At 50.7% G+C, this 71,030-nt stretch overlaps 1 protein-coding gene across 1 annotated transcript; it reads left to right on the top strand.

Annotated features, from left to right (window-relative positions):
• Positions 1-20,582: 20,582 nt before the first annotated feature.
• LOC132213894 (protein Daple-like) lies at positions 20,583-66,956 on the top strand. Its single transcript, XM_059660775.1, has 21 exons — positions 20,583-20,666; positions 21,683-21,823; positions 22,260-22,378; positions 23,078-23,159; positions 25,299-25,352; positions 28,696-28,836; positions 29,478-29,601; positions 29,774-30,025; positions 31,912-32,057; positions 36,700-36,837; positions 38,392-38,616; positions 38,662-38,853; positions 39,346-39,587; positions 42,460-42,603; positions 44,818-44,914; positions 46,301-46,390; positions 48,020-48,165; positions 52,898-52,987; positions 54,689-54,927; positions 66,529-66,723; positions 66,877-66,956. Exons 1-21 carry the CDS (start codon positions 20,583-20,585, stop codon positions 66,954-66,956), a joined length of 3,021 nt encoding a protein of 1,006 aa, XP_059516758.1.
• The last annotated feature ends 4,074 nt before the right edge of the window (positions 66,957-71,030 follow it).

Genomic DNA, 71,030 nt, shown 5'->3' with positions numbered 1-71,030 from the left:
AGAACAAGAATTAGAAAACTTATTTAAAAAAATAATGACAGAAAACTTTCCTAACCTGATGAAGTAAATAGATATACAAGTCCAGGAAGTGCAGAATGTCCCAAACAAGATGAACCCCAAGAGGCCCACACCAAAACACAACATGATGAAAACTCTAAAGGTTAAAGACAAAGAGAGAATCTTAAAAGCAGCAAGAGAAAAGCAATTGGTTACCTACAAGGGAGCCCCCATAAGACTGTCAGCTGATTTCTCAGCAGAAACTTTGTAGGCCAGAAGGGATTGGCAAGAAATATTCAAAGTGATGAAAAGCAAGGACCTACAACCAAGATTACTTTAACCAATAAAGCTATTATTTAGAATCAAAAGACAGATAAAAAGCTTCTGAGACAAGAAAAGACTAAAAGAGTTCATCACCACCAAACCAGTACTTTAAGAAATATTAAAGGGTCTTCTTTAAGAAGAAGAAGTAAAAGATAAAAAACATGAATAATAAAGAGCCATAACAAACAATGAAATTTTACCATTTACAACAGCACGGAGGGACCTAGAGTATACTATGATAAGCAAAATAAGTCAGCCAAAGAAAGACAAATATCATATGATTCCACTTATCTGTTGAATCTAAAGAACAATATAAATGGGGATACTAAACAAACAAAGAGAGGAGAAACCAAGATGGTGGCATAGGTAAACACTACCTCCCACAACAACTTCAAAAATACAACTAAAAGATGGAATGGACATCATCCAGAACCACAGGAAGGCTGGCCGAGTGGAAATTCTACAACTAAAAGGAAAGAGAAAAGCATACCGAGACCCAGAGGAGCTTCGGTGTGGAAGTAAAGTACAGAGATAAGGAGGCGCACGCGGAGAGGGCTGACGGCTGAGGACACGGTTGTCTTTTTCAATTGGTAGGGAGTCTCAAGCTCTGAGCTCCAGTTCCGGGTGAGTCTCTGGGGACCCAGACTCATACGGGAGAAATTGGACTGTCTGGCATCAGTCGGAACTCGAGACCCTCTAGGTTATGAAAAAGGACCAACTAGAAATTAAGCATACACTGACTGAAATAAAGGATATTATACAGAGTCCCAACACCAGACTAGAGGATCACAAGAATCAAGTCAAAGATTTGAAATACGAAGAAGCAAAGAACACCCAACCGGAAAAGCAAAATGAAAAAAGAACCCAAAAATATGAAGATAGTGTAAGGAGCCTCTGTGGCAGCTTCAAGCATACCAACATCCGAATTATAGGGGTACCAGAAGAAGAGAGAGAGCAAGATATTGAAAACCTATTTGAAGAAATAATGACAGAAAACTTCCCCTACCTGCTGAAAGAAATAGACTTACAAATCCAGGAAGCCTAAGGTTGGGGGTGATGGGGAGGTAGCCAAGACTGAACTAAGTCTTCCAGGCAGGGCTGCAGGTGTCTGAAGAGAGCTTTTAACAAGAAGGAACGAGCAGCACTGGGAAGGCTGGATGCTTCTGCAGTCAGGTCTCTGCAGAGAGGCGTCTACCCTGTTGCGTTTACACTGGGCCTTGGTCCAGCAGCCTCAGAAGCCCAATCCCGCAGTTCTGGGGTTCCTCAGATCTAGATGTGACACCAGCCCACCCTGACCAGGCTCACAGGAAAGCGGTCTAATGTCAGAATGCTAACTATTGGCAGATTTAAATACAAATGCCAAGCCACCTGAGTGATTGCCATGGCCTCAGTAGTGCATTCTCCCAAAAGGCAAACTATAAGCCAAATCTAATGACCAGGACGTTGCTCAGTGATCTTGCAATAAGCCTGTACTGCCAGCTTAACAAAATCATAGTGACAGCAGGAGCTTCCAGGAGGCCTGCTCTGGGCCAGGCCCTGCGGAAAGCTCTTCACCTGTGTTCTATCTTCTAAAGTCACTGACATCACTTCTACATGCCCAGCATCTTGAGAACCTGGGCTCCATGTGTCCTTCCTGGTGGAATATCCCTAGTGCCCAGCATCGTGGTGAGAACAATAAAGATGCTGTTGAATGAAATGAGTAAGTGGATATGCTCCTGAGTGGAAATGAAAAGAGGAGACACAGTCTGTCTTTGCTGTGGAGAGCGCCACGTCCCTCCTCCAACTCTGCTAACTAACGTGGTTTCTCTTGTAAGGTGGCTATTCTTTTTTCTATGGACCCTGGAGCACTAGTGTGTAACACTTTTCAAAAGCTACCAGAGACCCCCCAGCTCACCACTGATTAAGCACATACCATACTACTCCTCCTACTAATTATTGCAACAGCTACAACAAACTGCATGAAACTTGCAGTGCAACAGAAGACAGAGAGGTGTGAAAGCTGGAAACTACGAGTGAGCTCTGATGACTTCCCTGAGTTCTGGTATTTTAATTTCCTTACATAACCTGTCCTTGGGCTCTTGATCAGCTTACAATCCAGAACTGCCCACAGACGCAGACCAAGACCTTGCTCCTTCTAGCCAAAGTGTCAGGAAAATAGTGAACAAGCAGGACAGAAGCATTGTCACCATGCTGGTCCCACTCCAGGCAACACTGCAAAATAGCCATGCCCTCAGTGGTCTCCTTCCTCCTGGAGAGCTCTGGTCTGGAGCCCTTTGCACTGTGAGAACCAAGTAGGCCTCCCCTCCCCAATAGAGACCAGGCCAGGCCTGCTCTGCAGAAACTTTGCAGGGGGAGGAGGGCCACTGAGGGGGGCCACTGAGCAACAAGGTTGCCTGATTTCCCCTAACCACCTCTGCCTGCCTGATCACCCCTAACTGTCTCTGCCTCACCCCGCAGCTGCACCGGGCCTCTAGTATTAAGTAAAAGCATTGTTTACTAGAAGAAACAACACAAACAACCTTGTGGCCCCAACCCCCCTCCTCCTCAGGCACTGCAGCTTCACAGATGTGGACAGAAAGCCCTGCTTGCAGTGCCAGGAGGCAGCCTCCTGCCTTGGTGTGCAGCAGCTGCGCAGGGGCAGGAGCACTGGTTTCCATCCTTGCTCTGCAATAAGGCAGTGTTCCTCTCCCCTTCCCTACAGCACTACATCCCACCCCCACCCTGCAGTAGCAAGGTAGTAACTCCACTGTCCCAACTAGGAGTGAGGGGAGGAAACAGAGAAGTGGAGTTTCTAAGCATGCAAATGAAATCCTGGGCAGGCCTCAGCAACCCACGTGAGAAATGGACCAGCAGGGGCACAGCAAAAGACCTGAGAACTAAACACTCCTCTGGAACACCATTCAGGTCTTGGATTGGCCTCCAGGTTGCACAGAAGTTGAGGCACAACCTCATGATGGGAAACAGACAAAAAATAGGCCCAAGAAATACTGCTGTCCCTGAATAGCAAAGAACCAGGAAAGGGACAGCCTAACAAGAGAGAAACCTTTGAGACAATAACCAACCTACTCCAGACAAACACCATGGAGAAGCCTGGGCGCCCCCTCAGCCCTGTCAGCAAAGCCCATGGGCGCCCAGACTCCATGCTCACCAGCCTGTAAATGAGGCACCAGCGTGAGGGAAAGCAATTATGAATGGTAAGGAAGCATTCAGAACTCTCACTGTGAAAAGCCAAGAGGAAGGGGAGATGTTGTAAACTGGTACAACCTACACTTTGGAAAACTATTTGGCACTACACGGCCAAGGTGATATGCATATATTCCAGAGGTTAGGGGACATAAATAGAATTTTTAAATGTTGTTTACTGGCCCTCGCCAGGTGGCTCAGTTGGTTGGAGTGTCATCCCATACACCGTTTGTGGTTCAATTCCTAGTCAGGGCACATACCTAGATTTCAGGTTTGATCCCTGGTCAGGGTGTGTATGGGAAGCAACCAATCAATGTTTCTCTCTCACATCTGTGTTTCTCTTTCCCTCCCTTTCTGTCTAAAAATCAATAAACATATCCTCTTTAAAAATAACTAAATACTCCTATATAATAAAGAGCTAATATGCAAATAAACATCACACCCTCACACCCTCACACCCTCAGGCCCTTGCGCCCTCACGCTGGAACTGCTCAGACACTCAACACTGGGGAGAGAAGAATGGGGACCAGCCAGGCATAAATGAGCTCATGAGAGAGGAATGGGGACCAGCCAGGCTGCGGCCCAGGAGAGGGATAAACCACCCGCCCCACGATCCCAGGCACCAGCAGCTGGGGCTGCACTCTGGGAGAGGGACGAGCTGCCCACTGCATGGTCCCAGGTGCCAGCAGCTGCACCTGTGCCTGCGGCCAGGGAGAGGGACAAGGCACCTTCCCCATGGTCCCAGGAGCCAGCGCCTGTGCCTGTGGCCTGGGAAAGGGACAAGCTGCCCGCCCCGTGGTGCCGGGTGCCTGCGGCTGCGGCTAGCCCAGTCAAAGCCAACCCAGATCCTGGGTTCCTGAGGCCAGCCAGAGGGTGGGAAGCCCAGGTCCTGGGTGCCTGTGACTGGCCTGAGAAGGGAATCTTGGGTCCCAGATGCAGGGTGAGGCAAAGGCAGTTAGGGGTGATCAGGCAGGCAGAGGTGGTTAGGGGTGATCAGGCAGAGAGGTAGGCAGGCGAGGAGTTAGGAGCTAGCAGTCCCAGATTGTGAAAGGCAGTCAGACATCCCCCAAAGGGTTGCAGATGGGAGGGGGTGCAGGCTGGGCTAAGGGACCCCACCCACCCTCCGGTGCACGAATTTCGTGCACCAGGCCCCTAGTATTAAATAAAAGCATTGTTTACTAGAAGAAACAACACAAACAACCTAGTGACTAGTTAAAGAGTAAAGGTTTTGGTATCATACAATGGAATAGAATGCAACAGAGAATAACAAACAAAAGCTACCTGACACAGATAAATCTAAAAATAGCACAGTGTTGAGCAAAAAAATCAAGTCAGAGAAGATCATATGATACGGTATCATTTATATAAAAATTCAAAACGAGAAAAACTAAATAATTCACTCTTTAGTAGGGGTCACTAAACAATGAGTAATGAAAATAAGGGACTGAGTCAGGATGGTGTCTATATGAGGGAGGTGGGAAGATGAGGGTACAGTCAGGAAAGACCCCCAGGAGACAAACTATACTGGCAGCCCCTATACCTTCACCTGGGTGGAGCTTATATGAATGCTCATGCATTATTCTTTAAACTGTGTGTATGTATTTAAATCTCATCATTTAAATTTGTAAAATTTACATGACTGTGTGTGTAAATTTTACAACTGATAAAAGACCCAGCCAACGTAGTATACATTTCATATAATGAGTCCTTACAAAACCTCCGAGATTTAGCAAAGCTGCCCATATGTCAATTTCAAAACTACCTTCCTTGTTAAACTTCAGCTTAACTTTTTAAAAACTATCTACCTGTACCCATTGCTGGTTCACCATCTGTGCCAGGTTCCCAGTGCCAATCCATGCAAGGCGGTGAGTCTTAGATCTCCAACTTAGGGCCAACCTACATTGGAGACGTCATTTTCAACTCTTAGAACACCTTCTACCCAATCCTACAGATAAGTAACAAATATTAAACATAAAACTGAAGCAACATTACCAAGTCATAGCTGAGGAGGCAGTCCCACAAAGGCACCAAAGGCTGCTTCTGACTCACCCGAACTACTCCGTGTACAGCACGAGGTTGCCACTGCTTTCTGGGACCAACATGGTGTCTATCTTCTGAAAAAAGGACACATGTTTTATTTTAAAGTCTGAAAATTATGACACATAATGATTTTCAAGTTATCAAGAAGAGTGCCTGCATTTATCTCCATTGGCTCAGCGTCCTTTGCCTGTATGTTGGTGATGGAGACAAAGATGAGCTGGGTTTTATGATTACTCTCTTGAAACTTAATGCAGTTAAAGATTAAATTACAAAAACACAAAGTACTGACTCATCCAATAACCTGTAATGATCTCAAGGGTATTATTATACTGACTGCAAAAATCCCACCTCAAAAGGTTTCATACTGTAGCCTTTGCTTTATATAACACTAGAGGTTCAGTGCACGGATTCATGCACATTGATAAGAAGTTAATTGGAAGAAATATTTTACAGCCTGGGGAGGGACCACAGGAGATTGTCTGGCTGGAGAGGGAATGTGGGAGGGCTCCAGGATATGTCCAGCCCATCTTGCCCAGTCTCAACTGGGACCTATTGGAGCCAATCAGGGTTAATCAGGGCCATCTTGCGCAGTCCTGATCAGGGCTGATCAGGGCTGTCTGGCTGGGGAGGGACCGCTGGAGGTTGGCTGGCCAGGGAGGGACCACAGGAGGGCTCCAGGGCATGTACTGCTCATCTTGCCCAGTCCCAATCGGCCAGACCCCAGCAGCAAGCTAACCTACCAGTCAGAGCATCTTCCCTGGTGGTCAGTGCATGTCATAGCGGCTGGTCGAACAGTTGAATGGTCGGACACTTAGTATATTAGGCTTTTATATATATGGAAGTGGCCCAGTGCATGAATTCGTGCACATTGAAAGGAAAGCAATTAGAAGAAATATATTAGAGGCCTGGGAGGGACCATGGGAGGTTGGCTCCTGGACATGTCCAGCCTGTCTTGCCCAGTCCTGATTGGCCAGACCCCAGTAGCAAGCTAACCTACCAGTTGGAGCGTCTGCCCCCTGGTGGTCAGTGTGCATTGTAGCAACTGGTCGAATGGTTGAATGGTCGGACACTTAGCATATTAGGCTTTTAGATATATAGATTTATAAATGACAAAAGTATAGAGATGGAGAACAGGTTAGTGGTCATCAGGGGTAGGGGTGGAAGTGGGGGTGGTGTATGTGATTATAAAGGAGAAGCATGAGGGAGAGCTTTAAGGTAATACAGAAGTTCTGTACCTTCACTGTGGTGTCTGCACAAACCTACACACAGAGAACTTCCTGGAACACACACACACACACACACACACACACACACACACACACACACACATCCATGTAAACTGATAAAACCTGAATAAGGCCTGAATATGATGCCAATTCCTTAGTTTTGATCATGTACTGAATTATGTACTAAAGTTATGTAAGATGTTACCTCTGGAGCAAAAAGAGTGCAGGACCCCTCTACTATTTTGCAACTTCCTGTGATTTATAATTATTTCAAAGTAAAGAGGTAAATAAATGGGCAAAGACATGCATACACATCTCCACTAAGAAGATAAATGAGTGGCTAATAAGCACAAGAGAAGATGCTCAACATCATAAGTCATTAAGAAAATGCAAATTAAAACCCCTTCACACCCACTGGCATGGCTACATTCAGAGACCAACAATACCGGAACTTGTCAAGGAGAAGGAAACTGAATCCCTCAGACGTGGCTGGTGGGAATGGAAACAGTCTGGCAATTCCTTAAATAGTTAAATGTGAATTTATCATTTGACCCAACCATTCTACTCCTAACAATCTCTCCAAGGAAAAAGAAATCACATATGTCCACACACAGACCTTAGTTCCAGTGTTCATAGCGCAGTAACTCACAATGTCAAAAAGTGGGAACAGAGCAGATGTCCATCAACTGTTGAGGGATAAACCACACGCAGTGCATCTGCACCGTGAACAATGGCACAGAGATGACTACAGCATCACAGGCGCCACACACGGGGCCCAGCAAACATTGTGCTGGTGAGAGAAGCGGGCCACAAAAACTGCATTTCGATTCTGTAATCTGTCCAGGAAAGGCAACCCCACAAAGGCCAGAAGCCTGCGGAGCGGCTGCCCGAGGCTGGGAACGGAATAAGACTGACTGCAAACCACATCCGAGGGATCTTCTTAAGATGAGAGGAATTTAAACCTGGATTGTGGTGATGGGTGCACAACTCTCTTCATTTACTAAAATCCATAAATCCATTTAATTGCATGCTTAAACATGTCAATTTTATTGCATGCAAGCAAATTATGGTATTGAAATACAGCTAATTAAGCAGCAAGAAAGATTGAGAGAGAAGGAGGGAGGGAGGGAAGGGGAGAGAGAGAGAGAGAGAGAGAGAGAGAGAGAGAGAGAGAGAGAGAGAGAGAGAGAGAAGGAGCAGCCCTACCTTTATTTACACAGAATCTATGGAGTATACACTTACCATGACTGCAGCTGGGACTCTACTATAAAGCACAAGAACTTCTGCCTACATCAGTCAGATGTAATGAACACTTTTGAGGACTTGAATTTTTCTCTCTGCCATAGATACATTAAAGAAATAGCTGTCAGCATTGGTTCAAAAATCTACTATTAAAAGTCATAGAAAATATTCTGCAAGAAACCTAACAACTCAACTCCATGGGCCAAACAATAACCTTGGAGACCTCAAAACACTTCTAGGATTTGAATTTTATGATCTCTGAGATTACTTTCACTTTGATTCTGAGTCCACTCCACAGCTTTTTTGGGGGTTGGGGGAAGGAAAATCCAAATAAATTGAATTAACATCACTGGACTTTTTCTTTTACTTCCATATTATGCTAGTCACCTACTGCTAAAGTAATGCATACTTTAATTCTATCCCTACAAGGGTCAAGGGACTCAGATGGCTCATAACATCTCTCTCTCTCTCTCTTTCTCTCTCTCTCTCTCTCTCTCTCTCTCTCTCTCTCTCAACTAGGTTCTACTTTCTCACTCATTTTAAAACCATGCCACTAATGCCCAAAAATTTCTTCCTGGAGTGGTGCAGAAGACCAGACACCTGTAACAGGGTTATGCAATATATTCAACATACCAAGATGGTCTTTAAAGACAGGGTTTTTTTTTTATTTTATACTAGAGGCCTAGTACATGAAATTCATTCATGGGTAGGGTCCCAAGGCAATCAGGGCCGATCTGCGGGGTGACCAGTGGGGCAATTGGGGGCCCCCACTGGCACCCACCTTGGCTGGCCTTAGGCCTGAGGGCTGAGGGCAGCTCCTGTGTTGAGTGTCTGCTCCCTGGTGGTCAGTGCGTGTCATAGCGACTGGTCATTCCACTGGTCATTCTGCTGTTAGGTCGATTTGCATTTTAGGCTTTTATTATTTAGGATGTGAGTACCAACACAGAGAAGCTACATCAGCACTGTATTCCCATCTCTCCTCCCCTGCAACCACCCCCTAAGAGCATGCATTTGCCTGCTGTGTCACAGCTCAAACCCTGCCTCTGTGTGTGATAAGCACCACCTCCTTTCTCCCCAGGCTAATCTGTCCACCGTCAGTCCCTCTCCCAGAATTTCCAATGCTTTCCCTGCTGTGGGTGTGGCTCCTTAAAACCTACTCTCTCAATTAAGACAAAGGTCTCAAAATATAAAGGTGGGCTGACTATTATTTTTTAAAAACTTATTGTTGAAAGTATTACATATATCCCTTTTTTTCCACATTGACCCCTTATAGCCCACCCCTGCCCCCCACCCCAGGCCTCCACCACCCTATTGTCTGTGTCCATGGGTTATGCATATATGAATATAAGTTTTTGGCTAATCCCTTCCCACCCACCCATCCACTCCCGCCCCTTCTGACATTCCACAGTCTGTTCCATGCTCCTGTGTCTCTGGATCTATTTGGATGGTCTATTAGATGACAGGGAGGACTCATTGAAAATTGGCGGGTATGACAAGGATGTGTGGTAGGTGAGGAACTGCCCTCACTTTTTAAAGACACACGGAGGTATTTGGTCATTAAGACGCATTTTCTTTAAGTAGGTCAGCATACACTAACTCGCCCTTGACCCAGACCTCCGTCCGGCAAGTTGTGTATCCTCACTGCCAAAGGCAGTCTCCTTAACACAGCCTCTATGTCCATGTTCACTTTCCTTGGCCCATTTACTTCCTCCTCCCACTCCCCTCCACCACCTGCTCCCCACGTGTTCTAGCCAAGGTCACTGTGCAACCCATCAGAAGGGGGTGTCCGCTCTCCATTCTCAGGCCTCAGGACTCCAGAAGGAGGATGACTTCCCTGAAGCCTCATCCACAAGGAAGCAGAGATTGGAAAACATTGTTAGAAATTACGATGTCCATTCTTAGTTGAGATGGAGGAGAATGGACTCAGTCGCACATTGCTGAAGGGGGTGTAAATTCCCTCTCTAGAAAAGTCTGGTAGAATCTATACATGCACACACATGTATGAAAGAAGAAACACATATATATTTATGTAAAAATCTGGAATAATACCCACACATAAAAACTATTAACATTGGTGAATATGAAGGAGAGGGATTATAGAGAGGACAGGGAAAATTAACTGTTTGTATATCTTCTTGTTAAGTTTTACTTTTTGCAGTGATTGTACATTATTTTTATAATGTAAAAAATATTGTAATTGAACATAAAACATTCTGATCCTGTACTATCAGTAACTTAAATAATATTATCAACACCATCATACTTCTTTCCATTTTAAAAAAATTGAGATATAATTGACATATGGCATTATATTAGTTTTGGGTATACAACTTAATGATTTTATATTGCATATATTGCAAACGATCACCACAATAAGTCTAGTTAATATCCATTACCACACAGTTATACTTTTTTTCTTGTGGAAAATACCATAATTCTTAAATCATCAGTTTATTCATTCACTAATTCACCCCATGGGCTCTGCATCCCGTCCATCCATATTCAATGATGCCTGACATATGCTACATTATAGGGCACAGCAGCGAACAAAACGGAGCCAGACACCCCCTTCAAGGTCTACAAGGTAGAACAGGTATTAAACTGGTAAAGCATATGAACAGATTGTGATGAGGCCACAGAATAAAAACAGGGGATCCTGTGAGAAAATCCTAGGGTGCCTATGAAGCTGCTTGGACCGTGTGACCAGGAAAGTCACTCTGAGAAGAACACGCATAAACTGGGACCCAAAGGTTGAGATGTAACCAGGAGTTGGCCAAGAGCTGAGAGGAGCATGGCCCACTGCTCAGGGGGGACTGGCTGTAAGGAGCATCTGTTTGAGGTGCACAAGGGATCAGAAGGTCAGCGTGTCTGGAGTCCCCTGAGCAAGGGCAGGCAGAGTGAGAGGAGGTCAGAGAGGGCGGGATCCCTCAGAGCTATGTGAGCCAGGCAGGAGTTTGGCTCTGGTTGTGAAGGACACAGAAAAGGGTGTCACTCCCAGAGGACTGCCAGGGCGGAAGTTATGTTATGAGGCAGGTGCCAGTGACACAGCCCCCAACTCTGAGGGCCCCAGCCAAGTGGTGGGGACATCTGAGCAAGTCACTGTGGTGTGGCGCTGACAGAGGTCGAGGGCACAACCCCTTGTATCCTGAGGCACATCCCCATCGCGTGCCCGCCACCACTTTGAGCCCAGCACCATGGCACAGATGTCCTTCATTGCACATTATTAGAAGATAAACCTTCCCTCAGTCCTCTGTCCTGGTGTTTCTCACACGGAGCAATGACTTACAGTTTGAAACTATGAATACAAGATTTTATTAAAGAGCAGATCTTTCTTTCGCCTTTGTACCACAGTCAGGCATTTCTCTAGCCTTCTGAAATCCAATAGTTGTTCTGGCCAAAGACCAAAGTGCCCGGCTGTGGGACAAGTTGGTCACCCCCAAGTGTCCCTACTGTGTGCTAGGCAGCGTGAGAAAGTACAGAGAGAAAGTGAAATGTAACCCTTTTCCTGGAGACATTACCAGAATGGGGGTGGTATTTTTGATGCCCAAGTGCCTTTATCTTTTCATTGCTGTGTATGTGACCGACCCTCACCATCCACAGGCACCCATCTCATGGCAAGGAAGGGGGTGGTTTTCTTACCTGGGCAAGAGGAATGTGTGTGGTTAGGACTCTGAGAGCAGAAAAGAAGGAAACACATTTGGAATTCAGCTTTTGAGTGCTAACACAGAATTAACAAGGCAGAATTTTGAAAGTCATACCTTATTAAGATGTGAAATAGACATTCCCTAAGTGCCCGTTACCATAGGAGAAGCCAGACCCGCCTGACTTGAAGTGAGAGCCTAGCTCTGCATTCACTGCCATCAGGGGACCAGGCTTCTGAGAGTGGACACACTGTGGCCCCTTTTCCGGGGCTGCGGCCCTCCGGCCAGCAGGGGGCGCCATGCCGGCCCTCCCTGACCCCTGCTCTCCCCAGGAAGCTCCGCCCCTCCCTGCTGCCTGCTCTCCCCAGGAAGTCCCGCCCCTTCCTGCTCCCAGCTTTCCCCAGGAAGTCCCGCCCCTGCCTGAAGTTGGAGTCCCTGCCTCTGGAAGATGGTGGCTTTCCAGTGCTCATGGCCTCAGGAAGCGCAAGGCAGGCATGGGCTGGAGCACAGAAGGCGGCGGTCCGGGCCCTGGAGCCCTGGAGCTGCTAAGCCCGCGGTGAGGAGTCCGTGCTGGTGCCTTCGGGGCCAGCCCTGTGGCGGAGCAGCGCCCATTGCAGGAGGTGCGTTCCCTCCCCCAGAAGGTGGCCAGGGCCGGGCAGAGCAGGGCAGGCCAGGCTTGGCCCTCCCGGCGGGGGCACCAGCTGCGTAGGGAGGCGCCTTCTAAGGTCGGGGTTCCCTCCCTCCTCACCTTGCCAGGCCCACTGCTCCCTGCAGGGTGTGATGGAGCCCTGGCCTTCCTCGAGCCCGTGTGGATCCAGTTTCCCAGCCCCGCCCCCCCCCCCCCCCCCCCGTGTCAGACTGGGACCCCCCACAGCCACACGGTTCTGACCAGGACAGGATTGCAGGGAGATGCGGGGACAGCCATGGGCCTGACCACCTAGCAGGTCAGTTCACTGACGGGAACACGGGAAGTTATGGCCACTCCTCACTTCACCTTCACTCGTGGCGTGAAGGGCACCAGCAATGACGGTTTCAGGGAAGCCATTGCGGCGCCTCAGCCCAGGGCAGCCCCTGAAGCCTGTGCCCAGCGAGGAGCTCTCCCGACGCTGCGCCCATGGAACTCCAGTTCTGTGGGGCCAGGAAGGGCCTCCCGAGAAGAGAGGGGCACGAAGCCCTTGGCGCCAGTCACTGAGTGGCCCTTGAGTCACTTAAAAATAAAACCAGGTCTCTGCTGATTTGTGTTAAAATCCCATCGAATGAATGTCTGTGCTTAAATAACTTAAGTAACATAAACGGCATTGCTATTTTTAAATGCTATATTAAGTTATATTTTATTTTGAAGACATCAAATGAATTTAAAATTTGAGAAAATTTGATATAATAAAATAATCCCATTCGTGTGTTCAAAACATCCAACCTGAGTGGCTTTTATGAATGATTTTTTTTCTTGATATCTAAAGAATTCTAATTTCTCTTTTTTAAGTTATATTTGAACATAATATAGTGGCACTTCAGGTTTATCTTTAGTGAAGGGGCTCAAATGGGGAGTTTACTGGTTACATTTATTTATTAACTAAAGAATATTCCAAGTCTATAGGAGCTGGACTCTGTGAAGTCATTGTACCATCCTGCCCATCGGTGCCTTTCTCTGGGGTCTTCTAACATTTAGTGTTTGCATTTTGTCAGTGACACATGTATATCCTGTTGAGCTCACCTGCACCCACACTTTAGCCCCCACTAATCTGCTCTCCCCCCATTTTCTTTTTCCGGCTTTTGTTCCCCAATGTTCAAACCTTTCCCATCAAGTGTCTGAGTGGCTGGTCACACCTGCTAGTTGTCCGGCACAGCTGTGTTCCTCCAGGTCTAGGTCTCACTTCCTGACTGGACCATTGACATCCATCCAAGTCATCCTACTTCTACCTCTTCCTCCTCCAGTCTCAGCCTGCATTTCAGAATGAGTGCTGTTAGATATGCATTGTTGTGCAGCGTTACAGACAGAGATGCGTTTGAACACTTCTAACAGTGCTATTTTGCCAGGGGACCAGATGGCTGCTGGCCAAAGCACACCACCTTGTAGGAGACGAGGGGGTGTACTTACAGGGGAGATTTGAGAGCTGTGGCAGATCGCTCTGTGCTTCATTCACCAGTCCATGCTGTTGTGCATCAATACTGTACACTCAGACTGGTTTGCAAAGATTATGCCCTGTCGAAGTGTACACCCTATCATATGTATATCTATGTGTTAATTTTAATATATTTTTGTTGACTTCAGAGAGAAAGGGAGAGGGAGATAGAAACATCAATGATGAGAAAGAATACCTGATGGGTTACCTCCTACATGCCCCCTATTGGCAATTGAGCCAGAAACCCTGGGCATGTGCCCTGACTGTAATTGAACTGTGACCTCCTGGTTTATAGTGGAATGTTCAACCACTGAGCGACACTGGCCCGACTTATGCATTAATTTTTAAAGTACTGACTCTTTAAACATAAACATCTAATTTTGTTGAAAAGAAGGATCCCTGAGAGTAACTTGCCAGCATGATTGTCAAGTGTGTGCTTGCAAGGTTCATTGTTCCTGTACTGGGACCTCCCCAGTCACAAAGCTGACTGGCAGCCATATCTGAGTTTCCATCAGTGTGGCTCTCACTGTTTTCTCCACCCTGGTTATTCCCTGAGACCTCACCACATCCAATTTGCAGCCCTACCCAAGCTGGTTGTAGCCAATTTTCCATATGACTGGCCTATCCTGGCTCAGGCTTCAGACTTTGCTAGAATCTCAAACAAGCAGCAGCTGGCATCGAACCTATCAATAAAAGGCCAAAGACACTGCACTAGCACCAGCCTGTTTTGCTTTACAGCTGGGTCTTGCCTGGGCACTTCCTAGCCCAAAACAAATAGCAGCCATCTGCAGATCTCTCTGTAGCTGCTGCTAGGTGGCCCCAGGCAGTGGCTGACTTTGCACCTCCTGGAGGCCCCAAAGCTAATGAATCTGGAGGACAGCTTCATATCATAACAGATTACAGCTCTGCACACCCACAAGCAACACACTCAAGGAGCTGGCCCAGTGAGCACCAAAGCCCCACTGAAACAAGTCCTGTTCCATATGGGTGTCTCCTGCACAGAAGCTCTTCCATTTGGGATGCAGCTGGTCCTCACAGCCCATCAGCCTGGAAATCAATTCCTCCCAGTGATAGCAATAGCAGTCAATTCTCAACTACAACAAGACTGTGCACACAGCCCACACAGGAGCACACCTAGAATGCCCTCTCAGGTGACTGGGGAGTCTGAGCCACTAGGCCCTACAGGAAACCTAATATACAAGTTATCTCTACCAATTCCAGGAGACATAGTAGTTCTACCTAATACATAGAAACAAACACAGATACAGGGAAGCTGCCAAAGTACAGAGACAATGAAACATGTCACAAATGAAAGAAATGGAAGTAAGCAAACTCCTGGAGACAGTGTTCAAAAAAATAGTTCTAAGGTCACTCAAAGATCTTAATGAGAGTTTCAAGGGACTTAATGAGAGCTTTAAGGGAATTAATGAGAGATTCAAGGGACTTATTAAGACTTTCAAGGATCTCGGTGAGAATGCCAAAGACGTAAAAATAGGACCAGTGAGAAATTAAGCATATACTAACTGAAATAAAGAATAATTTACAGGAATTCAACAGTAGAATAGAGGATTCTGAGAATCAAATAAATGATTTGGAACATGAGGAAGCAAAGGGCACCTAATAAGAAGAACAAAAGGGAAAAGAATAAAAAGGTATGAAGATAATGTAAGGAGCCTCTGGGACAACCTCCAGTGTACCAACATTCCCATTATGGGGGTTCTAGAAGGAGAAGAAAGAGAGAGCAATATCTTGAAAACCTATTTGAATATATAATGACAGAAAACTTCCCCCACATGGTGAAAGAAATAGTCTTACAAGTTCAGGAAACACAGTAAGTCCCAAACAAGATGAATCCAAAGAGGTCCACATCGTAATTAAAATGCCAACCGTTAAAGAAAAAGAGAGGATTTTAAAAGCAGCAAGAGAAAAGCAATTAGTTACCTACAAGGGAGTACTCATATGACTGTCAGCTGATTTCTCAACAGAAACTTTGCAGGCCAGAAGGGAGTGGCAAGAAATTACGAAAGTGATGAATAGCAAGAACCTATTACCAAGGTTACTCTACCCAGCAAAGCTATCATTTAGAATTGAACATCAGATAAAGAGCTTCACAGACAAGAAAAAGCTAAAGGTCTTCATCCCCACCAAGCCAGTATTACATGAAATGTTGAAGGGTATTCTTAAAGAAGAAGAAGAAGAGGCAGAAGAAAAAAAGAAAAAAATATGAACAACAAAATGGCAATAAATACATATCTATAAGCAATTGAATTTAAAAATCAAAATAAATGAACAAGAAATCTAATGAACAAAATAAACTGATGAATAAAATAGAATCAGAGGCATGGAAACAGAACAGACTGACAAATCTCAGAGGAAAGGAGTGAGAGGGGTATGGGAAGATATTAAGGAAAAGTCTTATATGCATATATGCATTACCTAAGGACACAGACAATAGGGTGGTGAAGGTCTGGAGTGGGGTGGGATCTGGGTGGATGGGGGCCCTGGAAGGCAAAGGGGGGCATCTGTAATGCTCTCAGCAATAAAGATTTTCCTAAAAAAAAAAAAAGGTTATTTAGATGTGCCCTGACTGTAATCAAACTGAGACCTCCTGGTGTCATAGGTAGATGCTAATAAATATATTAAAAATACTTAATTATGATATATACATATATAAATAAAAATAAAATATGGTCTGTGTTTCATTTATTTCTTTTTAGGTGCTACAATAAATAGTAATCACAATAGAATTAGCTATGTTATCCTAGTCTTTTTATATCATCCTATCTAATAAAAGGCTAATATGCAAATTGACCTAATGACAGAAAGACCAAGCTAGGATGCTGTGACACGCACTAACCACCAGGGGGCAAATGCTCAACACAGGAGCTGCCCTCTGGTGGTCAGTGGGCTCCCACAGGTGGAGCAGCTCAGCCAGAAGCCTGGCTCACAGCTGGCGAGTGCAGGGGCAGTGGCAGTGGCAGGAGCCCGCCTTTGCAGCAAAGCTAAGGATGTCCAGCTGCCCACAGGGAGCCCCAGACTGTGAGAGGGTGCAGGCCTGGCTCAGGCCTCTAGTAGTTCATAAAATATGACCTACAAAATTTCCTATCTCCCACCAGAAACTGTTGCCTGTCATACCTTTTCGATTTGTTGTGTTTGTTCTGTGGCACTATTGAACACATGGCACCAGGTACTGTCAGAGGCGGAGATTCAGGACATGACAAGTTATGTTCTGTTTTTGACACATCTTTATATATCGCTATAAACTGTAAAATAAGAATGCTATTTAATAACTTAGGTAGAGTTTTTAACAGAGTCCTCTTTCGGGTGTTGCCTTGTCTTTACCTTTTCTCTCCTTTGCTTTGTATACATGAACACATTATGGTCTCTAGGGTTGTGAGGGAAAAGATAATAGAAAGGTTAGGACATTCTGGATTTCCCTTTTTTCAAGGTTTACTGCTGAGGATCATCTTTTGTTTTATAGAGTAACACTTTGTTAAAGGAAACTTCAAAAGCAACTAATTCTTCATATAATAATTTTTACATTATCTCCATGAAAAGAATCTGTATCTTGAGCAAAGCACCACTGGTAACTCTATATAAAACCAAAATCATTCATTTTCTGTTGCATGGGGCCTGCTCTTTTAGGACTCAGCTGAGCCACAGCACAGTGCAGAGGAGTCACTGAATGCGCAGACTGTCCACTGCTCCTGTCTGAGTCGCGCTTGATGATTTTGGACAGCGCTTTTTGGCATTATTGATTTTTGTTAGAAAAATACACGGGACATATAGTTGGCTGTGTCACCTTAGGTTGATATTTGCTTTGTAAGAGGGCATTGAAAAAGGAATCTTTCCTATTTTTCATTTCCAATTGTGCTTTTAACTTTGTAGACATACTGGAGACTTTGTTGATTATCTCTCCCACAGAAATAATCATTGTAACACTCCTTGGAGAAAGAAAATCCAAGATAGTCTCTGTTTTCCTAAGCCCTCTAAAGCAACAGTCACCAACCAGTGGCCCACAGACCACTGGTGGTCCGTGAGGTCCAAAAGGTTGGCAACTGCTGCTCTAAAGAGCTCAATTTTTTCCTTCCCACTTTCTTTGTATTTGCAAAATGAAGGCTGGGAAGAGGCTTTCTAAGTAATTATGTTATAAAATCTAGGTCACATATTTTTATTTCATGAATGAAAGGGTACACACCTGTCCAGTTCTTTATCTTTTTAAAAAAGTTTATATTTTATGGATATTACAAAGAGGAAGGGAAAGGGACAGAGAGTTAGAAATATCGATGAGAGAAAAACATCAACCAGCCGCCTCCTGCACGTCCCCTACTGGGGATCGGGCCTACGACCAAGATATATGCCCTTGACTGGAATCTAACCAGAGAGGGATCCTTTAGTCCGCAGGCCGACTTCCATCCACTGAGCCAAACCAGTTAGGGCTGTCCAGTTGTTAACACTTTTGCTTTATTAATAACTTTCTCCAAGTAAGGGATTCTGACTTTTTTGTTTCTCACCTCCCCTCTTCCTCATTCTCTTGCAAAATCCCACATGTACAGTCCACATATCTTAAGTGTAGAGATGTGTGCTAATGACTCATCATGTGTTTAAAGACTATTATTCAAATTTCCACAACTATGAATCTGATTGTAGAGCTGTATCTATTGATTTCCAATCCAACGGCAGAACGTTCTGAGGGTCTGACTCAGATGGCAGTAAAACTGCTTGTATAAATAAAATAATTGAATTGTTGGTTTAGTTCGAGTCAAGGTATTCTCTGAAACTACTGGGAATTTTGATAGGAATTTATAACTATTAAAATTTGGAAATTACTTTCTAAGTTTTCTAAGATTTAATAGAACCATTTTCTTTTCATCCTAACCCGAGGATATGCTTATTGATTTTAGAGGGGAGGGGGAAGAGATAGAGAGACAGAGGTGGAGAGAGAGAGAGAGAGAGAGAATCATTTAGGTAAGAGAGCAACATTGATCGGTTGCCTCCCATATACACCCTGACTGGGGATTGAACCCACAACCTAGGTATATGGCCTGACTGGAATCAAACCCACAACCTTTCAGTGTATGGAATGATGCTCCAGCCAACTGAGCCATAGCAGCCAGGGCATGGAACCGGTTTTCAGGATAGAAAACCTTATATTACTCCTAGAATTTCTGCATACCTGAGGTCCAAAGTTCAGCTAAGTCAGTGGGAGTTGATGGAACACCTGGAGGCCTTTGAGTTGATTGAATGAGCTATAATGTGTGCAACGTGCTCATCACTGTGCCTGGCTTGCACTCACTCTTGTGGTTTCAGTCTGCCTGACCCTGTTTTCTATGTCACCGTTATGTGTTTTCTTTAAAACAGTTCTAGTCCCATAAATTGTGCTGCATTTCTCTGAAACCTTGGCCCTGAAATTTGGAAGCAGAGAGTTTAAAATTTTAGTATCCAGTTAATATCTCATTGGCATAAGCTCATATAATCAACCATTATTCAAATCCTGATTTGCATAATTATTAAAGAAATTCATCAAGAATCTCTAAGTTATATGTAATTTGCTGTGTTCTCAGTTCAGGTAACTACATTTATAAATTTGTTTCCTATTTCGGTCACATTTTGTTTTGCATTATTTTAAATCTCATCATGCTTCCCACAAATGAAGGCTGTTAGACTTTTGGTAGGTTTTATAAGAGGAATTGATTTAGGTGAGTATGAAAAAATAACACCTGCAGGTGGGCTTTTTTTTTCATTTTTGTTCTTTGACTTTAGGGAATTTGTAATATTTATTGGAGCTGGATAGTTACTAAAAATGCTAACTGGTACTTTGTCCCCCCTCTATCATAAGTCCAAAGATTTCATTTACTTAAAAAATTAAATTTATTTTAAATCAAAATAAATTTTTTAGTTAACCAAAATAAAACGATTACTAGTTTAGAAAATAATTAAAACACTTCTAGTTCATTGATTGACAACCTAGATGTTTAAATTTGTTCTGACATACCTGCATATCTGTTCTCTAAATGTCTTTCTTGCATGTGCTAGTTTAATGCTCCTTGTACAGAAAGCTATGCGCAGGCTCTTTTTGTTAAAATATTTCCCAAATATGCAGCTTTATTTTGTTCATTTTTCTTTCCTCTAAATTACTTACTAGTTAATATTCTATCAAATCGTTTTGTAGGCAGCTGACTGGTGGGTTTAGGTGTTGTAATGTATGAACTACTAACTGGAGGGTCTCCATTCACTGTGATGGGAAAGAGAACTCCCAAGCTGAGCTACTAGGTCAGACTTAATAAAACGAATGGCTACTTCAAAGGAACTGATCAAATTTCTGCAATTTGGCTGATGGAAAAAATAATTAAAAATGGAGATTGGCAAATTTATGTTGAAGTGGTTAATTTACATTTATAAGTACATAGGATATAGACATAGACCTTTTATATTTCCTCATATTTTATGTGCCCAGAATGATTTTAAATTTCATAGGGAGTGTGTCATAATTTTTGTGTATTCCAAAGCACTTAGCATTGGCCGGGAGCTGCCACAGCCTCTGACCCAGCTGTGTTCCCTGCTAGAGCCCTTTGGAATATGGGTCCCAGAGCAGTTAGGAATACAGGCTCAAGAGCCGTTTAGAACTTGGGGCAAAGAGCCTTTTTCGAATGTGGAGCAAATAGCAGTTTAGAATGTGGTGCAAACAGCAGTTTAGAATGTGGGGTGATGAGCCATTTGGAATGTGGGGTGAGTAGCCGTTGGCACTGCTTGGCGCAGAGCTGGTGGGCACAGAGACGGTGGGCCCAGAGCCTGTGTGCATAGCGATGGACGGTGGACACAGCCTCAGGATGGACGTTACTGTACGAGAGCTCATGGAGCTCTTTCTGCAGAGCACGCTGGTGGCGGGGGTGAGTGCACCTGCCTCCCTGTCCCATTGCGGGTGCCCTGGCTCCTCTCCCGCCCCCCTGGGGTCTCCACAGACCCCACCCTCCTGGACACTAGCAGTCCTGGGACTCAGGGCTCTTCACAGGTTTCCAAACTGGGGGCGGGGGTCCTGGCCTGGGAACCTGAGGGGTTTCCTACTCTGGAGCCCATGCACTAGGTGCAGGACCCCCTGGCGCTTCCAGCCCTGGACTGAGATGAGTTCACTGCTCCTGCCAGGGGGCTAGGCTGCGGGTCCAGGCTCTAGATGGTTTCGCTCAGTGGTTAGAGTGTTGGACTGCCGACCAAAGGGTCACAGGTTTGATTCCCCGCCAAGGGCATGTCCCTGGGTTGAAGGAGGTGATGTCAGCAGGTGGAGGAGAGGCTGCCCAGTGAGGATGAGGCCATGGGCCTGCGCTCACACCCGGCAGAAAGGGGAACCAGGTGGTCCTGTGTGGCCTGTGGGGATGAGATACAGGCTCTCCTGAGAAGTATTTCAGGTTATGAATGGTTTCCTCAAAATATAAGATTGTCACGGACCCAACCTTCTGACATAAGCGCTCTGATATTTTGCCATCTTCGCGTTAGATTTTATTTGCAGAATAAGATGCCATCCCTCCTGACCCTCCCCTCCCAGGCTTACCCTCTTTGTGTGACACATGGATGGTGTGCGACTGAAATCCCTGGGACAGTTGAGGGAGCTCCCACGCTGGGAGGAGTGCTGTCTGGTGGGAAGTCAGTGTCCTCCTTGAGCTAGTGTGACAGCAGCAGTGGTGTGTGAGGAAAGAGCTGGGCTGCAGACTGTGGCTGCACTTGCTGAGGAGCCTGCCCGCCCCCACAGGAACTTGGTGGCTGAGGGTTAATAATGTCAGTGAGGTGGGTCAGCTGTGGGAGAGTGGGCCTAGGTCCCAGGGGGCGTGGCCTTGGGAGGTGGGTGCTCTCGGGGACCCCAGCGCTGCTCCCTGCCCGGCCTCCACAGCACCTTACCCTTGTGTGCCCTCAGGTGACCCGCCACCAGGAGACCCTGTTTAACTTGCAGAGGTTGGAGGTCCCAGACATGGCCCTGGAGGAGCTGGAGTTTCTCTCCAGCAACATGACCTGTCGCCTCAGGAGGCTCTTAATTGAGCAAGACAGTTACAGGGAGGTGTGTTTGCTGGTGGCTCAACAGCCTGGGGGACGGTGGGGAGGGGCCTGGGTCCGGGGCCCTAGTTATGGCTGCGCTCCTCATCCTGACTTACTCTCAAGCCTGCACACTGTCTGTCCTCCTGGCCCATTTCTGAGGGGGCAGGGCGTGGGCACTTTCCCTGCAGGGCCCAGTCCCCTGAGACACCTGTGTGAGGACAGAGGTTGAGCTTGGGGAGCCTGATCCATGCCCTCGGCCCTTCTGTCTCACTAAACATATCCTCGCTTCTTAAAAACTCCCCACCTTCTCCTGCCTCCCTCCTGGCTTTGCAGTCGCGGCTGCCATCTTCTCTTTTACTTTCTTCTGTCTTTTCGTCATTCTTCACCACGTTCTAGTGCAGGCACTGTGCCGGGCACAGGAGCACGCTGGTGAGACCCCTCTGTCTGCCCTCCTGTAGCTGGTCGTGACCATGACCCAGGAGTGGAACACCAGCAGCCGCCCCAGCGAGGACACGCAGCCCCTGGCCGTGGAGCTGGCGGACACCAAGGCCACGCTACGCCGAGTCAGGCAGGAGCTGTGAGTCCCCCAGTGACCCGGTCTTTCCGCTATTGTGCCCTGTGTCACCCCCCGTTGCTGGCACATGTGGTTCACTGCCATGCGGTGCAGCAAACGGGGCAGCTCTCACAGTGCCCTGGGGTGACGGGGCTCTGCTGTGAGTTGGGTCCCTGTTGGGCCCTGGGCTAGCCCGCTCCCTCCCCTCCCGGGGCCTGCACAGCAGGGTTCTGCTGGGTCTGTAGGGTTCCGGCCAGTCCAGACCTGGCAGACTCAGAGCAGCAGCCTGCCGCTCAGCCTTGGGCCCAGTGTGGGTGCTCTTGGCTGGAGGGAGGATGTGTCTCTCCCATCCCGTCCGGTGGGCCTGCTCCCCCTTTCCTGCAGCTGGTGATGGCACCATGCCCACTTCCTGGGAAGCTGCCCCCTTCACCTCCCTGCCAGGGGGCCTCCCTGCCTGCCTGACTGTGGAGGGAGCAGTGGCTCTGGGGGCTCCTTCCCTGTCCGCACCCCCAGAGTAAAGCTCAGGTGTGTGGTGTAGTCTGAGAGCTTCAGTGACAACTTAAAGCTCACCTTGGACTCCAGAGCGTTATTGCAGCCCCACGTGCAGACGCCCTCCTCACGCCTAGAAGCCAGGACCCCCTCCTTCCCCGCTGTGGTCTCCCAGGTGGTGGGCTTTCCGGGTGCTTCTGAGGAGCCCTCACCACGTGTTCTCATCGCCCGCAGGGAGGAGAAGACGAAGCAGCTGGCGGACGCCAGGCATCAGTTGTACCAGCTGGTGCTGGTGCTGCAGGAGGCCCGGCGCAATGTGAGCAGGAGGCCTACCGTGTGGGCCGGGGGTGGGGGGCTGGGACGCCCCAGTCACCGGGGCCCCAGGTCCAGGAACGTGACCTGGGACACCTCTGCCTCCCGCTCAAAGCAGCGCTGCCTGAGAGCCAGTTGTCCTGGGAGCTTCTGGGGGGTGACATGCTGCAGTGACAGCATGTGGGGCCCCCACACAGGGGCCTACACATGGACCAGCTTGGCCGCCCCTGGCTTCTCCTGGGGCTGCAGGGACTTGGGCCTTTCCCCAGCCCTGAGGGTGCCCTGAGCCAGGTCCCCTGCCTTTGCCCACCTCCCCGAACATGGAGTTGGCAGCCAGCGCCCAGGCTGCTCCTGCCCCCTCCCTGAGGTGGACTCCCTGAGGGAGAAGGTGAGGCATGTGGAGAGGCTGGAGATGGAGGCGATGGGCCTCAGGCAGAAGGAGAAAGACATAGACTTCTATGCAGCCATATGGAAGTGACCCCAGCAGGGTCAGGCAGCCCGCGGGCACTTGTTTCCTGGTAGAGGGGAGAGGGGCCGTGATGCCTCCCCAGTTGGCCCTCTCCCTGCACCCCAGACTGTCTGCCAGTCCCCTGGGCTCCCTCTGGTAGTGGAAGGAATAGGATTCGGATTGTGGCTGAAAGGCCCTGATTCTTCTAGGACTTGCCCTTCTCCTCCTTCATGCTATAGTGATGACTTTCTATTCACTGATCTTTTTCTTTAAGACTCCTTGTAATCTCTATGGCTAAATCTTACCAGGACTGTTTCCTCATCTATAAAACAGAGATAACTGTACTAGTCCGTGAGGTTTATACAATGAAAGAGGTAAAAAACCTGGTATTTGGGCAAGTCCCATATGAAGCTCTCCGTGGTGTAGCCTACTCAGATCCCGAGGTTATGGGCCTGTTCAGGGGAGGGTGTCAGGGCTGAGGGGGTATGGAGACCAAGACCCAGGCAGGGTTACTGATGCTCTGACCATGCACCCAGCTGCCTCATGTGAGCAGTGGGTTCAGGACCCTCTCTTCCAGTCTTGTTTGCTCCTCCCACCTACTCAGGGAATGGTTGTTCCCGCAGGAATGTTGGTGGCTCACTGCTCTGCCCCCTGGGGAGAAGGCACCCTGGGTGCTGTGCCCAAGCAGCCCGGCCCAGGACGGGTGGGGGTGGGAGGCCAGCTCTCGGCTTTGTCCTGGAAATGGTCCCCTGGCCCTACTGGTGATGAAGGGCATCAATCTGCAACACAGACAGGTGTGGGGCACGGGCACCCTCACTCACAGGTAGGAGGGTTGCGGAAGGTCATGTGCAAGCTTCCCCAGGCTGCCGCCTCCGCAGCCTCCTGCACACGGGGAACCTAAGGCAGGCCCACATCTCAGCCAACACTCTGCCCCGTGGATGGGGGTGGGTTTCAGGGCTCAGCCTCTGTCTCCGTGTCTTTTCCGGGCCTGTCCAAGCAGCCTCGCTCAGTCATGCAGACGCAGTGACTGAAGGCCTGTGTGGCGCCAAGCCCTGCGCCAGGAGCAGGGGATCTAACACAAAGCGAGACTCGCTCCTGGCACTGGGGAGCTTCTGGGCTTTTGCAGGGTTTCCTGTGGGAACCCCTGTTCCGTGTTCTCAAGGTGCGTGCCTCTGGATAACAGCAGCAACATTTTTAATATCCTATTTAATAAGAGCCTAATATGCAAATTGTCCCCTTGGATGGGAGTTCCACAGGGAGGCCAGGAGTCCGACTGCTTGCTATGACATGTGCTGACCACCAGGGGACGGCGTGGAACATTGCTGGCATTGGCAATGCGCTGTGACCTCTTGCTGGCTAACCAGGAGCGGGGGTGACAGGGATGGAAGTGCTGTAAGAATGCGAGCTCGTTCTCACTCCCCCTGCAACCCTCCCCCAGGACGCCAGGGCTCGCCCGCCAGGGAAGCCCCTGAGCTCAGGTGCTGGGTGCCCAGGAGGAGCCCACCCTGCACCCGCACAACCTCTTTAAGGTGAGCCAGGCCACAGCAGCCGGGACCACAGGGGCTTGTGGGGCTCCTGGTGGGTTCGAGCAGGAGCTGGTCTGCAAGGCCGGCCAGGAGAGAGCGTGCTGCCCGCCGTGCTTCCGGGGGACACCACTGGGTGGACCAGAGGCCTACACTGCTCTCCGGCCCACAGTGTCTGGCCTTGCTCACCACATCTCCGTATGGAGACTTGGGCACCATGACTCAGGTATGGGGGGGAGGGGGGTGCATAGAGGCCAGGGGCCCAGAGGTCAGCTGTGACCTGCCCTTCCACACCAGGCGCTCACCCTTCAATCTCCGGCCAGGCCTAGGGACCAACCCAGCAGGAATTTCATGCACCGGGCCTCTAGTCAATTAATCATTTTGCTGTGAAACTAGTAATGTCTTACACTTTCCATTAGTAAATGAATTACAAGAGAAATAGAGAGGTCCATGGAGACCAGGCCACATAGAGGATGAGTCACACTGTTCTCCAAGGCCCATGTGCCAGGGTCCAGGGAGCAGAGAGGACAGAGCTTGCACCCACATGCTTACACAAAAGGGGTGCCAACAGCCCTGCTGGCTGTGCGCAGCCTCCCTTCAGCCCTGCTGGGCCAGGTTTCCTGTGTGCAGCTCGAGCCCCTGAGGGCAGGGGCAGAGCCTGTCTGACTGCATGCCTGGGCCTGGCACACACAAGTCACTTGGTAGTGACCTCACAGGCCAAGTAAAAACACATCTCAGCATGAAAAGACTTGCAACCTGGGGAGAAGGACGGAGGAATCAGAGGTGTTGTCTCCTTCGGACGGTGACAGTGTCGGGTGTGATGGGCAGCAGAGCAGAGAGCCAAACACGACTGTCACGCGGACACCCACCACTCGGGGCCCTCCTATGGGTATAGGGGGAGCCACAAACGGCCCGGGTGGCCGTCCAGTGTCGCCACTGAGAAACATAAAAGGGGAGGGTGTCAGTGCCACAACCTGAGGAGACAGGCCTGGGCGCCCCTAGGCACAGCTGGGAAGTGGGGGTGCACCAGGGGATCCTTGACTTCCGTCTGCAAACGCTCATCCCACCTCTGCTGCCAGGGCCCGGGGTGGAGGACAGAGGCAGAGAGAGAGTGCCTGGAAGGTCCCGCTGGTCCCATGCTTTGTCCTTGGCTGAAATTCCCGCTTCCAGAGCGCAGACGTGCGGGTGCCTTGAGGGTCCTGAGCAGCTGAGGGCCAGCTGGGCCTGTCTCTGCCCCTCAGAGAGGGATGTGCACTGAGCTTCCTGGGCAGGGCTTGCTCCCAGAGGCGGCGGAGGCTCCGCAGGGGAGTCCCAGCTCTCACTCCACTTGCTGGGTGTGGAGCAAGCCTTGTCCCCATCCATCACAGAAGAGGTGGTCGAGGCACCTGTGAGCCCCTCGTGCCCTGGCACCGGGTGGCGTCGATAGGAACACGTTTCTAGTGAGCTTATAACGTGACGTTCTGTCCACAGATGGGGCCCCTGGATCCGATCGTGCAGGGAGGGGCAGGGCGGGTGGTGGCAAGGCAGGTAGGAGCTGGGTTTAAGATCGGGCCCCGGGGCAGGTGGTCTCACACTCTCTGCCTCCTCCAGGCCCAGCCTTTGCCACTTTAGGACTTGGGCACAGCTTCTCGGGGTCTGGTCTCTCACTTCTGCGGTGGTGGGGTGTGCAAAGCAGGTTTAGATGTTTCTGCTGCCTGATACATGGGGAAGGCTGACACCCCCAGAAAACTGAGGCCCATTGGAAGAATAGCTGTAAATCATTTCGTTCCATGCTGTACTCTGCTTCTGGACACTTGTCCATCCTGCCTTTCCCCAGGTCCTTCAGGGCCCAACTCACATGGCACCTCTGACTCCCCCTCATGGTATGATTCAGCTGACAAGTGTCTTTGAACACTTCTGGGGGCCCCATGCGAAGAGGAGTGGCATAGTCCTGCCCTGCAGGAATAGCCTTGCGGGGGGTGGGCTCACAGGCCAGTTCAGTGTTGCCTCATAGTGGGCACTCTGGGTGCCCAGCATCTGACTCAGTGGGTGGGATAGAGTGGAGTTGAAGTCCTCAGAGTGGGCAATTCCGGCTGGGTTTTGAAGGCTGAGTAGGAGTTGGTTGTAAGGATGACTGAGAGGCTGTGCTATGGGATCCTTCAGGGCCTGAGAATATGGTGAGACTGGTAAGTACTGGTGGGTAGACACAAGATGAGAATTCTGGGGGCAGTGGCCAAGGGGGGAGAGATGGACCTCCTTCCTGTAGAAGCCCCTCCATGAGCTCTGGCTCACAGCTCTGATAGTGGTTGGGGCTCCTTACCCACGCGGACTCCTTAAGGATAAGGTGCAAGGCTGCTGAGGGCAGTGAAGAAACAGGACTGGACCTCTCCTGCCTGAATACAAGCCCAGCTTCACCCCTGGCTGGCTTTGTGACTTGGGGTTCATTCCTTAATTGACCCAAGTCAGCCTCTTCGTGTGTAGGAAGGGACTGTCCCTGCCTCCCTCTGGGGGCTGTTGTGAAGAGTGAATGTGGCAGAGACAGAGAGCACCTAGTGCAGGGCCAGGAACAGGCAGGAAGGGGGCTGCGAGGTTAAGCCAGAGTCACTGACCAAACCCTTCCAGCTGCCAGGCTTTGACCAGAACCGTGTCCACTGGCGGTAGGTGCACGGTTTCCCCTCTACCGAGAATCCGGGGTTCTGGCCCGTGCGGGGAAATGAACACGTGATGGATAAACAGGAGCTACTGGCCTGCTCCCAGGTGTTAGAACCCGTGAGTGGGGCAAGCCTTGGAAAACAGCCCGCCAAGAGAAATGGGCATGTCCCCGTGGATGCGTGCTTGCAGACTCTGAGGGCATTCCGGGGAGACTCAGTCCCCCTGAGACTGAGTGGCGCTGGGAAGGCTTGTGGGGGTGGGGCGGGACCAGAGATGAGGGGGATGAGCTGAACTGTGTGTGCTGGGCACTGGGACAGGAGTGAGTGCAGTGGACGCCGCCCATGAGGTTGCCTGTAGGGGCCCCACCATTGTGTTCCACCCCCAGCATGTGCCTGGCACACAGAGGCCATAGTACTGGTTTGCTTGTTGTGTCTTACAGACCCTCATTGCCGGGAAACAGCCCAGAGCTGTTGTTTCTCTAAGAGTAGGTGTGTGACATGTTCAGATAGGACCTGCTATTGAACAAAAGCTCCTCTGAATTTTGTTCCATGACCCAGATCAGTGGAGTGACTGAGAGAGGCCTAGACTCGGCCCTCAAAGCCAGGACAGACTCTCAGCCCCACCCCTTCCTTGTTTAAGAAAGTGGCTCAGCCACATCCCACACCTGTCAGCAGGTGCACGCGTCCAACCATGGAGGCTGTACATGTCAGACACTCTCACAGTGTTCCCTTCCCGAATTTAAACAGTGTCTTCCTGCGGGGATTTTTCCATCTGGCCTGGCCTAATGGAGAAGGGCAGGGGCTCAAAAGTGGAGACAGAGCTTCCCGTGGCAGCAGGGTCATCCCTAGGTTGTTGGTTTGGGCCCAGTGACTGGAAGAGCTGTTGTCATGATCAGGGGCCTTAACCTGATGGCGCTCATGTGTGTTCTTGCTGACCAGGTGCCGACTGGAGACGAATATTTTTCCATGGACACCGAGGGCCATCTCCAGGACCATTGGATTTGGTATTGGATTGATAAGCTATTCGAGCGGGAGGAGGAGAATGTGCAGCTGAAATCGAGGCTGCACCACCTACAATTGGTAGGACAAGCTGTGGTCACCACGTGTAGCAGAGATGGGGGCAGTTTTAGGTTCATGTTGTGCCCTTCTCTGATGTTCAGCTACTGGATCGGTGCTGCTGCCAACACAGTGATGCTCTGAGGGCGGAGAGTCGCTTGCTAAGCTCAGTGGCTTGAGTGGGCACCACTGAAGCCTCCAACACAGAGAGGCCTGATGCTGTGTTGCTTTCCTGTGAGGATGGAGGGGTTGGGCCTCTGTTGCAAAAAAGGGTCTCCCTGGCGTTTATGATGTGGGTTGAGCTGTGATGTGAGTCCCTACGGCCTTTCCAAGGCATTAGGCCTGCTAAGGGGCCACAGAGCAGCCGTCACCATAGCACTTGCTCTAAAGCCCTGCGCTGTACGTCACTTTGTTCAGACACCCCTCAGAGACCTCGGGTGTCTTCATCCCCTAGGTCACTGGGTCAGCATACCTTTTAGTGGCTGTAAGTCTCACAGCTGGGCCATGTACTGGAGTCGTTTCTGTGCAGCTGTGTTTTTGGAATTGAGCAGGGGCATGGAGGCCCTTCATCCTGAGGGAATGAGGACAGATGCACGGGGGCCAGGGCTTTTCCAGAGCGTGCCCCAGTCCACATCCTCACCCCCCACCCCCACTTCCTGCACTAGGCCCGGGACACAGACCAGAAATGCCTTGAGGAGCTGCGGGAAGAGATCATGGCCCTCAAGACTGCACAAGGGCAGAGTGTGGAGGAGTCCGCCCACCTGCACTGGGAGCTGGAGCAGCTGTCAGAGGGTAAGCAGCAGCCCCTGGTGGCTGAGAGCCAGCCTGGCTGTGGATTCTCTCTTACCCAGGGAGCTGAGCCCTTGGCTCTGAAACTCATGTGTCAGCCCTTCCTCTACCCAAGTAAATAGGGTTTTATTGAAGGGCCATTTGGAACTGTGTCATTGCAATTCTCCCCCAGAACATGAAGGGCCTGGCCACCTTGAGTCAGGCCGCGAAATGCGAAGGAAGTGCTGCCAGTTTTCTCAGCTTCCATTCAGCCAGTGCCAGGAGCTTCCAGATGACAGCACGCTGATGCCCAGGGGGGTCTTCGATCTGTCGGGGGAGGAGTGGAAGCTCGGGATGCAGGAGGCGTCCCCAGTGGTCACTCGCCTCCATGATAGTTGTACCCGGGGCATGGTTTCCTCCGTTGATTTCATCATCGGACAGATGGGTATGGTCTGCTCTCCGTCTTCCTGGGCTGGGGCTGCTCAGTGGCTGCTGTTCAGGGGACCCAGGCCTCTTCCACTCCCTCTGGTGTTGGCCCCCTCCCAGCCCCCAGAGGAGGTGAGGGGGTGGCCAGGAAACGTGGGTGTGGTGGCCGGCAGTGCAGCAGGAGCCTCAGCACCCGGCAAACAACAAGCCAGTTCCTGTGTCCAATAATAGCACACGTGCACCTGAGAGTGCAGGTTAGGGTTTGCTTAGAGCTCTGCAGAGCCAGGAGGGCCTTAGGCTGTTTGGGGAGGGGCTGCTTTTTCAATTCTGAGCAACATTCCTCAGCGTCATGGAAAGGCTGTTGAAAGCAGCTGGGTATTCCTTCTCTTCAAGGCGTCCCATCCGCTCCAAACCTAAAATCAGTTCACTGAACTGCGAGTCTGTGTGAGAAGTTAGTTCTTTCCGTGGTTTGGTGTCTCCCCAGTCCTGGGAACCCAGGCTCTGGGAGTTCAGGTTCCTGGGGAGCACACTGCCCCCTGGTGGGACACAGAAGTGGTGCCAGCTGGCAGGGCCTGGCTCAGACCAGATGTGCTTGTTAGAGACCAAGGTGGCTGATGGGGTTGGAAAGCCTCCCTGATCCAGATGCTCAGTGCAGCTTGTGAGGCCTTTCACTGACTGACTTCTTCTTCGTGTTCCCAACTCCTACTGCTCAGCTGGCAGCTCACGAACAAAGCGTGGACGTACTTTGTGTGGTTGGGGTGGTGGCTTCTTGAGTCAGAAAGGCCTGGTTTAAAGTCCTGGCTCCTATACGTGTTAGCCAGGTGACCTCTTCTGCACCTCAGTTTTCTTATCTGAAAAATGGGGGTAATGAAGCTGCCTCACAGGATTGCTATGGGTATCTTGTGAGAGGAGGCAGTGAAGCATTAGGCTGTGCCTGGCCCACGGGGCCCTAACAAAGGATCACTGTTCTCCTCGCCCATGTCTTATCCAAAGATACCCATTGCTCTGCTTCTTGGGGTGCTCGTGAGCAGCCCTACTAGCAGTACAGTGTGATAAGGCTCCCAGAGCTGAGTGTGTGGCCTGGAGGGACAGGCGAGGGAACAACCCTGACCCCTCAGACAGTCATGTTTTCCTCCTGAACAAGCCCCGGGACTTTCCCAAAGTCACACGCCTGCTGGCGGCAGGGAGGGGCCGCGAACTCCCATTCTTCTCAGGTCTGTGCTCCCTTTCTGTTCCGCATTGAAGCTGTTTAAAAGCAAAGGAGGACATTGCCTTTTTCTACCTTATGTTTTCATCTCACTTAGAATTTTAAAAGCAATTTGGATACACTGTCTCATTCTCTTTCAATGCAACTGTGAAAGTACAAAATGAAATCTCTGACTGAAGGACCTTACCCAGAGATGGCGAGTACTGGGCATATGCGCCCCATAGCCTCTTCCACCCACAGACATGCGGTCAATGATCGTGTCCCCGCTACACCCTCGGCTGAGCCACCTGGATTCCCACCACTCTGAGTCTGGCACAGAGAGCTCACTCTCTTTGCCATCTCCGTTAGTCTCTGAAATCCTTGGCTTCACGGTCAGGTTAAAACGTGGCAGAAAGTGGTGCCAGCAATTCCACTGTCTTGAACGTTTGCATTGGCTCCTCTCTACCATCACCTGCTTTCTTCTTAAGCTCTGCTTGCTCCCCTAACAAACCCAGCTGAGAAAGCAGAGGGGCCATAACCGCCCGAGGAACTCTCAGATGCAGACAGCAACAGCACCCTTGGAAAAAGGAAGGGCACCCAGCTGACCATCCCAGACCCTCAAGCCTAGGGCTCAGGGTGATGGCCATCTCAGGGCCGGGGGCAGAGAGCAGAAGCTGAGGCTCCTGGAATATGGGCTCTGACTCCACTTTGCTCTTCAGCCTCCAGCTGCTTCCTGAAGCTGGACAAGGAGAAGCAGAGCCTCCAGGACACCATCCAGGGGCTGCGCGACGCCTCCCTGGCCCTGCAGGAGAGCAGCCTCCAGCGCCGGGAGCTGGAGAAGGAGAACCAGCAGCTCAGAAAGCAGGTACCCGTGGGTGGTGCCCAGAACATACAGGCATGAAAGTGGCCAGGGGGAGCACCCAGGTGTCGGTGAGCATGCACAGTTGGGGGACAGGCAAAGTCCAGTGCAGCCACTGTTATGGTAGGGGGACAGGAAGCCTCCTGGAGAGGCGTCACGAGGCAGCATGAGGAGTCCCTGCAGCAGTGAGACCGCACACGATGGACCTCTGTGTGCCTCGCTGCCCTCATCTGTGAAATGGGGTTAGCGATGCACCCACCAGTAGGTGTGGTGAGGATGGTGTGAGTTAGTGCAGGCAGAGGGTCCAGCCCGTGGTGAGTGCCTCATGGAAGGAGAGCAGCGCCCTGTTAGAAACCATCAGGCGGGCCCGGGAGAGAAGCAGCGATGGAAGAATTGCTCCAGTGTGGAGACCATGGATGGGCCGTTTCAGGGCTTCGCTGCTGGTGACAGGAGCGCAGTGCCCACTCTCTCCTTTCGGTCGAGAGGATGAGGAAGAGGAGATGGCTGGACTGCATTGCCTTTCTGGACAAACCAGGTCTTCCCAGTAGCACAGTAGAACAGACATCTGGGAGGACAGACAGGCTTACCAGCCAGGTTCATCCTACAGTTACCAGGACCCCATTCACATGGCAAGAAGGGCCCTGAGAGGCTAGTGACAGCCTCCCTGTGCAGGTCATTCTGGGTCAGAGGGCCTCAGTCCATGTAGCCAACACGGGTGACACAGCTGCGTCACGGGCTCTGAGCACACCTTGACGGGTGCCCGGATTCCGGGTGAGGAAGGCGCAAGGTCACTCTTGCTTGCTGACCACGTGTCAGGACTGGTGCTTTCAGGTGTCTGGGTGTCTGTCCCGACCGGCCCAGTGGTCCTGCCAGCGTCATTTGCTGAGGCTGCCCCGGCAATGGCAGGGACGTGGGCTGCAGACCGGAGACCTGGGTGCCGCTGGTCACAGCTCTGCTGGAACTTCATCTCTGGGTGAGGCTGGGACCGCCCCTCCTCCTGTGCAGTGGTTTCTCCAGGCCTCTCGTGGGGCGTCCGAGGTTCCGTGACTCAGGCTTCTCGTCCTTTGAGGCTCCGTGCGCCTCGCAGCAGAGCAGCGGCCAAGCAGCGTGTCCTCTCCCTGGGGGCCCGGAGGAAGGCCTTCCTCGTACCGCGTCACTCTGTGCAGCGCAGCTCAGGGAAAGCCACCAGACAGCCTGGGTTTTAGATTCATGTGGGCGGGCACAGTGAATGCCTCTGTAAATGGCAGCTCAACCTCTGCCGACATAGAAAGGCTTGACCTTTAGAAAGATGAGAACCTCCAACGGGGCGGGTCCTCAGGGGTGAGCTGCAGAGGCCTGCGCTGTAGCCTCTGGCCCAGCTCCCGGCAGGGCTGAGAAATGATCTCTGATGCTTCTCCTGCCCTCGGCGTCCACTCCGGTCCCTCCTCCGCACACACAGGACAGGTGGTGGCTGCCGCCTCCCCACATGACTCCTTAGCCCTGTCTCTCGGGTCCCATCCCCACTTCCTCTCCTGATCAGTTCCCTGTAGGACCCCAGGGCAGTCCTGCCACAGCCCTCAGAGACCTGTCTTGGCTCTGAGCCCCTGGTGGGAGGGAGGGGCCACAGTTCCCAGACTAGCACTGTCCCTTGTTTGCTGCCAGGAGCCCTGCGAAGGCGGCCCTTCTGCTCTCCTCCCTGTCCTGCTCAGCCCGCTGGGGCCTGGCTGCATCATGGGTCCTCCCTAATGTTGGATCGATGGTGCATCTGGGCCATCAGCTAAAAACCACAGGGGACGTGGCCTGACATTGACCTCCCTGGAGCCAGGACAGGCCCATCTTGGACACGTCCAGACAACGTGGCCCTCTGGGAGGTGTCTGAGAAGAAGGGACCAGGGTCAGCCAGGACAGGCGGCTTGGAGTCCCAGGCCCCCGGTGCCAGCTCGGCTCTCCCACCACCCAGTGTCGCCCAGGATGTAGGCTCCCTTCGGTCTGTGTAAACCTTAGTTCCCGAAGTTCACCTCCTTCCCTGTAACTCATGACCTTTCTGTGGACCTTAGAGAGGGTGCGCCCCCCACCCTCACTTGGCACTGACATCCTCAGACTGCATTCCTCTTAGGAAGAGGGCAGCCCTTTGGGGCCTATCGTGGGAACACAAGCGCAGCACAGAGGCTGATGGCAGGCCCCTGGCACCCGCGTGCTCTGGGGACCTGGAGCCTCCACACAGGAGCCCGCGGCCCAAGCCTGGTGCTTTGAGGAAGACAGGAAACCATCTCAGCCCAGTGAGCTCTCAGAGTGGTTCTCAAACTTCCTAATGCCGCGACCCTTTAATACAGCTCCTCATGTTGTGGTGACCCCCAACCATAAAATCATGTTCATTGCTACTTCATAACTGTAGTTCCTCTACTGTTATGAATCGTAATGTAAATATCTGATATGCAGGATGTATTTTCATTGTGCGCGACCCACAGGTTGAGAACCGCTGCCCTAGGGGAAGGGAGGGCCTTCAGGGAAGGACAGGAGTGAGAGTTCCAGTTCCACGGCAAACAGAAGCAGAGAAAGATGGGGATGTCCAGCGGGTGGGGGGTGCTGGGGGGGCATGGGGCAATCACAGCTTCAGACAAGAAGCAGCCATGCCAGATATGCAAAGGTTGGACATAACATTCCTTTCACTGGGACAGATGGGGGGCAGCGGGGAGAAGGATTAACAGTAAGACAGGGAGGGGGGTGAACAAGGCAAGAGGTTGGGGGGCACACACCCCAGGCCCCGTCTGAGAGAGCAGGCCTGGGGTCGGCCCACTGCGGTGCGTTCGGCTCTGCCGCATCCTCACTGTGGGGCTCTGGGCAGATCACTGGACTCCCTGGGCTGGTGTCCTTCTCTGAATGAGGGGGATTGACAGCTGTGCAGGGCCTTCCCCCTCAGGGCCAGCTCCAGAGCAGGCGCTGCCATCAGGGCAGATGCCTGCTTCCTGCTGAGCCCAGACCTGGTGCTAGGAAGTGAGGCAGCGATCAGGAAGGAGAAGAAAGGTGTTCTCACTTGTGAGAAAGACTCAGACACATAGCTCCTTGCAGCGCCTTTTGCTGTTGACCCTGGCTGGGTGGGGCTGCCCCGTCCTCGGGTCCCCATGTTGGGGCAGGGGGCTGGGTGTGCCCACAGGGTGCTGTGAGGGCACGGATATGAGCCCCACTGTGCCTGGCCCTCCCCCTCATGGGGAAGAAGCTCCCTGCCTGATACTTCCTAGGAGTCTGGAGACAGTGCCCAGACCTGTGAGATAAAGGCAGGGCGGCCTCGGCCCAGGAAAAGTAGGCAGAGCTGGCATCAGAGCAGCGATCCTTCCAGGAGTTTGTCAACCTGCCTGTACCAGGCCACCCCCAGCCTGGTGAATGGAGCCGGCTCTCGGTCCTGCTGCTCACTGGGTTGCAGGGTGTCTGAAGGTCCTGCCCCCAGAGGTTCTAGTCAGTGGCCTGAGGTCTCAGGTGTCTAAAAGCTCTGAGAGCCACCTGATCTGGATCGTGGGGCTCCTCTGTTTTAGCTTTAGAGCCATCATCCCAAACCAGCATCAGGGTCAAAAGTCAAATGCAGGCTCTTGGGCCCCAGCCCAGAATGACCATGTCAGAAGCTCTGAGGGTGGGAGGGGCCTGGCGCTCTCAGGAGGGGTCAGCTCTTGTTGTACCTGCCCCCTGCCAGGTGTGAGCTGAGCATGTCACCCTGACAGAAGCTGGCACCCATGCCTGCTGCTTGCTGGCACTGTCAGTTAAGGACACCTGCTCACAGTCACATCGTTAGCAGGGAATGACCCTCTTCCCGTCCCCTGTGGTCATGAGTTTGTTGTCAGTGGGAAGGGACAGCAGCACGGGCCTCGCCTGGGAGTCGCACCTCAGGGCCCACCCTGAGTCTGAATCTGCATCCATCACGGTGTTCAGGTGTCAGGCACAGAGTGTGAGACGTGCGGGTCCAGGCACTTCATGTTCAGGGAGTGGGCACTGGTGGTTCCCACAGAAGAGCTCTGTGTCAGGCCGCTGATTGGGCAGTCGTCCAGGCAGGTCGGAGCTGGTCTGGCCTGGGCAGCAGTGGGGTGTCGAGGGGGAGCCACATGGGGAATGAGGACAGGCCTTGGTGGTCAATTTACTTGGAGGGGAGAGGAGGGAGAGAGATAGCAGAGGACCCCTCAGAGCATCTGGATGAATAGGAATGTCACCAACTGGGTGAAGTCCCTATAGGACATCCAGTGGTGGCTGCTGGCCCCAGGAATGTGGCCTGACCCTCAGGACAGTAGTGGACACGGCCTAAGACGGAAGCATTGAGAGTGAGCAGTGGAAAGCTGGGAGGGAAGCTGACCGATGGGTGTCCATGGCCTTTTACTCTACCATGAGCTGGAAGTGTATACCATGGGCTGAGAGGTGATGGTCCAGGGTATGGGGAGCTCACTGCACAACTAGGCCTGACCTGGGCAGCGGCTCAGGGATGCCACCCAGGAGCCAGGCTTCTCCCTTCCTGCTCTGCAGCCTTGGCAGTGGCTGATGTACCTCCCCAGGAAGTGGGCAAGAAGGTTTCCCTTAAGAAAAGGCCTGATAAAGTGTTCCGTGGGGCTGACAGGTTTCGGGTTTGCTTTAAAACACAGTTCACTCCCTGAAACGGACTTTTGCATGGGCTGGGTCTTTGGCTCCGCAGATTGAAGACTGGCAAGTCCAGATGGAAAGAGAAAAGCAGACCAGCCGGGATCTGGCGGCTCTCTGTGAGGAGCTGGTGGAGGAGAGAGAACAGCTGCTCCGTGACATCGAGACCCTGAAGGCTGAGGAAGCCCAGGAGGTAGGCCCTCCAGCGCCATGCCTCCCCTGGCGCCCCTGCCTGCAAGAGGGAGAGTCCAGGACCATAGGCTGTCCTGGGAGTCCAGCAGTGATTCCCGGGTTACCAGTCTCTTCCCTCAGCTGCAGCTCACACCAGCAATTCCAACCACAGCAGGGGCGCGGGGACAGATATTGCTTCCCAGGGACACTGGCAATCTTTTTGTTTTTTCAATCTATTTTTTATTTATTTCAGAGGGGAAGGGAGAAGGAGAGAGGGATAAAAACATCAATGATGAGAGAGAATCATTGATCGGCTGCCTCCTGCATGCCACCTACTGGGATTGAACCAGCAACCTGAACATGTGCCCTGACCGGTAATCGAACCGTGACCTCCTGGTTCATAGGTTGATGCTCAAGCATTGACCCACACTGGCTGGAGATCACTGGCCATCTTGTTCATGATTGTCATGACTTGGGGGAGGAGAGGGGAGGTGCTCCTGGCTGTGCTCCAGGCTGTGGTGGGAGAGGCCAGAATGCTGCTAAATTGCTAAATGTCCTGCAGCTCATGGGACAGCCCGTAGGACAAAGATCCCCCTTCCAATGTCCAGCTTCACACTCAGAGCCTTGGATAACCTCCAGGGTTGACCTGCCTCACCCCACAGGAAGTCCTGGGGTAGGCAGCCCAGTGCTGGGGCAGCGGCTCAGGGACGCCACCCAGAAACCAGGCTTTTCTCTTCCTGCTCTGCCAGTCTTGGCAGTGGCTGTTGTACCTCACCAAGAAGTGGGCAGGAAGAATGTGGAGTGTGAAGAGACAGAGGGAAGGCCTCCCGGGATCCTCTGTGGACATCTCATTGGCCACACCTGACACATGACTAACCCTAGCTGCAAGGGAGGCTGGGTATCAGGTACTTGAGTTCTTCAGCCTCTCTAGTATTGCAGAAAAGGGGCTTGGGGAGGTGCTGTGTAGACTTAAGAGGCATGCATCTACCCTCCCCCAATATGGCTTCCAGTCTAGGAGGTGGAACGACAGGTGACTTGAGACGTGTGCTATTGAGGGAATATACGTGGGTCCAGGGAGAGTCTTATTAGGTGGAGGACATTTAGAATCATGGTGCAGGGCTTCCCTGAGGAGCTGTCAATCACACTGAGCCCTGGAGGATGAGAAGGAGCCAGTGATGCTGGAGGCCGCGGGTGGAGGCAGGTGAGCATTCACAGCAGAGGGAAGATCATGTGCAATGTCTGCAGGGGAGAGTGGCGTGAGGGGCGGCCACAGAGGTGGGCGGTCAGCTCTCGAGCCACTGTGAACCAGGGTAAAAAGCACCAAGGAAATCACTTTCATTGTTTAAAAGAAGATGTGGTTTTTGTTTCTAAGTCATTTGGCTTCTCTGAAAGTGTTTAGACTGGAACTGTCTGGGTGGGGATCTCCGTGCCTTCACCTTCTGTCCACATCAGGCCTTTGGGAAACGTTAGGACGTCCTTTGGGTCCATGATGAAATGGGCATTCCAGGCCTACACTTTAGGTCTCCAATTTGGACCGAAATCACGCCTGTGTCATTTCCATTGTGTTTTCCTGCAGTTCAAGGATCTTAAACAACTGGTGCGTTCACTGCGGGATAGTTCACAGACCAGCAGCAAGGCCCGCATGAAGGGCCAGAAGACTGAGAAAAAAGTGCTCCTCCAGACGGTGATGGACACCAAAAGGAAAGTGACCATGATGGAGTGGGAGCGGCGGCAGCTGTGCCGGGACCTGGAGCAGGTGAAGGCGCAGGCGGCGCAGGCACAGGAGCTGGAGCACAGGAAGGTGCGGGTGAAGGAGCACGTGGTGCGGACACAGAAGCTGGAGCAGGAGCTGCATCGCCTGCAGGAGGAGATCGAGAAGCTGGCCATGGAGGTCAGCGCCCTGACGACAGCCCCCGAGAGGGTCCACGCCCTCGAGCGGGAGAGCCCGGACCTGTTGCTGGAGAACCAGAGGCTGCAGACGTCTCTGGACACCCTGCAGCCCGAGGGCCTGGAGCAGGACAAGCAGCTGGACACCAGGGTAATTCTTGCCTCAGAATGAGTTAGGACGGATTCCTCCCCGGTCAACTTTCTGGTGGCTTGAATTCGGTTGGATGGGTGTTGTGTAAATATCGGAGAAATGGGTTGGTAGTGCTGTTCAGGTTCTCTATGTCCTCACTGATTTTCCATGCACTTTTCAAAGTGATCAGAGAGGGTACCCAAGGAGCTTATCCAGAGAAAGGGCACAAATTGCCAAGAAAGGTCACATGTGCAGAGAGGGGCCCAGGAATAAGCTTAGGCCCATGGGGCAGTCCGTTTCTGCCGTGGGCCTTCCCAGAGCAGCTCCTTGAGTGCAGGGAGAACTGTCCTCAGCACGGCTGGGTGCTGCCTCTCCTGAGGGTCCTGCTATTTTGGTGTCGACACTTGACCTGCTCTTGGCCCCTCACTCCGTGTGGGGACGTGGGGATCCGGAGTCTGTGGTCCCCCTGGGCCTGCACCTGGTGAGGCATCATCCCCTTCTCCCTCCCGGCAGGTGGAAAATTCCACTCTGAGCTCCCAGAGCGCCTCGCTCACTGCGCTCACAGAGCAGAACACGCAGCTCCAGCACCAGCAGCTGGCGGCAGCCCACAAGGCCCTGCAGCAGGAACACGCGTGCCTGGGCGCGCTCCACGAGCACCTGACTAGGGAGCACGAGGCCCTTCTGGACAAGTACCGCCGCCAGAAGACACTGCTGAGTCGGACCCTGAAGCTGGAGAGCAAGGCTCTCAGTGACAGGTGGGTGCCTGAGGCTGGGGGTGAGGGACAGGCTCCCCGGGCTCCTGTCCCCCCTTCACTCTGGCCCCTCATGTTTCCTCTGGTCCCGCTGCTTCACAGTGAAGAGAAGTAAATCCACCTTCACCCTCAGCGATGTGGAGTTGATGTGGCTGGAGACTGAGGGGCAGGAGGGTCCCCCAGGGGAGAAGGGTGTGCCCACTAATCCCGGTTCAGGGAAACCAGGTGTCAGCATTGGGGTCCCAGCTCCTGGGGGATTCCTACCCCCTCTTCCTTTCCTCTCCAAACCAAGGACCAGGAGGAGAAGTCACCACAGCTGCCAATTTTCAGGGGCGTGCCTTATCTAGCTCCCAGGCCTTTTCCCTGTCCAAGTCTCAAAGTCTGCACTTCTGATTTTCTTTTTTTACTTTTAATTTTGGAAAGTTTTGAATATATGGACGTGTACAGACTAGTATAGTGAAAACCCCGTGTTCCCCTCACCTGCAGCAGCATTACCAATACTCTGCCATTCTCATGTCATCTTTACCTCTGACTCTCCATATACCTTTTTAAGGTAAAATTGATGTACCTTAAATGCATAAATCTTAACTTTGCACTTTTTCAAAATCAGGGCTTTGTGTGCATGTTGTCAGCCAACTTCGTCTGAGCTCCTGCCAGGCAGATCCCTGATTGCAATGACCCCAGCAGGTGCACTGGGAACCAGAGCCTAGGGGAAGTGAGATGTACAGAGGACTCCAATGTGGTGGGGGAGAGAGGGAGAGATGCGCTAAAGAGAGGCTCTCCCACACTTGGAGCAGCCCAGGAGGGAGCTGTCCACTTCCTGTGCTTGTGAGTTGTCCCTGCTGAGTTCTTCCCAGGCCTCTGCCTCAGCAAGATGCTAGGCAAAGGCTGGGGCTCCCTGGGAGCAGCTGAGGTGCAGGGATTTGGCATCACAGGGACCAGGAGGGCACTGAGCCTGCAGAGCCTGCAGAGGGCGCCTGCTGCTGCATGAACTTGGGGGAGATGACATACATTTACACACTCACCCAGTGCTTCCTGTGGACTCTCCCCAGAGCCTTCCACCCCTTTCTCCACCCAGATGCCCATCCTTCGGGGGTGCCGAGATGTCTGCTCCTATCAGACTCTCGTTTCTTCCAGCCAAAATGAGCATCTTCTGCCTCTTGGCATCTCCATCTCTGCCTCCTCCGCACCCATCCTGTGTTCACGAGATGCTTAGTGAGCACCCACTGGGCGCCTGGTGCTGTCTAACATGGTTTGAATGCACCCAGCTGACTACTGATGGGATCCTCCTGTGGTGCCCACCCCTCACCAGGTGCTGCGGGCCCTACCCTCAATGATAACCGTGTGGATATATTCTTATGGCTGTTAACATGGGAAGGTTTGTACAGGTGGCATTTGACTGGTCTGAGGGAGGAGTTCATTGCTCTGCCTATGACTCCTTGCTTGGTGGACCTACTGTGTGATTCAGTGGTTTTTGCTGGTTGGACAGATAGCTGGAGGCCCTTGGTGTGACTGCAGCAGGGCTGCAGGTTAGAGGTGGAGGTGCCTGGAACACAGGCCGGGGGCTCTGTATTCATTTCACCTGACACTTGACTGAGACACTCGCTCCTTCCTTCCCCTGGTGCACATGCACTGGGTGTCAAGCCTCGTACCCGGGATTCAGTGGGGAGAAGCACTCGCAGTTTCTGCCCTGCAGGAGGGTGGTTACTGATGGTTGCGATATGCTTGATCCTGTGCTTTTCCAAGACACAACAGGGAAGCAGGAGGTGGGGACCCTAATGGTCCATAGCCCTGTTTGTCAAACCTGGATGAGAAAGATCGCCGCCCTGAAAGCCCAGCAGAGCCATCACCCCCACCTTCCATTTCCCATGTCTGGGCAGCCTCCACTTGTGGCTAAAGGCCACAGGAAGGAATGTTTGTCTTCCAACAGCCGACCAAGCAGGTGTGTGTGTGTCTGAGTCCGCACAAGTCTTGGCTCCAGGCAGATGGTACAAGTACAGCTGATATGGGGTGGGCTTGGATGGAGGGCTGCAGGCAGGGGCTGAAACCCTGGAACTTGGGTGGACTCTGTCAGCCTGTCTCTGGGTGTGGACACCTCAGGAAGGGGGTCTGGAAAGGGTTTTGCCTGCCTGGGGAAGATTGAAAGGTGATGACTCAGTCTCCACCTTGGACCTGGGGAGGCCCCTGAGTCTCCTGAACAGGGAAGGTTCCTGCAGGAGGAGGAACAGCCTGGGGCTGGTCAGGGGCTCCCTCTTGTGCTCTGCTGCTCTCCGGAGAGGCTGTGTGGGACCCTCTGCAGACTGAGACAGGAAGGAAATAAAAGCCCGAGCTGAGGGGGAGGCTGTGGGAGAGCAAGGGCAAGGGCTGGACTGGGGGTGCCTTGAGGAGCCATGAGGGTGTGCAGTTGCCCATGATGGCTGCTTGGGCCCCACCAGGCAAGACTCTGGCCCCCAAGCTTCCTGGATCAGAGCAAGAAGAGTCGTGTTCCTGAGCTGGGGCGGAGGGCTCACCCAGGGCCCATTGAGGGGGATCAGCTGTTATGGGTGGTGGAATTCTGCTGTGTTTGCAGTGGTTTCTTTGAGAAGGGCGTGGAGTTCATAAAACAGTGGTTTTGTTCCCAGTGGGATGAAGGAGGGAGGCTGCTTTGACAGGGACTGGAAGGGACCATGGAGACACGTCGGGTGGGAGGAGGGAGGACTTGCCTCCTGGGCTGGAGGAGACCCCCGGAGGTGGCCCAGTGACTGTCCCCTCTCTCTGTCCAGCCCTGTACCATGCGGATCCCCCTCTCCCTCAGCTCTGCAGAGAGAAGCCGCTCACCCAGGCTTTGAGGTCTCCCTGGGTTTCCATTCCTAGCGGGTGTGTTTCCCTTCAACAGATACAAGGACCAGCTCCAACATAAGGCGGCGCTGGAGCAGCTGGGGACGCTCTTGACCACCGAGCGGGAGGCTCTGCAGCAGGAGCAGAGGACGAGCACCATGGCCGCCGAGGAGAACCAGAGGCTGCAGCGAGAGCTGGACAGGTAACCACCAGTCCCCCTGCAGTGCCTCTGCCGGGATGCCATTCAGACCCACTCACTCAGCACCCGCTGAGCTGAGCTCAAGTGAGACCCCTGATGATGGTGCATTTTTACCAACCCTGCCCTGGAAGCCCCTGGTGGGAACAAGGTAAAGGGGCCTCCAGCTGGTGGCTGGAAGGAAGGACTCAGCAGCTGGGATGGGGCATTGTCTCGGTTTGGACAGTCTCCCCTCCCACAGTTATGATGCTGATGACTGTCGGGCAGGAGTACCTGCATCCTCTCACACCAGCGATCCCATGAGGGAGGGGGCGTGGTCCTCAGCATTCACGCATTCCCATTTGTGAATTCACCTCCTGGCTGAAATGTACTGGTGACCCCCAAATCAGTGCCCGTGGCCTGTCATGGACGTGCCCAGAGTGGGAGATACTGGAGTTGCCTGATGTGCACATTTGTAGCTGAGGTTGAACAAGGCCTTTGACCCCAGACTTGTTTCAGCTCTCACCTACCAGCGTCCTCTTCATGGGCCACTGAGTGCCATGGTGTTCTATTTTGTGTGCTTTGGAGGCGATTTCGCTGTTTGAAATGGCCCCCAAATGGAGTGCTGAAGTGCTGTCTAGTGTTCCCAAGTGCAAGGCTGCGCTGGGCCTCACGGGGAATATTCGAGTGGCACACAAGGGTCATCCGGGCCCAGGTATGGTGCTGTTGGCTCTGAGTGTATTACACGAGGCGTCTTTATGTCTTGATGAGCTGACAAAACGTGACCAGAGACTCCCAGGAACCGGTGGGAATAGTTTCAGTACTCACTAATTCAGGGTTCACGTGGTTGGGCAGAACATTATACTGTGAATCACAAGAATTGACTGAGCTATTGTTATCCTTTAAAAAATCCACAGCAACAGAGGAGGAAACAGGCTCAGGGAGATTAAACAACTTGTTCAAGGTCAATGCTCCTAGTTAGTGACACAGGCAGGATTCGAATCCAAGTCTTGCCTCAACCCAGAGGCGTGACCATATGAACCCTTCCTTCCTACAGCCCTGAGTAAACTCAGCTGCCTGCAGTGGCCGGGCAGGTCCAGCAGGTGGGGAAGGAGAGTCAGCAATAGACCAGGCCCTGGTGGAGAATACAGCCCAGCTATAGAGGCTGTCAGCTGGGAGGCAGGCGGGGCTGCCAGGTCTTCCTTCTGTATGTTGGTTGTTGTTTTTTTGTTTTTGTTTTTGTTTGTTTTTTTGTTGTTTTTTTTCCCTGAGAAGAAGATATCTGAATGTTGATGGGTACCTTAAAAGATATCTGAATGTTGATGGGTACCTTAAAAGTTTGGAATGCTGATACAGTAATTATTTTTTTGTTTTGTTTGTGTTTTTTATTAAATCTGCTTTTTTGGGCAGGACAGAGGAATGGGAGGACCTGGAGACATATTTGAGGCCAGGGACCCTTAAACCTAACCCGCGAGTATTCACAGGACCACAATGGCGAATCTTTTTATCTTGTTCTGTTTCTTTTTTATGTTATTTTATTTTTTTTAGTTGTCTTTATTGGAGAGACATCAATTAATAAAATCATACACACTTTAAAATGAAATAAAATAGAATAAAATAAATAAATGTTAAAAAAAATTAAAAAGCTGTGTGGGCCAAACTTCGCACACCTGTGTTCACATTGAGTCCATGAGCCTCTGGTCATATGATCTTTTTTGGTATAATCTACCCCAAGGAATCCCAGGTAATGATGATGATGATGATGATGATGATGATGATTTAAGTGGATATAGGTAACACTCCAGAATCTTCTATTTTATTTATCTCAGTAGTTGAAATTAGAAAGGGGCTTGGAATTGGGGAGAAGAGCTGGATATAGACATAGAGTCTTAGAGCAGTAATGTTCTGATTCAGTGTTTAAATGTTTGAATCAAAGAACCCTTTTTCCAAGTAGGCAGATGTGCCAAAGCCTCAGATAGAAAGGACTTTAACAGGGATGCTCTGTTGCCGTGGTGTCCGAGCCTGCCTGTTGTTCTACCCCAGCTGGCAGTGGGGTACCTGGGGTAGCCTCCTCGAACCCCAATGAACAGAGTTTGAAAACCGCTGATTTTGTTCAACCCTTCATTAACACATGAAAAAAACTGAGGCCCAGAGAGGTTGCAGTTTTGATTAAGGTTGCACAACTGGGACAGTGCCTGGGAGTGTGCCTCAGCCCTTGGCCTTGTGTCTCTCTACCCCTAGGGCCAATTCCCTGCACCAGCAGCTGAAAGGGGAGCAGGAGGAGCTGCAGACCCACACTAAGAAGCTGCAGACCTCCCTGAACAACACCCAGCTGCAGGTGAACTGCTGGCAGGCCCAGTGCAACTGCCTGAGGAAGGAGCAGGAAGAGCTGCTCACAGACAACAAGGAGCTGCAAACCTCCCTTCATGAAAGGCAGCTGGAGGTAAACCACTGGCAGGCCAGGTACAATGGGCTGAAGGGGGAGCAAGAGGAGATGCACACACTCACCAAGGAGCTGCAGACCCACGCCAGTGAGCTGCAAACCTCCCTTCATGAAAGGGAGCTGGAGGTGAACCACTGGCAGGCCCGGTACGATGGGCTGAAGGGGGAGCAAGAGGAGATGCACACACTCACCAAGGAGCTGCAGACCCACACTAAGAAGCTGCAGACCTCCCTGAACAACACCCAGCTGCAGGTGAACTGCTGGCAGGCCCAGTGCAACTGCCTGAGGAAGGAGCAGGAAGAGCTGCTCACAGACAACAAGGAGCTGCAAACCTCCCTTCATGAAAGGCAGCTGGAGGTAAACCACTGGCAGGCCCGGTACAATGGGCTGAAGGGGGAGCAAGAGGAGATGCACACACTCACCAAGGAGCTGCAGACCCACGCCAGTGAGCTGCAAACCTCCCTTCATGAAAGGGAGCTGGAGGTGAACCACTGGCAGGCCCAGTACGAGAGGCTCAAGGGGGAGCAAGAGGAGATGCACACACTCACCAAGGAGCTGCAGACCCACGCCAGTGAGCTGCAAACCTCCCTTCATGAAAGGGAGCTGGAGGTAAACCACTGGCAGGCCAGGTACGATGGGCTGAAGGGGGAGCAAGAGGAGATGCACACACTCACCAAGGAGCTGCAGACCCATGCCAGTGAGCTGCAAACCTCCCTTCATGAAAGGGAGCTGGAGGTGAACCACTGGCAGGCCCAGTGTGAGGGGCTGAAGGCGGAGCTAGAGGAGCTGTACGCTCTCAACAAGGAGCTGCAGGCCGACGCCAATGAGCTGCTCACAGAATACAAGGAGCTGCTCACAGACAACAAGGAGCTGCAACTGTCCCTGAATGACACGCAGCGGGAAGTGAACAGCTGGCAGGCCCAGTACGAGGAGCTGAAGGGGCAGCAGGAGGAGCTGCAGACTCACAGCAAGAAGCTGCAAACCTCCCTGGACAACACGCAGCTGGAGGTGAACCACTGGCAGGCCCAGTACGAGGGGCTGAAGGCAGAGCAAGAGGAGCTATACGCCCTCAACAAGGAGCTGTACACCCTCACCAAGGAGCTGTATGCCCTCACCAAGGAGCTGCTCACAGACAACAAGGAGCTGCAACTGTCCCTGAATGACACGCAGCAGGAAGTGAACAGCTGGCAGGGCCGGTATGAGGAGCTGAAGGGGGAGCAGGACGAGCTGCTCACAGACAACAAGAAGCTGCGAACCTCCCTGAACGACACGCAGCTGCAGGTGAACTGCTGGCAGAACCAGTGCAACTGGCTGAGGGAGGAGCTTCAGAGCACGGACATCTCGCTGACCGAGCTGGACAACCGCTGCCAGGTGAGGCCTGGGGCTGGAGGGCCTCAGGACGCTGGGTGGGCCTGTTCCCTGGGCTGACGCCTTGGGCTCAGCCAGGTGGGAATGGGTCCTCATTGGCATCTCTGCTCAAAGGGTGTGTGTGAATGTCACTCAGAGGCAGAGAGGAAGCCAGAGGCAGTTGACTGGGATGAACACCATGACTGGAAGGGGTGTGCTACAGAACACCTTTCACCTGATATTTGCTTTTTGTCGGGGAGGTGCATGGAAGCATCCAAGTACCGTTTCATCTCCATCCTCTCGACTGAGCACTCTGCTCTCTGTGTCATCTCATTTAATTCTCACAATGATCTTGTGAGCTGGGGTTCCCATCCTTGTCCCTCTGAAGTAGCGGGTTGGAACCCCGTTTGTCTGAAGCCAAAGCTTGGGACTTTCCTGCTACACCAACCACGATGATATTCTAGAGCAGGAGCTGGCCAGCCTCAGCCCAAAATTCAGGTCCAGCTTCACGCCTGTTTGTGTACAGACAACTTTCTAGTAGCCATATTCAAAAAGTAAGAGGAATCAGGTGGGATTAATGTAGGGGTCTGTTTTATTTAACCCTTATATCTAAAATATCACATGTAACCCCAAAAGCTTATTAATGAGATTTTTTAAAATAATATGATTTTTTATTGATTTTTTGAGAGAAACATCCATCAGCTGCCTCCTGCATGCCCTCTACTGGGGAGTGGAGCCAGTAACCCAGGCATGTGCCTTGATCAGTGTGGGGCGCAGCTACAGTGTTTGGACAGGTTCAAGCCTTGGACTGATGAAAGGGCACAGTCCTCTCATTGCGACGTGCAAGGCCCAGCTTGGAGGGCAGAGCCTTCCCAGCACAATTATAGCCAACAGCTACAGTGGTAAGCTTGAACCTGTGGTCCGAACACGTGGCCCCACATGCCTGAGTGATAGAGTTCAGGTGCATGTAGTTGAGTAGGACTGAAACCCACGAGAATGTTGTCAACATCTTGATCACGCCCTTCCTTTGCCTCGTGGCATCTGCTATAAAATAAAGACACGGCTTGTGGGCGCTGGCGCTGTCTCTATGTCAGAGGAGCAGCATCCCACTGAGACCCAGCTTTCATTCTCTTGCTGTCTTTTCTTAATCCTTCACTGACCCCTCTCAGGGTCACTGAACCAGGCTGAGCTGGCCTGGCACATAAGGCAGCCTGGGGCTGAGTATGCCATGGCCGTGCCGGCTCACCACAACTCAGAAATTACACTGGTGATTTCTTAGTGAATGGGACACTCAATCTACTGAGAAACACACACACCGGGCAGCTTATTAATGAGATACTTTACATTATTTTTAATTGTTATTAAGTCCTCAGAACCTATTATATATTTTGCACTTATGGCTCAGCTCAGACTGGCTGCGTTTTCAGTGCTCAGCAGCCACACGTGGCCAGTGGCTGCCTGATTGGACAGTGCAGCGGCAGAAGGCTTGGCCATCCCCATGGCATTGGCCGTATTGGTCATGCCAGCTGACGTAGGTCATACCAAAATGACCATCTTTGTGCACGTGGCCTTTTTCTCCTTTTGGATGTCGACTCCCAGCAGTGGAATCACGGGAGCGTGTGGTGTTTGAGACATTGTCCATCTGTGTTTTAGCTGGTCTCCCGCCTCAAGGGCAACTTGGAGGGAGAAAAACGTGACCTGCAGAGCCAAATCCAAAGGCTGAAAGAGCAGAACCAGAGGCTTCTCCAGGAGGACGTGGAGGACAAGGACCAGCACCAGGAGGAGCAGCAGCTGTACGTGTGAGGGGTGTGGGCTGACGGACGCCCGTCAACAGAGGGGCCGTGGCTTCTAGCTCCACGACTAGACCGCACCATTCTGGGCAGCAGAGAACCCCTGGGTGCATTGGTGTCCCAGGCAAGGGGACGGACCATCCTACCAGCACATCCTTCTCTCGTTTTCCCGGGAATGGTTCTAGATTTCTGCACATAGGGGCGGTTGGCTTTGTTGGCTTTTCAGAGACACTGCCCCCTGCCAGACGCTTCTTAATCTTCTTTTGGGATCAAGTTCACTTTGAAAAATACAACAGTGATAAAGAGAGGCTCCTAGGGAAGGACTTCAGATCGCAGGCTGAGTCCTTTCTGCGTCGGTTTTTCCCTTAATGGGCTGCAGAGTGGGTTGTTGGTGTGCAGTGGCTGTCCTCCCTCTGCGGACATTGTGTTTGCCAACAGGCCTGGCCCTGCAAAGTGCACAGAACCAGTTACCTGGTCTCCATGAACCAGTAGGAGTGATGGGATGTGAGCAGAGCTATGTGCACACAGACGTTGAGGAGCACCATGGAGGTAGAAGGAAGCATAGTGGTAGGAGTTGGGGTTCTGCTGCTGACATGGATGGGAAGAAGGCTGGCCAGTGTGTGTGTGGGGGGGATAGGGGCAAGAAGGTGGGGCAAGAAGGAAGGCTGGGGGAGGCAGTGCTCAGCTGTGGAAGGCTTCCATGCCTGGCTAATGAGTCGGATTCACTGGGAAGTGGGTGATTAAGGGATGCTGGTGTACAGGGCCTAGGAAGCTGCCAGAAATGAGGGCAGGAGGAAGAGCCTTGGTGCTGGAAACCTTGTGGTTTGGAAGTCAAGTCATCTGAGATGCATCTTGTGGGTCCAGGGTGGTCTTCACCCCTCGGGGCTGTGCTGCTGGGACTGTCCTTCCTTGTGATCGGGAATGGCTGGCCAGTGTGGGACAGAGGGACATGGCCACAGTGACCACTGGGGCACTGTCCCAGCTCCCCAGGGTGACGATTCTGCTCACTGTTCTCCCGGATTTGTCTGCTCATCTACAGGGCGCTCAACACCTACCAAGGATGGTTGACATGGAAAACCTCACTGTACTTTTGGGGTAGAAGTGAGAGTTTGTACCCTGAAGTGGGCTCTCTATAACGCAGCTGCTAAAAATTACCAGCAAAGCTTGGGCAGGTGCAAACTAGAAGAGTAGGGACCTGGTACCCTGGGGGATGATCTGATGACGGTTTTGCATTAGAAAGTGTCTGTAGCAGGTCAGAGAGTGGGCAGGCTTCCTGAGCCTGCTCCAAGCGGAGTCTTCCCCAGCCCTGGGATAGCTGAACCATGAGTTTGTGGGGCTAGGGGACGGCTGTGGGAACAGAATAACACAGACTAGAAGAACAGAGTCCGAAATGAGGGCGCTGGGAGCAGAGCAGGTTCGTGGCCAGGGACCCAGTGGTTTGCAAGCGATCACTTCTCGCGGGTGCTCACTTTGCGGTGAACTCGCGGGAAAGCCCTTGGATTAGGGGGCCTGGGCACCTTCTTGACTGAAGGAGCCCGAGCAGCTGCCTGGATGCCGAGGACTCATTTTCAAGCAGGGAAAGCTGGGGTCTGAGATGTCAAGGCCACATGGGTGAGGAGAGGCAGGAACTGGACAGGAGCCGGCGGCCCAGTGGGGGGCGCTGTATAGCGAGCACTGTGTGCATGGCTCCTGGACCAGTGATGGCGTACCTTTAGAGCTCGGCGTGTCAGCATTTTGAAAAACCCTAACTTTACTCTGGTGCTGTGTCACATGTAGAAATTTTTTTTTAAATTAAATCTTTATTGTTCTGATTATTATATTTGTTCCTCTTTCCCCCCCCCCCATAACTCCCCTCCTCCCAGTTCCCGCCCCACCCTCCGCCCTCACTCCCCACCCACTGTCCTCATCCATAGGTGCACGATTTTTGTCCAGTCTCTTCCCGCATCTCCCACACCACTTTCCCCCCCAAGAATAGTCAGTCCATTCCCTTTCTATGTCCCTGATTCTATTATAATCACCAGGTCATTCTGTTCATCAGATTATTTATTCACTTGATTCTTAGATTCACTTGTTGATAGATGCATATTTGTTGTTCATAATTTGTATCTTTACCTTTTTCTTCCTCTTCCTCTTCTTAAAGGATACCTTTCAGCATTTCATATAATCCTGGTTTGGTGGTGATGAACTCCTTTAGCTTTTCCTTATCTGTGAAGCTCTTTATCTGACCTTCCGTTCTGAATGATAGCTTTGCTGGATAAAGTAATCTTGGTTGTAGGTTCTTGGTATTCATCACTTTGAATATTTCTTGCCAGTCCCTTCTGGCCTGCAAAGTTTCTGTTGAGAAATCAGCTGACAGTCGTATGGGTATTCCCGTGTAGGTAACTGAGTTTCTTTCTCTTGCTGTTTTTAAGATTCTCTCTTTATCTTTTGCTCTTGGCATTTTAATTATGATGTGTCTTGGTGTGGTCCTCTTTGGATTCCTTTTGTTTGGGGTTCTCTGCGCTTCTTGGACCTGTAAGTCTATTTCTTTCACCAGGTAGGGGAAGTTTTCTGTCATTATTTCTTCAAATAGGTTTTCAATATCTTGGTCTCTCTCATCTTCTGGCACCCCTATAATTCTGATGTTGGTACGCTTGAAGCTGTCCCAGAGGCTCCTTACACTATCCTTGCATTTTTGGATTCTTTTTTCATTTTTCTTTTCCGGTTGGGTGTTTTTTGCTTCCTCTCATTTCAAATCATTGACTTGATTCTTGCGCTCCTCTGGTCTGCTGTCGGGAGTCTGTATAATATTCGTTATTTCAGTCCGTGTATGTTTAATTTCTAGTTGGTTCCCCAATATAACATCGAGGGTCTCATTAGTTTTCTTGTAGATCTCATTAAGTTTATCGGCGGCTTCTAAACAGTTCTTGAGAGACCTTAAAAGTGTGGTTCTGAACTCTATATCTTCCATTGACAATTTTGTCCTGTTTCTTTGTCTCCGCATTTTGTTATGCTTCCTTGGTGCACCCCCTAGTGGACTTTGTTCGCAGTCTTATAGTTAAACCTTGATTGTTGTAGCTAATACCAGGGAGAGTTTGACCTCCAGGCCAAGTGGCTATGAGAATCAGCTGTGTCAACAGTGAGAGAACTTCTGTCCTCTAGGGAGGTGCTAATCTAGCCTTTGCCTGAGGCTATCCGGCAAATGCCTCTGTGCAGGGCTTGGGCAGGGCGGGTCGCACAGGATCAACAGGGTGGGCCGGAGAGAGCAATTATGGCAGCTCTCAGTCCTGTCCCCAGGGGCTCTGCCTCTCTGAGTCCCAGCACCTGGTGCAAAGCTGGGAGAGAAAGCTGCACTCGCTCTGACTGAAGCCAGACAGTCCCGCTTCTCCCGTTTGAGTCTGGGTCCCTAAAGACTCGCCTGTATCTTGAGCTCAGAGTCTGTGACTCCCTCCCGATTGAAAACGCCAACCGCGCCCTCCACCACCAGCGGGCTCCACGCACTCCGCACCTCAGAATTTGACTTCAGCACTGCGCCTCCTCTGAGTGTCCGTATGCGTTTCTCTTTCCTCCTAGTTGTAGGACTTCCACTCAGCCAGCGTTCCTGTGGTTCTGGGTGATGTCAGTTCCGTCTTTTAGTTTCAAAGTAGTTGTTCAAAGCAGCAAACTCCGGCATTAACCTATGCTGCCATCTTGGTTCTCCCACATGTAGAAATTTTTTGATATTTACAACCATAGTAAAACAAAGACTTATATTGTTGATATTTATTTCATATATTTGAATGCCATTTAACAAAGAAAAATCAACCAAAAAAATGAGTTCGCGTGTCACCTCTGACACGCGTGTCATAGGTTCGCCATCACTGTCCTAGACAGACAACAGGAAAGCATGCCATGCCCTCTGCTTCAGGAAGGCCAGGCTCCCTCTCCCAGGAGCAGGGGTGCCCTCTGGCAGCCCAAGGTTTAAGAGGTGTCTCTCTGGTCCTTTCTGTGTTTTTAAAAATGTGAACTGACTTCCCACGTTTAGGAATTAAGAGATTGTGCTTCAGAGCCGGGGCTTCTGGATCCTTTGGGAAAAGCTGTCAGAAGCTCCGCCACATGGAGAGCGGCGCTTCGTTTGCAGGCCCCGCGTTAGGTCCCAGGTGGCACCAAGGGCTCAGCCTCGCCGTAGCCCCCACTCCTCCCTCAGGTCCTCCCAGGCCGCTTTGCTCCTGATCTTATCTGTTTGGCTCCCAAAAGGCTTTGAGTTTGTTTCACTAGAAGTGTTAGCAGAAGCCCAACATTGGAGTGGGCCCTGGTCGGAGGTCTGACTTTGCTAAACTGACCTTTTTAATCTGATGCCCATGCCCGTCTAAGTCACCGAGGGCAGACCCCTCCCCACCACTAAAGGTATCATTGGGCTGCACCCGCAGGAGCTAGCCTAGCCCTGGGTCTGACCCGAGTGCCCAACGTCCTGAGCTGACGTGGCCCGAACCCTCGGGGTTTCCCAGCTTGAGTGTCAGATGGTTCGGGGGCTCTCTCCTGAGGTGATGTCCAGCCTGACCCTAGGTGTTCAGCTGTCTCCTCGACGTGTTAGGCTCCTGGACCCATGTCACATGCTTCCATCCCCGTATTCCCAACTCAGGGGTCATGGTGGTCATGAGCACCGTGATGTCTGAGTCCCAGAAACACACTGGCTCCTCTGGGCCAGGTCCCAGGCAGGGTGATGCGTCAATTTATGTGTTTTATTTTAAAAAACAGACTGTTTTTCTCTCTCCTCTGTTAGAGACAAATTCAATGGCTTACAGAGACAAAATGAAAAACTGGAAGAAAAAAGCATGGCTCAGCACAAGTTCCATGATCCAGCGCCAAAGAAGTGAGTTGATTGAAGCGTCAGTAGCTTACACCCAGGACAGAAAGCTTGCTTTTTCACGAGTGGGGGAAGCTGTAGCACCTAGAGCAGCGGCCAGTTTGTTGGGCCCGTACCTTCCGCTGTATGGCAGGTCCCTGTGTGCAGGTCCATCCCAGCATGGAAAGAATTTAGAGTTTCTTTCAGTCCCGCCCTCAGTTCTCAGGGTTATCCTATGAGGGATGGTGAATGCTGCTGGCCAGGAGCCTGTTTAAGGGCAGAGTCTGTGCTTTTAGAGCCACTAAAGCAGGCGTATCAGCTTTTGTCTCAAGATTGCCGGACCTAGAAAATCATGCTTCTGTTTTGGGAAGGAAGCTTGGGGCAGATGCCTGGACCAGCACCCCTGTCTTCAAGCACAGGAACCTTTTGTTCTGCCCTCCATTCCTCTGGGTTCACTGGACCCCCCCAGGGCAGGTTCTCAAACACATTCCCTTCCCCAGAGAGCAGCAGCCCGGTGGTGGGCCAATTTGACCCCCAGGACTGCCGGCCTCCGTCCAGCAGGGCTCCCCCTGGGCCCGGGCCTGAGCCCAGGAGCAGGGCCTTCCCATTGTCCTGTCCCAGCCCAGGCTTGAGGTCAAATCACCATGAGTCCCGCATGGCCTCTCTGTAGAAATCACAAAATTTCAGAACCTCCGCCTGACCCTTCTGTCGACAGGGAAATTGAGGCGCCGATGAGGAAATTGAGTGGCTTGTGTAAGCACAGTGCTGTTTCATGGCAGAGCCAGGACCAGAACCCAGCTGTGGTCCTTGTTACATTAGAATGCTTCATTTCCTGTTAGCTGCAATGAATTACCTTTTACATTCACTATTTTCATTTATTTAGTTATTTTTCCAATCCTCACCCGAGGATATTTTTCCCATTGAGATTTAGAGAGAGTAGGGGTGGGAGGAAGGGAAAGGGGAAATGAGAGAGGGAGGCAGGGTAGGAGGGAGGGAGGGAGAGAGAGAGAGATAGAGAGAGAGAGAAGGAGAGAGAGAGAGACATCTATGTGAGAGAGACACATCAATTGGTGTCCATCTTCATACACCTTGACCGGGGCCTGGGATCAAACCTGCAACCCAGGTATGTGCCCTTGTTGGGGGATCAAACCCACCACTCATCAGTGCTCAGGCCGACGCTCAACCACCAGGCAACACCACCCAGGGCTCACTGTTTTTAATTCAAACGGCCCACTCTCCTGCCCTCTTCCCCTCACCCAGATTCCTCAATGACGAGAATGGGCAGAGTATGCCAGCCAATTTCTTGTATTATTACACCTAGCAGAAAATGAGGAGGTCCCTGACTCTTTCTGAAAATGGTGTTTTGGTGGAATTTTGCCAAACAGCATGATTAGGTCAGCACGGCACCACTTCCTGCCCTTGGCACAGTAATCAAGAGCTGAGAGCTAGGTGTGAAGTTCTGTTTTCCCGAGGGGCTAGTGTGGGTTCCTGCCATTTGAAGGCCTCCAACCACCCCTGGGTCTGTGCAGATTAACTGCACATTGTGTGCCACCTCCTGAGCCCCAGGGGGGATGAGCATGGTGATGGAAACGAGCACCCTCATTCTGAACCAAATTAAGCGCCACCTTCTCAGGCTGGTGATGGAAATCCCAGCTTGAGTAGGGCACCCAGACACCTGCTGGAGGGGCAGTGAGGCTTGGTTGTGTCCTAAAAACCTACTTCTTACAGGAAAAAGCACTGGATTGGAGCCAAAGTCTTAGTCAAACTCATCAAACTAAAGAAAGGGGGATCCAGAGAACGACCAAAGTCAACCCCACAGAGGCCTCCCTGGCCGCTGGGGTCCTCAGACCAGGCCTCGCCCAGTACTTCTCAGCCTCTTCAATCACAGCTGGAACCCCTCGAGGCCACCCCATGCTGCTCAAAGGTGACAGAAGAGCAAGACACCTGCAGGGGGCCCAGGGGAAAAGGTAGGAAGGGCTTACCTGGCTGCAGGCGGGAAGTGTTGGGGGGAGGATCTCAGGTCTCCCTCAGGGATGGGAGAACCAAGGAGACTGCGTGCTAGGTGTGTACATGCGTGTGCGCGCACACTCGCGCGCGCGCGCGTGTGTGTGTGTGTGTGTGTAGGAGCCTGAAGGGGGCATGCTACACACACCACATCTGTCTCCTTTGGTATGTGAACACCCAAGTAGGAAATATAAACCCCCGTCAGTGTGGCTGCATGTTCTCCCAGAACAATTCAGGTCCTTCAGCATGAGGAGCCTCACAAATCATGGACACTGGTAGGGACTGGAATATCCAGAACTGATCTCCACACAGTTCCTGCAGAGATAGCTCCACAGCGGATGTTTCCTCCAAGCCACTTCTGTAGGGAGATCCCCGGTGCATTTAACACCTGATGGACAGCTGCAAGGTCTTCAGCGAGGCCTCCTGTGGCTCTGATCTTCCTGTCACTGTGACAAGCGGGTCCAGTTTTCTTCTCTGACTTGATCTGGCCTTGAGTCCTGCCACCACGGTGTGCACTGTACCTCATCATTCAGGGTTGTCATGTGGAATTTCCAGAGCTTTTGAAGTGGATTCCTACTTGCATGTGCTGTATGTATTTCATCGAATCTAAGAGGCTGTCAGACAAGGGTGCTCACATAAGAAGAAGATATATGGATTGTAGCAGTGACGATTTTGTCACAGTTGCCACCTGGTCGACAGTGACTGTGAGACAGGCTCGAAGCTGCATCCTGATTTCAGAGATGTTAAGGTTTGGGAGAGGGGGAAAGTGCATCTTACTTGCCTTAAACATGGCTTAGTTTTCAATTTACTTTTAAATATCATGTTCTACATGACTTACCTATAAACCTGCCAAACGTGCACCCTGAGCATTTAAATTTTATGAAGGACACCAGGACTTCCTGAAGACCAACCCAGGCCTGAGATTCATGCCCTTTCAGGGGCAGCTGTGACAGCACCAGGGCCCATGACAAGCCGCCTCTTGAGTGTGACCTGTGCACACGCCTTTCTGGGTGACATTCACCACTTCGGGACCTGGTGTGTCCCTCGAAACTCAAAAAACACAATGTGTACATGCATCCATACTAGTGTTTGGGGACTAATGCTTGCATTCCAAGTCTTTACAGGAGGTGAATTAGGTAAAATCCTCACATGCAGGGAAATGATAACAAACTTATTAACATTTATCTAGAGGTATCTGTTGCCTCTGGTTTTCATACAGGATACATAATTTTTTTCACACTCACACCTCCCCTTGTGTTATTGTCTAAGTTGAGTTAATTAACGGTAATCAGCCGAATTGACTTAGCAACCCTTTCAGAGAAAAGATGCTTGACTGCCCAGGCTGGTTTTTCTCAGTGGTTAGAGCATCATCTCTCACATCACAGAGTCCAGGGTTCGAGTCTGTTCAAGGGCAAGTACCTGGGTTTCAAGCTCAATGCCTGGCCCGTTCAAGGTGTGTGGGTGGCACCCAATCAATGTGTCTCTCTCACAAAGATGTTTTTCTCTCTGACTCTGTGCCTCCCTTCCACTCTCTGAAAAAAATATCCTCAGGTGAGGATTAACAAAACAAAAAAAATAGGAGAAGTAAGATGGCTGTTGACAGGACTGCAGGCTTCTAGATAGTGTGAGAGTGAGAGAACGAAAGGAGAGTGCATGGAGTATCAGTATTTGTGAGTGAGGGACAGCTATACTCCAAGGGACTGTTGGGACTGGCAGACTGGCCGCCCATGATTGGGCAGACTCTACAGCAGCTGAAATCTCTTCTGGAGTGGCCAGCTCTGCTGTAGAGACCAAGCCATCTTGTAGGGGAGATGGCTGTGATTAGAGACGGACTGTGATAAGAACCCCAGTCTTACCTTCAACTGGGGAGATCTCAGATGCTTCCTGGGACTTTAAAACCAAGACTTCCAGGGACCAGTTATCTCATCTGTGAATCTAGGAATGCCAGAACTCCAACCTCCCCGACCACGGGCACCTGGCAGGTTTTCTCTGAGGGAGACAAATGTGCGAACTCACGGACAAGCCCTGTGCCTTGTCACAGAGCAGAAGGAACAGCTGAATCAAAGAGCACTCACCTGGAACTGGCAAAGTAAACACAGCTGGCATTGCCTAAAGAAAGTCAGTGCAGGAGACAGAGAGCTACATAACCAGAAGCACTGAGAGGAGAGATCATGGGGAGACAAAGAAACAGCCCGCATACAAAAGAAAGGAGGACTAACCAGAAAAGGAAGGAAATGAAATGAAGGCAAGCAGTATGAAAGAGAAAGAATTCAGAGAAGTGGTCATAAGGTCACTGAAAAGGATGGAAGACACATTCAACAATATGTGTAGGAACCAAGAAGAAATGAAAAGAAGCAAGAAGAAATGAAAAAATGACATTGCTGCAATAAAGAACTCAATAGAAAGCATCAACAGTACACTAGAAGAAGTGGAGGACCACATCAGTGAGCTAGAAGACAAGATAGGTAAAATGCCCAAGCAGAGCAGCATCTATACAAGAAACTTAAAAAATAGGACGAGAGCCTAAGGGAACTTTGGGACAACACAAAAAGAAACAACATCCGCGTAATAGGGGTGCCAGAAGAAGAGGAAACTGAACAAGGAATAGAAAATCTGTTTGAAGAAATAATGACAGAAAACTTCCCTGATATCGGGAAGAAAAAGCTCACACAGTCCCAAACAAGATGAACCCCAAAAGATTGATAACAAGACACATTATAATTAAATTGGCAACACCAACTACAAAGTAAGAATCTGAAAGGCTGCCAGAGAGAGACAGAAAGTTACCTACAAAGGATCTGCCATCAGACTATTGACTAATTTCCCAACAGAAACACATCGGCCAGAAGGGAATGGAATGAAATATACAAAGTCATGCAAAGAAAGGGTCTGAATCCAAGAATACTGTATCCAGCAAGGCTATCAATTAAAATTGAGGGTGAAATCAGGATCTTTACAGACAAAAAAGGACTAAGGGAGTTTATTACTCCCAAACCAACAATGCAAGAAATGCTAAAGGGTGTGCTATAAAAAGAAGAAATAGGAAGGGAAGAAGGAACACAGGCATAAAGAATAAAAATGGTGACAAACAAGTACCTTTAAATGTAAATGGATCAAATGCCCCAATCAAAAGACATAGGGTAGCTGAGTGGATAAGAAAACATGACCCATATATCTCCTGTCTACAGGGAACTCATCTTAGAACAAAGAACTCACACAGACTGATGGTGAAAGGTTGGAAAAGTTTTTTTCAGACGAATGAAAAAAAAAAAAAGCTGGGGTAGCAATACTTATATCAGACAAATTAGATCTCAAAGTGAAGGCCATAACAAGAGATAAGGAAGGCCACTTCATAATACTAAAGGGAGCAATTCAACAAGAAGATATAACTCTCGTAATCATAGAGGCTCTCAATAGAGGAGCACCCAAATACATAACAAAACTTCTGGAGGATATCAAGGGAGAGATTGACAGCAATACAGTCATAGTAGGGTGTTGAGTGTGTTTCCTTCCACGACCCGCGTGGAGTAGGGTTTGGTACCTGAAAGAGGAGCCGCACAACAAATGTGAGTAAAGACACGAGATAATTTTGCAATATCGGAGGTCCAGGCGGGCAAGTCCAACTCAAGGAGAGGGACTTCCACCCATGCTCAGGCTGCTCCAATCTTTTATTGATCTGGAGTAGCCCTTAGGCAGGCGACCCCCCAGTAACAAGCAGACTAGCCCATCAGCAAGGATTTACATAATAATAAATGGGGGAGTAGTTTCAGCTACCACTGTCTGGACAAACAGAGGTGGCGCCTAGCTCCGGGCTTTGCTAGGGCTTCAAAGGCACCCAGCCTTGGGGGGGTTTCGGGGAGTGCTCTGTCTATGCTTATCAGATAGTGAAGGCAATAAACAGTTTCCCACAGTAGGGGACTTTAGTACCCCACTAACACCACTGGACAAATCCCCTAAACAAAAAGTCAGCAGAGAAACAGCAATCCTAAATGACTCACTAGATCAGATGGAATTGACATCTTCAGAACATTACACCCCAAAGCCACAGAATATACATTCTTCTCAAGTGCACATGGGTCATTTTCAAAGATAGACCACATATTGGGGCACAGGTAAAGTTTTTTTTTTTCAAATTCAAGAAGATAGAATTCATATCAAGCATCTTCTCAGATCACAATGGCAAAAAAGTAGAAATCAACTCAATAAAAACAATTAAAAAATCAAAACCTGGAGGCTAAATAGAATGCTTTTTAGTAATGATTGGGTTACCAAAGAGATCAAAGAAGAAGTATAAAAGCATCATGGCAACAAATGACAATGAAAACACAACATCCAAAATCTATAGGACACAGTGAAAGCAGTCTTGAGGGGGACGTTCATAGCTTTGCAGGCCTATCTCAAAAAAACAAGAAAAAATGGTAATAAATTATCTAACCCTACAACTCAAAGAATTAGATGGAGAGCAATAAGAAAATCCCAGTGTAAGCAGAAAGAAGCTAATAATAAAGATCAGCATGGAGATAAGTGACATAGAGACCAAAAAAACAATAATAAAGTTCAACAAAACCAAAAGCTAGTTCTTTGAAAGGATAAACAAGATTGATGAACCTCTAGCCAGGCTCACCAAGAAGATAAGAGAGAGAGCCCAAATAAAATTAGAAATGAAAGAAATGAAGTAACCAATCCCACAGAAATACAAATGATTATGAAAAAGTACTTTGAACAACTCTATTCCAATAAAGTGGACTACCTAGATGAAATAGACATATTCTTTGAAAAATACAAGCTCCCAAAACTCAATCAAGAAGAATAAAAAAACCTGAATAGGCCAATGACTCCCGAAGAAATTGAAGCAGTGAGCAAAAATCTTCCAGCAAACAAAAGCCCTGGTCAAGATGGCTTTACAGGGGTGTTCTACCAAGCATTCAAAGAACTTCAACCTGTCTTCCACAGACTATTTCAAAAAATTCAAGAGGAAGGCACACTTCCAAGCTCTTCCTATGAAGCAAGCATTACCCTAATTCCAAAACCTGATAAAGACACCACAAAAAAGAGAACTACAGGCCAATATCCTTGATGAACATAGATGCAAAAATCCTCAACAAAATTCTAGCAAATCGAATTGAGCATTACATTATAAAGAACATACACCATGACGAAGTTGGATTTATTCCGAGGATGCAAGGATGGTACAATATCCACAAATAAATAAATGTGATACATCACATAAACAAACTGAGAGACAAAAATCACATAATCATATCAATCAATGCAGAAAAAGCATTTGCCAAAATCCAACACCCTTTCTTGATAAAAGCTCTCAGCAAAGTGGGAATAAAGGGACCATACCTCAACATAATAAAAGCCTTAAATGACAAACCTGCAGCCAACATCAAACTCAATGGGCAAAAACTAAACTCATTTCCCCTATAAATGGGAAGAGGACAGGGATGCCCACTCTCACCACTCCTGTTTGAAATAGTACTGGAAGTGCTAGCCATAGTGATCAGACAAGAAAAGGAAATAAAAGGCATCCAATTGGAAAAGAAGAAGTAAAACTGTCCTTATTAGCAGATGACATGTTACTATATATAAAAAACCCCAAAGACTCCATTAAAAAACTACTGGACCTAGTAAGTGAAGTTGATAAAGTAGCAGGATATAAAGTTAACACCCAGAAATCTATGGCCTTTTTATACACTAATAATGAACTCACAGAAAGAGAAGCGAAAAAAAAAATCCCATTTACCATTTCACCAAAAAAAACAAAACAATTAAGATACTTAGGAATAAACTTAACTGAGGACATAAAAGACCTGTACTCAGAAAACAACACAACATTGAAAAAAAGAGATAGAGGAAGATATGAACAAATGGAAGAATATACCATGTTCATGCATTGGTAGAATCAACATCGTTAAAATGCCCCTACTACCCAAAGCAATCTATAAATTCAATGCAATCGCCATTAAAATACCAATGGCACACTTCTGAGATCTAGAACAAACTCTCCAAAAATTCATCTGGAATAAAAAAAGACCCCAAATAGCTGCAGCGATCTTGAGAGAGAACAATGTAGGAGGGATCACAATACCAGATAGCAAGCTATACTACAAATCCACTGTTCTCAAAACTGCCTGGTACTGGCACCAGAACAAACATAAAGACCAGTGGAACAGAACAGAGAACCCAGATATCAACACAAGCCAGTATGCTCAATTAATGTTTGACAAAGGAGGCAAGAGCATACAATGGAGACAAGAGAATCCCTTCAATAAATGGTGTTGGGAAAACTGGACAGATACTTGCAAAAAAATGAAAATAGACCACCAACTTCCACCATACACAAAAGTAAGCTCAAAATGGATAAAGGACTTTAAGATAGGAAACCATAAAAATCTTAGAAGAAGCAATAGGCAGCAAAATAGCAGACATTTGTGGTAGCAATATCTTTACCGATACAGCACCTAGGGCAATAGAAACTAAAGAGAAAATAAACAAACGGGACTACATCAAAATAAAAAGCTTCTGCATAGCAAACACACACACACACACACACACACACACACACACACACACACACACACAAAACTATCAATAGAACAACAAGAAAGCCCACTGCATGGGAGAACGTATTTGCCAATGTTATCACCGATAATGGTTTAATCTCCAACATCTACAGGGAACTCATACAGCTTAACAAAAGGAAGATAAACAATCCAATAAAAAGTGGTCAAAGTACCTGAATAGACACTTTTCAGAAGGGGACATTCAGAAACCAAGAGACATATGAAAACATGCTCCAAGTCACTAATCATCAGAGAGATGCAAATTCAAATGACAATGAGGTATCATCTCACACCTGTCAGAATGGCTATCATCAACAGTTCAACAAAGGACAAATGCTGGCGAGGATGTGGCGAAAAAGGAACACTCGTGCACTGCTGGTGGGAATGCAGACTGGTGCAGCCACTGTGGATAACAGTATGGAGTTTCCTCAAAACGTTAAAAGGGGAACTCCCATTTGACCCAGTGATCCCACTTCTAGGAATATATCCCAAGAAACCAAAACCACCAACCAGAAAGGATACATGTACCCCTATGTTCATAGCAGCACAATTTACCATAGCTAAGATTTAGAAACAGCCTAAATTCCCATCAGCAGATGAATGGATTAGAAAACTGTGGTACATCTGCACAATGGAATACTATGCTGCTGTAAAAAAAAAAAAAAAAAAAAGAGGAGTTCTTACCATTTGCAACAGTGTGGATGGACCTGGAGAGCATTATGCTAAGTGAAATAAGCCAGTCAATAAAAGAAAAATACCACATGATCTCACTCATTTATGGATAATAAAGAGCATTATAAACTGGTGAACAAAAATAGATACAGAGACAGAGCAGCATGGAACAGACTGTCAAACTACAGCGGGAAGGCTGGGGAGGGTTGGTGGGGGAGGTAAGGGATCAACGGAAGGACTTGTATGCATGCATATAAGCATAAACAATGGACTCAAGATACTGGGGGGTAGGGTAGGCCAGGGGAAGGTCAATGGGGAAAAAAGGAAACATGTAGTACTCTTTGTAATACTTTAAGCCAGTGGTCGGCAAACTGCGGATCCGCGGGCCGCAGCTCACGAGCCACATGTTGCTCTTTGGCCCCTTGGGTGTGGCTCTTCCACAAAATACCGGCTCTTTCACAAAATAACCGACTTCTGTGCATGGGCCACAAAGTCTCAATCGCACTGTATGTGCATGCCCGCACGTGGTGTTTTGTGGAGGAGGCACACTCGGGGGCTGGAGGGGAAGGGCAGGGAGCTGCGTGTGGCTCGAGAGCCTCGGTTTGCTGACCATGGCTTTACGCAATAAAATAAATTTTAAAAAAAAAAAAGATAAAGAAACAACTGTTTGGATCCATGAATGAGCAGGTCAGTGGTAGATATTAGTAACGGCAGCCATGTAATGGGGGCTCTTTCTGGGCTCAGCACCCTTTAGCTAGTTTCACACTTTACATCTCTCCTTTAGTTCCAACTGCCATGTGAGGCAGGTACGATTCCTATCCCCTTTCCAGGGCTGGGAAAGTGAGGCTTGACAAGGTTAAGCACTTGCCCAGAGAATAAGGGGTGGTGCTGGGATCTGAACCTGTGCCTGACAGATTACAGAGGCTGAACTCTTAAACACTGTGAGCACGGCCTGCAGTTGAGGCTGCTTTGGTCCCTGAAGGTGCTGACCAAGCCTGGGGCACCAGCATTGCATAGTGCAGTGATGGCGAAACCATGACACGCGAACTCATTTTTTTGGTTGATTTTTCTGTGTTAAATGGCACTTAAATATATAAAATAAATATCAAAAATATAAGTCTTTGTTTTACTATGGTTGCAAATATCAAAAAAATTTCTATATGTGACACGGCACCAGAGTTAAGTTAGGGTTTTTCAAAATGCTGACAGGCAGAGCCCAAAAGGTTCACCATCACTGGTAGTGGGTTCCTTCCCCTGTGGTGTGAGCTGTGGCCACCAGGTGGTGCTGTGGAGAGAGAAATAACAGTGGACCTGCTATGAACTTGAATCCTAAGTCAGAAATCAGATAAGTCAGTTACGCTCATGTACATGACATGTTCAGGAAGTTAGGCCAATTGTCTGCTCTGATGAGACTCCATAATTTAAAGGTCATGAAGTGTAGGTTTGCAGTAGAAGATGCGTAGGGATCTAAATGGGAATAATTCTTGATGTTGACAGTATTTTGGTCTGAAAAAGATGAATTTCAAACTCATCCTTCCACAAGAGGCTGTTTGAGATGCACAAGGACTATTAGTGAGCAGTTCAGGTGGCCTGTCCCATTGCAGCAGCCAGAAGCACACCAGGAAGTGTCCCAAGGTGTTCGAACAGGAGCAGGAGTTAGTTGTGTGAGAGCCAAGTTGCCAGGGATCTTGTCACTAGGGTGGAGGACTAAGAAAAACTGGGTCCTAAACCAATAAACATTCTTATTTAATAATTTAACACGTTGAAATTGAAAAATAGTCTAAGGCATTGGCTCCTAGAGCAATATAGAATCCTCCTCACGTGCTAAGTAAAGTCTGGGCACAAGGATGCCACTAAATTAATTAAGTGGGGTCAGAGCGTAATGGTTCATCGAGTCCTGATTCTGATTGTGCTGTGGGTATTGTTTCCAACTCTCCTGGGCAGGACAGGACTCTGATTTCCCAAGAACATTTAGCTAACGCAGTCATTTGTTATTCATTTCATTTATTTGCTGTTTTGTTTTGTTTTTCCTTCCTCTCTTGGGTTATCGGGGGATCACAATTTAGCACCTCGGCACATAAAGAGTCGCTTTTGCAGAAGCGGAAGTGAGGACAAGGCCAAGTCTTCATCAGCCCGGCCGGCTTTCTGTAAACGCCTGAGGTTCTGGACCTCCTCTGACATCAAACCTGCTTCTCACTAGCCCCTCCATTTCTCAGACAGTGGGGATTTCAAATCCATCAGTGTCTTCACAATGTACCTGCCTTCATGTCTGAAATTCAAAAAACAAACAGAAAAACAGTAGCTAAAGGCCAGATGACCCATAGTGGACCCCTCCTCCTGACCCAAATTCCAAGCCAAGCTTAAAGTAGCCAACCTGGATTCTGACTTTAAAGGAGACCAGTGGTCCCAGCCTCTGGACCTGACTCCAGCACAGCGCAGTGTTAGGGGCGGCTTGGGGCATCCACACCAGGTCCCTGGGCCAGGGTGTCTGTGCTAAGTGAGGCCCCAGGCCCAGTGCCGCCCCCTCTCTCGCACCTGCAGGCTTGTAGACCATGCCCCTGTGCAGCGCAGAACTCATCAGCGGTCGCTATGCTTCCGAAACTGCGCACCTCCTGTCAAGTGAGATTTTTCAGACTCATTTTTGGGCCGCTAATTTTAAATCTGCTGCCCTTGTCTCCACCTTCTGAGTCAGAGCACAGAATCTTGGCTTTTGCAGAGCAGTCCATTTTTAGATGTGTTCTGTGTTTTGAAGAATTGACTGCTCCACTCAGCATCTCAAATAATCGGATCGATGTTGCTCAGCCGGGGTTCAGCCCAAAGCGACGTTTTAGGACTGTGCTGAGGTCCTCTGACGTCTTGGATGCTACTGTGAGGGCAGCAGTGGACAGACCGGACATCAGCTCACTGTCATCATCAGCTGGAGCGCTGGTCCACAGAAGCCTTTAGCTACTGCATTGTTTTCTGTCTTCAGCCATCCTCATACCATCTCCATGATTTTGCAAAGTCTATTTCACCTGAGTGATACTTACATACTTCCCCTTGAATCGACTTGCAGTTTCCACTTTATTTTAAAAGATTGTTATCCGTACCATAAATGGAAAACCACTATCATATAAACACAAGGTCACCGTAAAAGTAAACGGGTGATTCTCACACTGCTCCTGTCAGTTGATGTGGCACTGACTTTGTCACATGCATCCCTCTGATTCCTGGGCTGCTGTGTGCTGGTCCCCTGCCTGCCTGCCCAGCATGCTGTTGGAAACGCGCGCTCTCTGCCCTGGCTGCTGTCTGGCGCATCCGCCTCCCGGCTACTGCTCTCTGACTTCACGCAGTGGACGCCTGTCAGATTCATCCCACCAGACTTGAATCTTGCTTCTCATCAAGGTTATCTTTCAGAATCCAAATCTCCCCTTGGTTTCAATTGCAAGGCGTGGGTGCTTAAAACTTCCCGGTGAGTCCAGACACTGGGTGGCTGAAGGGCAAGGGCAGCAGGTCCTCGGAGAGTGGAGAGCCCAGAATCCCCACAGTGGGCGTGGCTCTGGGACCATAGCCCTCTGGCTGCCTGGAGCAGGACACTGTTCAAAACAGCCTTGTCCTGATGCTCTGAGGAACTCCAACCGCATTCGTTTTTCATTTGTATTTGGAGAGCCATCCCCTTTCCTACTACGAGGTAGTCCAAGGTCTTTTAGGTTTGTTTTTGCTCCCAATGTTGCTGTGTTCATTGAGGTTTTATTTAACTTGGACAAGAGTATATGTTCACAGTAGAAAACTCAGAGATTGCAAAACATACAAGGTAAAACTCATTCTTGCAATCAGTCACCATGAGAGATGAAAACTTCTTAAACAGATGATTATTAGGGTGGCAGTGAACTTCTTTCTCAAATCAGAAGGGAAGCCCGTTTGCAGGGTGCACATCCCGGACCTTGAGGGCCTGGCCCCAGGTCGGGAGTGGTCCTGAGCAGCCACAGGCCAGGTCTACTCACTAGTGATCAGGGATTGAGGGACACGGCAGGGGGGCCAGTAGTTAATGTGTTGGACTTTTACCAACATTTTTTTGAGCTTCCTGAGCTCACCCTTTATTTCCTCCCGGCTGCTGGGGATTCACACTGTGAGCCATGGTTAGAGCCAGGGCCGGCATCCTGGGGCCTCCAACTCAGGCTGCCACCAGGGCCCCCCCTTAGACCACAGACCGTGAGGCACACGGCCCCGCTTTTGTCCCTGGGCTCCCTGGCCCTGCTGCCTCTGCTTTTAGGCCTCAGGTGATCGCCCCAACTTGGCATGGGATTTTGCAGCCTCATTTCTCACTGTCCTTCTCTGCCCCAGGCCCTGGGGACCCAATACCAAAGGGAGTGGCCCCACACAGAGGCAGCCTTGACCGCACTCGAGGAGATGCCTCCGCTGACCCAGCCACCAAGCCCTGGCCATCAGAGCTGGGCTCCGGGGCCTGTTCATCCTCAGCCATCACTACAGCTCCTTCCAGCTCCACCTCCACCTCCCAGCACCCAGGCTGCACCCACGGTGAGTCACGGGTCCCTCCAGAACCAAGAGGGATGAGCATCTCGGCCCGAGGTCCTTCCCAAAGACCCCGGCTCACAGGGGCAGGAGGCGCCTCCCAGACTGAGAGGTGGTCAGCAGGTGGGTGACGCTGTGGACAGGTTTGGCATCCCACAGACACAGGTTCAGAACTCAGCTCCGCCTACAGCTGTGCGACTTTGGGAGGGCAACTCCGCCATCTGGACGGCTGGGCCTGAGCCCTGGGACCCACACCACTGCTCAGAAATTGGTAGCAACAAGCGGCTCCTGAACGGAGGTGAACCAGCGTTTGGGCTAACTTCAGGCAACATTGGAGGTTTATTCTCCGGGAGGAGACTTGACAGGGTCCCTGCCCTGGAGGCCGGTCCATGGCGAGGAGGGCAGGTGTCCTAGACTGAAAAACAAGGGGATTCAGGGAGGATTGACAGGTTGAATGCCTCCCAGATGCCAGTAGCCTTGCGTGCTCGCACCTTACATGGGAAATTATGGTCCTCTTCAAGGCATCTGATTAGCGGGAGACACTCCCAGCAGGGTAGTCGGGTCATATGTTCCAGGGGGAGCCCATGAGAGGTCAGGGTTCCCGGACACCTGAGGAGCGTCTGCAACACCAGAGACAAACCAATGTGAGAGCAACAGGGTCAGCAGGCATTGGGCAGAGACAAAAGCTTTAAAATGCTCATCATGACAGCAGAGTAAACCACTTTGCACGGTGCAACCAGGGCAGGATGCTATGAAAAGGAGCATCTGGGGATGAGCACTGGGAAATTTAAAATGTGCAACACATGGGAGAAATACAGCTTAAAACTTAAAAAGACATTCTGCTTATGACCTAGAGATGACAGCATCTGAGGACAGCAGAAGAGCTGGAAATGACCGCCCCGGAGGTGTTAGAAACTGACAAGAAGAGAAGGGGTTATGATTTTTCATCATCTTACCTCCCCCTGGACCCTGGGAGCTATGACAAGCATAACTGTAATTTGACAAGCCCAGCAAAGACAGACAGGGCCCCGGCTCTCAACGCTGCCTGGCTCAGCTTCAGGACCTGGCCCCTGGTTTACAAATCAGGAGCACCCCTGGGAGAAGGTGAGGTGAGTGAGCACAGGGCAGGAGGCAGTCCCTCTGTGCTCCTGGACAGACACTGAAACGGCAGCCAGTGACTGTTGGGTGTCGGGGTGCTGTGCCCTGTGCAGCTGGGACGGGCTCGCTCTATGTTCCTTGTGGCCACTCAGCAGTCGGCCCAGTCTCCCAGGCTCTGCAGAGCGGAAGCCCTGCCTGGGCTCCAGCAGGAGCCGGGAGCACCCCCTCCCCTGGGCCTGCCAGCAGGCTGTGTGGCTCTAGGCCTGGCCCTCCAGGCGAACCCTCTGGCTGCCTCAGCCTGGATCCCCCCTGAGCCAGAGCCCAGGCCTGTTCAGATGCCTGCGGAGCCTGCCCCAGGGCCCCCCATACTGCACGCCCAGCACTGCCCACGGCGATTCCTGGCAGCCCAGTGCTCACGCTCAGGGGGACCTAGAACTGTCTGCAAAATGGAGACCCTGGTGTCCCTTTGGAGGGGACCCAGGGCTGCTGTCAGAGAGCAGCTGGCAGGCCTGAGGCACAGGGCATCCTAGTCCTTCTCAGGGAAGAGCAGTGACTGGTGGCCCATGGATTCCTGACGTTGCTGGTGAGGAGATGCTGGTGCAGGCTCATTCTCTAGGGAACCCGCCTCCTCCCTCAGGTGGTGGTTCTTTCCTTTACCTTCCTCCAACACCCCCCCAGCCCCCCGCCGGAGAGCCCAGGCCCCTGGGAGGGGATTGCTCTCAGGGCCCTGCTTTGGGTGCAGCTGGCCCTGGAGGTGGAGGTGCTCCCGGGATACTAAGTATCAGCTGCCTTTGCTGCATGGCCCTTAGGCCAGGACACTTCTGTCCTTTGGAGTCCCAGTCATTGCGCAGGCGGAAGAGTGATTTAAAGTTAAGTCAAAGAGATTCCTGAGTGTGAGGCTGTCCCAGCAGGAGAAATGGGGAGATATAGGACATGCAGGGCACGTACTCCCTAAGGGCAGGGTCCACCCATCCCTCCCTCCTCCAGGAGCTGGACACAACCACGACTCAGGGCTGGGCCAGAGTCAGAGGTGGCCGTCTGGCAAAAGGCCCAGGTTCCCCGTGGATGTTCCAGGTCCGCTGACTCACCAGCATTATGTTCTCCACGGGCTAGAATTCAGATGACAGCCCCTGTGAGCAGTCCCTGGAGCTCCAGTTCCCCACCACAGGCAGCACGGGGAGTGGGCGGTGCGTGGTCCCCTTCAGCCTGTGTTCTCAGACCTGTTTCCATCAGCAGTGCTTTTCCTTCAAGCTAAGGCCTGTGTGCAAGTCCCACACACAAAGGAGGTGAAAGTGGAGGTGTTATGCTGAAGCGGGAATGGGGACCCGCAGTTCCTCAACACCCCTTCCCTGTCTCCCCGAGGGGCCTAAGCATGCAGCTCCTGCTTCCATCCCTCCGTGATGGGGAGTCACTATTCTGGAGGCTCTGACTGCCCTTTCCTGAAGGAAGGCCTAGTGGCCCAGGCAGAGAGCACTGATTGCAGGAAGGTCTCACCTTCCTCACCTGGATTGGAGTTGCCCAGAGCAGCTCCCAGTGGTAAATTTCATCTTAGAAACTGGTGGAAACTCTTGCCATCTCATGAAGGCAGAAGGGAATCAGGGAATGAGACCAGCCTTCTCGACCATTAACAGTCGCTTCGGGTCTTTATAATTTCCAAAGAACAAAATCCTAGGAGGGTGGGGAGCTAACTTTTTAATTAAAACAAAAACTGAGAGCGTTTACATTGGCTTCGGGTTCTGAAGTATCAACAATAAGTGCAGGAGGAGCCCTATCTCCCACCCTCCCATTGCCTAGAAAGCTCCATGGTGCTGGCATGGGCTCCTGCAACTTATGGGCAGAGACAGGCTCTGTGGGGGGCAGTGTGACACTGCGGAGCCCACCCTCTTCACACTGGGTAGAGGGTAACACGAGAGGAGGAGTCGGCCACTGTTCTTGGAAGTGTCACCGAGGGGCCAGATTTATGCTGAATCCGCTGAGGAAAGGGATTGTCTTCCTAAGTGTTCTGATTCCTCGAGCTTCTCTCATCAAGAGACAGAGGCAAAGGGGTGGGCAGAGCAGGGCTGGAATGGATGGAGGCTTTGGGAGCCGCTGATCTGTATCACAGTTGCCTTTCAATGACACATCCTTTTCCAAGAGGAAGGTGGGTTTTTTTGTTCAAGTTTTTCCTTCTGAAAGAGGGGGCTCATTCTGCTTCTCTGCTCTTCACGGAAACCAAGTACTTGTTGACTCACCCCCAAACCCCGCTGCTAAGAGGCTTTTTCTCGTGCCTGCTATTTGGGGAGCGTGCCAGGGCTGGGGACCTGGGAGCCCTGTGCCCCAGTGAGTCCAGAGCAGACTGCTTGGTGGGGCAGGAAGCAGATCCGCTCCTAGTGTGTCCCTGGTTATCAGTGCAGTTCAGCTCAACACCAGCTGTGTGCAGGGACGACGAGCACACAGTCCCTGTCCCCAGCTGTGACTGTGCAGTAGGACCAGTCTGATGATACCGGGGGTTGGGGAGGGGGCTGCGCCGTGGGACTGCGTGTGCTGGAGGCGTGGAACAGGAGGGGCGGTCTGCAGGCCTGGAAGGGACCACCTGCCCTGACCGGGAGGTGCCGCCCTCCCTGCAGCAGGTGCTCCCCCTGTGATCCTAGGGAGGCAGGGAGGGCTGCCCTAGGCACGCTCAGGCGGGCACACACCGCAGACAGGAGGGCAGCTGCCCCACACTTGTCACAGGGGAGGTCTGATTGTTTTCCCTTCGGGGCAGATGTCAATTTGAAACAAAAAAGAGAAGGAGCTGAAGGACAGCAAACAGCCATGGAAAGCCAGCACGTTCTTTCCTCCTGAGACCCCAGCACCCGCCCCTCGGACCACCGAGGGCAAGCGGGCCCTGGAGCAGGCACAGGCTACATTGTGCACACGTGGCGCACACACTCTGCCCTGTGCTGCCTCCCGCCCTCACCAGGTGCCACTGTCCTGGTCTAGGCAGGGTGTTTCCATGTGTTCTAGAAAGCTCCATGTGTAGTAAGGGTGGGCTCCACACCCCTCCAACCCTTCGCTTTCCCAGAGCCGCCCTGTTTGGTCTGTACCGGAGTTCTGCGTGAAATTTCCTTTGTTAACAAAATTGTTTGAGCCCAGCCCCAGACCTCACAGACACAGAAACACAGGCTGTCATCCCGTACAGCTCATGCCCACTGTGCACGGGGCCAGGCACTCAGGGGAGGCAGGACCCCTCCTGG

The sequence above is a fragment of the Myotis daubentonii genome, chromosome 12 (assembly GCF_963259705.1).
Source record: "Myotis daubentonii chromosome 12, mMyoDau2.1, whole genome shotgun sequence".
Lineage (NCBI taxonomy): Eukaryota > Metazoa > Chordata > Mammalia > Chiroptera > Vespertilionidae > Myotis > Myotis daubentonii.
This window is presented reverse-complemented; position numbering and strand designations above follow the sequence as displayed.

What these genes read in the sequence shown, in the direction of transcription:
- LOC132213894 (XM_059660775.1), top strand. Translation starts at nt 20,583, where the DNA reads ATGGACGGTGGACACAGCCTCAGGATGGACGTTACTGTACGAGAGCTC. An exon ending in ACTTGGGCACCATGACTCAG is followed by an intron (nt 25,353 to 28,695) that starts GTATGGGGGGGA and finishes CTTGCTGACCAG; the next exon opens with GTGCCGACTGGAGACGAATA. An exon ending in CAGGGGGCCCAGGGGAAAAG is followed by an intron (nt 54,928 to 66,528) that starts GTAGGAAGGGCT and finishes TCTCTGCCCCAG; the next exon opens with GCCCTGGGGACCCAATACCA.